This window comes from Pelecanus crispus, chromosome 4 (genome assembly GCF_030463565.1).
Source record: "Pelecanus crispus isolate bPelCri1 chromosome 4, bPelCri1.pri, whole genome shotgun sequence".
Lineage (NCBI taxonomy): Eukaryota > Metazoa > Chordata > Aves > Pelecaniformes > Pelecanidae > Pelecanus > Pelecanus crispus.
In genome coordinates, this window is record NC_134646.1 from 56,372,121 (window position 1) to 56,444,209 (window position 72,089).

The 72,089-nt window shown below is 40.7% G+C and overlaps 1 protein-coding gene across 1 annotated transcript; it reads left to right on the forward strand.

Annotated features, from left to right (window-relative positions):
- Positions 1–14,391: 14,391 nt before the first annotated feature.
- On the forward strand, positions 14,392–45,899 carry CHIC2 (cysteine rich hydrophobic domain 2). Its single transcript, XM_075709042.1, has 6 exons — positions 14,392–14,540; positions 21,812–21,866; positions 22,021–22,176; positions 35,517–35,573; positions 35,740–35,799; positions 38,737–45,899. The coding sequence occupies exons 1-6, from the start codon at positions 14,422–14,424 to the stop codon at positions 38,785–38,787; spliced, it is 498 nt and encodes a 165-aa protein (XP_075565157.1). The 5' UTR covers positions 14,392–14,421; the 3' UTR covers positions 38,788–45,899.
- The last annotated feature ends 26,190 nt before the right edge of the window (positions 45,900–72,089 follow it).

The following is a 72,089-nucleotide window of genomic DNA, read 5'->3' on the forward strand; positions in this document are numbered from 1 at the left end:
GGCTGGTTATGGAGCTATTTGAATGTGATTAGAATTCAATTAGAAAGTGTTTACCGGCCGGCGGGGCTCCGGAGTGTAAACAGGCAGCTATTCCAGCAATGCGCTAATCCCGCGTCTTGTGACAACAATTAGGGACTCGCGGGGTTTAGGCGGGTCGGCTCCGACCTCACCTACTTTTCCCCAAACTGCTGTCGAGGGCTCAGCCGAGGCCCCGGAGCCGCCAGGCCCCGGAGCCCCGGGCAGCGGAGGGGCCCAGGACCGGCTGCCCGCGCCGCCGCCGAGGCCTCCGGGGACCGCAGCCCCCGGGGTGCGACGGGTGCCCCCCCCCCGGGGGCTCTGCCCTCTGCCTCTTCAGCTCCGGTGAGGCCGGTGAGATTTTAATCACGGTCACAGTGCGCAGGCAGGGGAGTTTGCCCGGCTCTCCCCGTTTAAAACACAGCTCATCTGGTGGAGATTTGAATTAGTCTCTGCGGGTTTGGGTTTTTGGTTTTTGGTGGGGTTTTTTTTTGTGTGTGTGTGTCCTTTACGAGAGGCTATTCTGGAAAAGAATAATAATAAAAAAACCCATCGACCTCAGTGGAAAAAACTCTCTGCAGTGATAGAGTGGATCTGGGGAAGGGGCTGTCGTAAGGGAAGGCAGACAGAGCAAGAGTCGGATCAAAATTGCAATTTGTAATTGTTATAACAAACCAAGTGCAGTGATAAAAGAGGGGGGGGAAATCACAAAGAAAAACCCACTCCTGAAAGCCAGAGCAAGAAAAGAAGTCATTTGAAAGCAAAGATATCCCAAACCAGGCGGAATGATGTAAGGCGTGCGCCCACATCACATCGGCCTCGTTACAATTTTATTTTTCAATAATTCTGTCCGATAAAATTTCATTGTCCATTAAGTAATCCCCGAAATGAGAGCTCTTATGAGCCTATAATGAGCTCTAATTGCTACGACTGGGAGAGCCACGTGGAAGGATTTAGAAGGAATTAAGCAGTTGGGTACAGAGCACAGGCTGTTACCTAGCCATTACTTTCATAATTCAAGGAGAAAATTAGTCCTTTTAAGGGAAAATCCTTTGATTCCCTTCATTCTGCTCGGGGTGACAGAGTATAGCTTTGTCTGCCTTTAGTTCAAGACAGTGTAACAAATGAGAATGTAACGAAATTGCCCCCTTTTGAAAGTGGAGCAGTTCAAAAAGAACATCAGAGCCGCTCCCCTGGTCCGCCAAGCGCGGGGCTGGGTGCTGGTCCCTCCTTTCTTCCAGATGTCTCTAACACCTTTATGTAGAAGAGATTCACGGCTTAAATGACAAAAGCAACTCTCTCCCTTCCCTCCCCCAACCCCCGCAGCTCCCGGCAGAAGAAAAAGCCGTGCCCGCCCGCAGAAAGAGCCGGCTTTTCAGGCGCGCATCTCCGCTGAGTTCACGGGAGGAGCTGCCTCCGTGGAAAGCGCCGCAGCCCGGGGACACGGCTCGAGCGGCAGGAAAAAAAAAAACAAAACCAAAACCACAAAACCAAACCACAAAACCCCCAAACCACAGGCTCTGCAGAGCGGCCCCGGTGGCAAAGACGACGCCGGGGTGACATGCGGTGGCGCTGGGCAGGGCGCGCCCCGGGCTGGGTCGGCTCCCAGGCGGGGAAAGCCCCGCTCAAAATAAAGCCGTGCGTGGGTAAGCGAGGGGCCGCGGGCTCCGGCGCTGTAATCGCATTTATTCGCTAATCTAACATTGATTTCCTATTAGTTGCCAAAGCGATCGGCGATCTCGAAGCCGGGTTTTGTGGAGTGAACGCAAGCGAAAGACAGGACTTGCCCCCAGCTCCCATTAAGGAGGTCATTATAAAAGCGTGAACAAGTCTATTAATGTTTTATTGAAAGCGCATCGTTAACTTGTATCCATCCTTTTCTGAAAGTGGCATTGTGATATTGCTGTCTGTGGCACATCTTACCCAATATAGCCCGAGATTTCTCCATTATCTGTAACCAAGCAACACTTTCTGAATACCAAAAATTGAAAAGAACCGCTTAGTCTTCAAGAAAGTCCTCAATAATAGTGGAAAAGAACAAAGATCCAGGAGACAACAAAATGCCACAGGGGTGACTTTTCATGAGCAATTATCTCTCATTAATCAGAAGAACAGCTGCAATATTAATTTTCTCTCTTTCTTCCTCTCTTTTCACAGTCCCCAACATTTGAATAATCATAAATTTTGATTTCATGGAGCAGCAACATTGCCAGCGACTTCGAGACACAAGCTACCTACGCAGGGCGCACGCTTTGCACATAGCTCTTATTTTAAGGCTGCCAAAGAATGAAGTAAAGAAAAGAAAAGAGAGGAAAAGTTTGGGCTGGCTTGCTTTTCCCCCCCTTTGCCTCGGAGCGCGGATTAAACCGGCAGCCCCTTCCCTCCACCCCTGCCTCTTTCACTCACGGAAAGTAACGGGCGAACGTACCGAGTGTCTGCGCTAGCTTAAAGCGTGGGAGTTTCAACAACCTCGCTGTCCATTTAACTTCCAAACATGAAGCCAAGCGTTGTAGATCTGTCCAAAGAGACAATCTTTGGGCGTAACACGCATTGTGAGACATCAAAAGGCCCTGGCGTTATATGCACTAAGAAGTGCATTCAGCAAGAAGGGTGCAATGCCTCTCCTTTCAGGGGCTCAGCCGCTGATTGTTTAACAAGCGACGTCGCCCCGGCAAGAAAACCGCGCTCCTCCAAAGATAAGGATGTAACATTAAAACTCGCTTTTTTGGATTTCAAAGAATCTCATTAAGGGCAGGGGCCGGCGACCGCCACGCCGGGGATGGGAGCCGTGCCCTGCGGACGGGAGCGCGCAGTGCCGCCTGCCCGGCTCCCCGCCGCCCGGGGGGACAGGGCAGCGCCGAGGCCCAGAGCCCACCACCCCCAAACTCTGCCCACCTCCGGGCACCCGCACTTCCCTCCTCGGCCCCGGCGGGCAGGGGCGCGGAGCCTCTCCCCGGCGACCTGCCCGCAGCCCGGCAGCGGCTAGCGGGCTCAGCCGAGGGCTTGCGGGCTGACTGCGGGCTGAGGAGGGGGAAGCGTGCTTCTCCCCCTTCCCCGCAGATGCAGCTCCCCGGTGCCCGTCCCTTCGTGGGAGATTGCCTTTGCCCCCATCCGCCGTCATAAATTACCCCACCTCGACTCGGCACGGCAGCCCCCCCGGGAAATGGGGCCGTTTCCGAGGAAATGGAAGGGGTGGGTGTTGGCTGAGAGGCCTGCGCAGCCCCCGCGCAGAGGAAGGACAGGACCCTGGCTCCCCTCCTCCGGGACCCCCCAGCCCCTCTTGCCACCGGCCGCGGGGCTCCAGCGCGGTGTGAGCGGCCGCTCCTCGCTGGGGAGAAACCTGCCCCCTCCTTCGGCCCCTCGCAGCCCTGGGAGAGGTGACGCCTCTCCCGCTTCACGTTGTTGGTGCTTTTCACGAAGGGGTTGTGTTTTTTTTTCACCCGATTAGAGGCAAATTTCTAGGCGAGTCCTTCAGGGCGGCTGCGATCACTCACATTTGAGTGCATGCTTCCAAAAAGCCCTAGCAGCAGCCTTCAGCTCGCCCTCTCCCTTCACGGCCTGACTCTGCCTCTTCTGCCTTCACCTGCAGGCCTACCGTGATAACTGTCTTTAATGTAATGACCAGCCAGCAGGCCTTATTCTGCTGTCGTTTTTTATTTGGAGTGAGAACTTTCATTATTCACTTTGCAAGGTTCTTCCTAAGTGAAGCAGGTCTGTACTTAAACACGTGGGTGTAAGCCTTAATTCTCTCCCTCTTCAACCCTCTTAAAAAGAGCATTAGCTCGTTGATGGGTTCCCTTCAGTGTTGGGATGCAAAGGAAGCTGCTTCTTTGCGCCTTCTTGCCATAGTGAAGTCTACAACAGTGTTTCTGCACTGTCCCCCAAGAGATCGCGTGGAGGAGCCAGAGGAGGAAAAGCCCAGTGAGATACTTGTTATCCACAGTTTTGCCTGGTATTTTGCTGAGCCTGGCTTTGCCATGTCCCTAGTACTCTTCAGATATGGGGCAACATTGGGCCAAACACTCCAGGCAGTCCAGGCCCTGGTTTTGTTAATGACTTTTGTTTAGAGCTCTAGCAGCTAAAATTGTTAGCTGCTACAGATGACGTGTATGAGGGAAAGCTGTGATGGCGTAGCTTTAAGGGGATAAAGCTAAAGCCCTGCAACAGGCTCAGTGGAGGTTTATGGTGGGAGATGAACCTGAACCCCAAGCTCATGTGAGTCAGAACAAAGATTCAAAATGCTGCTGTGAACTCTGGAACATGCCAACCATGACCAGTTTTGTTTTTACATTGATGTATCACAAATCAATACGAGAGTGACACTTTGTAGTAATACAGGCCCCAATCCAGCAAAAAAACCATGAGATTCACTGAACATCCTACTCCATTTCTATCCTTGAAATTCAACCCTCATGCATTTCAATCCTTAGGGGTCATGCTTAGGTTGAAGCATTCTGCTTGACGGTGACCAAAAAGCAGTCTTTTGAATTTGCTACCAGAGGAAATGCTGCTTTTTTTTTAAGCCAGATTAATGGGAATGGACATTAAATGCTGCTTGTGAGAAAAATGAAGAGGTCATCAAACATACATCGTATTGTAGGAGCTACCTCTTTCACAGTCTGAAAATTGTATGAATTTTGAGTTCACTTCATCCAGCCTAAACAAATAAAATGGTTATAATTTCCTTTCTTTTTCCTGTAATGAAAGTATGGATGTTCAAGATAGTTCAAAATAGATAGCTCAAGAACTGTAGAGTGATGAAGGAACTACCTAAAGGAGAGATGACACTGCTCCTGCAGACTCAGGAAGCAGAGGGGAATACAGTTAATGATGGAGTTCCTTGAGGATAAGTCTCAGAATCAGTTGAATTACTTAGCTGAATTTGTTTTCTTGGCACAACCAATAGGACTTCACTATTTGCAGGAAAGAGGTGAAGTCAGTATCTGCGGAGACTGGAGTGCCATCCTGGAAGAAACGGATTCTCTGAGGAGTAATAGAAGTGCAATGACAAAGCCAGTATAAGCTAGGAGCTCCATGGCTGAACATGACTTTGTGACTGAAGCACCTGGGCACATTAATCCATGTTTACAAAGCATCACTCTGGCGTGGTCAGGCAACAGGTATCCTGGAGCATAACAGGCAAGGCCATTCCACTACGGAGATGGAAATACTAAAGCCACCGTGCATGGAGAAACCTTGTCTGGGATAGCAGACAGTTTTCCGTGTCCATCTCAGAAAAGACTAAATCAGAGCAGGTCCAGAGAACAGCTTTAGGAGTATAGTATTAGAGGAATGTGGACCCTCATGAGAAGAGAAGGCTCAAAGAGAGGAGACGTGACTGTTGCTTATACCAGTGGGGTAAATATCAACAAGAGAGAAGAGCTATTCCATCTAAAGAAGAGTATCACCATGAGAACAGATGGATATACTCTGGCCATGTAGAAACTTAGTCTGGAAATAAAAAAAGAAACCTTCTAAGTATAAGAGAAATGAAGTTCTGAAACTCACTGTGGGATTTACCAATGGGAATATGAAATGGAAGTAGTTTCAAGAGAACACCTCACATATTTCTTACTGTTTTATAACAGTGCCTGAAGTGATGGGATTTTTTTCTGGAGTGAAGACACACACAGACTGCTGAATATTCATTTTGACATAGTACTGACTTAAAACTAAGTTGCTGATTATTTGAGGGAATGTATTTTCTCAGAAAGATGCTGGATTGGTATTCCTAGAAACTAAAGTCCACAGTGCAGCTAGAACATGGCTGGAAGCAGCACTCTACTGCATCTTCCCTGCCCCCTATCTTGTACCATCCGTGTTCGTTGCCTGATTAGTGTTCTGGATACCACCTCTGCTCCAATAGGAACTATTTCTGTTTTTTTTTTTTTCTTTTTACATTTGCTGTTAAGAGAAAGGAAGACAAAAGCCACATGTGCCAAAATGGTGGGGTTTTTTTCAGATGTCAGAATAAACATTGGTCTGATTTTGATACGACCTGGAAACCTCTACAAGAAATGAATCTACCATCTCATTTCTTCAGCTCCCTTTTCACAACACAGTCTTAGCTTTGTCCAAGCAGCTGTTATGTGAAAACAAATCTCTAACGCCTGTGGCTGGAGGCAGCCCTTTTTCAGTTCCATCCTTTTTTATGTGTTTGTATCCTCAATTTAAAACAAAGTAATTTCACATATTTTACAATCTTATGTAAGTATATTAGCTCAAAGCTTATTTAGTCTGCTATAGTGTTGAGGCTATGCCAAAATCTAATGGAAAAAGAATGACAGAAATCCTGAAAACTAGTGTATAAGGTTCAGCACACTATTCTAGTGAAAAGGGAAGACATTAAAATGGATCCCCGCCCCCCCCCAGTATGAAGCCTCTGAAGAAGGAAGAAGTATTGGAACCTAAACTGCCAGAAGATATAACAAGGAAGGTGTAAGTCACAATTTTAAAGTGCAAACAAAATATAATTACTATTATACATTAACCAGCTTAAAAAACATCAGCCAAAAAAGTCCAGTGCTTGAAGAGCAGCTCAGACTCAAGTATCTCCACTTTAGCAGTCCAGGTTCTCTCTGTCACACTGCAGCTGAGCTAAAGAACTAATATTCCTATTAAAACACCTATATATCTAGCATACAATTAACACTACAGTGTATAAGAGGTATGACTGTCTGCACTCTCGACATACTGAGACAGGCTTGTTACAAGTCAGAAGATGGAAAGGTTCGGGTAAAATACTACTCTGAGTTACAGAGCCGTAAGACAGAGTTACTCTGCAGCTATTCTGAATGGTGCAGTGGGAGTAGAATTTGGCCTGGTGTTTTCAAAGGTTAGTTAAACAAAATATGACCTTTTTCAGGCTAGGGGAACAAAAGAGGTCAGCTCATTCTCCAGAGCTACAAAAGGTCTTTCAAGGGTACCAAAGAAATAAAAATAAAAGCCATGATCACACTTCCTAGATGCACACATAGAAACAACACTTGTATGTTAAGGTATCACCCAGTGGGAAAAAGCCTGGGAGCTTCCCAATGAATGAGAATCCTGCCAGTAATTCACCCACTGTGGGAAAGGTGTACAGGCTCAATCAGTTTTGTCCAAGGTCCCAGAGCAAGATGGTTGCAGAACTGGGATTTGACCCAAAGTCTCCTGTCTTGCAGCATCTTGCAGTAAGTAACAGTGCTTCGTAAGGGATCTTGCAGAATTGCAAAGAGTCCACTGAATCTGATTGTACTTTAATAACTCTTTGGGCAAAGGAAGCCTAACGCAGCTTCCCCGTTCCTTTGTGGGTAAGAGCTTATACAGGTTATTCTCCTGCTCGCAAGGACATTCTGGCACAAGTTGTCCATTGTGTACACACAGATCAGTTACCCAAACTTCACTGATTTCATTCTCTGCTGCAGGTTGGAATTGTTACTCTAGTCTCTTCGAGGAGAGAAAACAACTCTACTCCAATGTCTTATTCAAGCTGCAATGAGATTTCAAAATGTGATCACAAAGTGCCTTTGAGTCATGTGTGCAATTCTTTCCGCTGCTGCTTCTTCACACATGCATCAAGAAACTGCAGCATTTATATGGTGATGGGATAAAGCACAGATTTTCACTCTGCTACATCAGGCCCGATGCTTAGGGCAAGACTGCTAGCAGCCAAAAATGAACTCAAAGGAGGAACTGGATCCTGAAGGGAGGCAATTCCTTTCCAATCTCTCTCTTGCTTTGAAAGGGAAGTAAGTTTCTCTTCAGGTTGCAGATTATTCCCTTCTCTCATGCTTTACCACAGAGGTTAGTATTGTTATTTGTTCTTTACCTTCCTTGAGTACCTCATGCTCTGGGAATACAATATATTCCATTATAAGTGCTTTTGTCGCACTTTAAACAACTTCTCAGAACAAGAGCATCTATTTTTTTCATGCTTTATGGATCATGCCTCATACTATCAGAGAGAAAAATATCTACCTGGAAGCAGAAAAGATGTTATTTTGAAGATGTTCAACAGGAAATAAAATTGTCATATCTGAGAGTGACAGGTGCTAGAAATCTCTGCTTATACGCAATAGGAATGAACATGTTAGCATGCCCAAATATTAATGAACATTAAAGTGTTCAGAGGAAATCTCAATTGTTCATGTTTTGATGATTTTAAATGAAAGACATCCTTCCCTGTTCTCATTAGATCAACATTTGTCACAGTAATTAATGAGGAAGTAATTATAATGTAATTTGTCAGAATAATCTGACAGGCAAAGAATTATGTTCTCAATCCTAAAGGAATACATAGTTCTAGTTTTCCAACAGATTGGGTACATGTGGGTGGCATAGCAGAGGGTATTTGTCTTTAAGCAGGATAAAAATTTTGGCACTTCCTATTCTCAAGCAAAAACGGACAGAGGCATTGTCTAATTCTCTAAAATATGTTACATGAAGGCATTTTATCTTAACAACGGATTAGTAAATCTGATTTTAACACTTTCTTTGTATAAAAGCTACTTCTTTTTATAGTGACTTTTATAGAGATTTGCAATTCAGTTGCAGTAGTTGTCACTCGCTGTTCCTTTAAGATGGCGAGTAAACAACTTAGTCATTCAGTCATATTTACCAAGAGAAAAATAACTGTCCTTGAAATAAATGTAAACTATGAGATGAGGCATCAATGGATGGAAAAACAAAAACAAGGAAAAACAAAGACATTAAATTAAAATCCCTGTTGATGTCTTGGGGGTATGATTGTTCACTCCAATAGCAGCTAGAAGAGCCCCACATTTGTCATTGGCTTTTTTTTTGTTTTGTATTTTTTTTTTTTTTTAGGAGAGAGGCTGACCACAGCCTTACCCAACTAACAGCATCTGTAGCTCTAACAGATACAGCAGAGGATTCAGCCCACAGTATTCCTTGATACTTGTTTTCAGCACTTCCAACAGATATTGTTCTTAAAGGTGATCTTCTCAAGAAAGGTTTGATACTGTATGTTTGCCATTTTAAGAATGTTTTAAAACCCTAGAACTTGCTGTTTAATTTGTATGTTTATATGACTTTGTTTATGTTTGGCTTTGGTGGACTTTATGCTTTTGTACTCACAGCATTGAAAACCCCCATCGATTTCAATGTTACATCTGTCTCATAAAATGAAAACCAGAGACTTCTTGTGTGTTTCTCTTTAATTGATGTGATTATAGGAAAAAAAAAGCAGCAAGGATTCTGCTATATTAGATTCTTGTAGTCTCAAAAATCTCATTTTTAGGTTTGGTTTGGTTTTGTTTTATTTTGTTTTGTTGAAACTCAATGGGTGGCAGTGACTGATGCCATTAGGAAGGGAAGAAACAAGTGACCATACATATTTCCTATGTCAGTGAGTCCTACAAGAAAAAGACCCCAGTGTCATGCCTAAAAACAGCCAAGAGTTTATCTTGCCTGTAGGTTATGTGGAACACAAGCAGGTCTTTAAGTCGAGCGTATCACAAATTCTTTTTGGATTAGGAGATTCTGCCTTCAGTAATGTGTTGTCATGTGGTCCTTGAAAGAGCAGGAGTATCCAGCTGCACCCATCCACAGGTTTAACAGACTGGAAACTACAAGGACTCTATTCTTCATTTTGTTGTATGTTAAGGAAATTCTGAAAACGAAGTATCTGCTTTTCTCTTTACATGAGATCTATGCCTTCTGTACTTTATTTATGACTTATAAAGAGTCTCTTTCAGAAATACTATTTTCTACATAGAGGCATCTTTTTGGCATATAAATGCAATATTGGAAGCTGGACCAAAAGGAAAACAAAATAAATTGCCTGACAGGAGGAAAAAAGTCTAATAAAGTGCTTTGGAGCTATTCAACATATCTTTTTACTCTAAGAGCTCACTCAATTCTGCATCATAAAGTCAGGGACACTACTCTGACTTTCCCTTTGCTTTTTGCACAGAAAACCTTGGTTAGTTTATCTGTGGTTTTACAGGGGTTTTGCAGAATAATCAGTTAATCAGCAAGAAACAACGCAATGAAACTGGTCAGAGAAACAAATGCAATCCTGTGGCTCTAACAGTAATTTTCTGTTGTGTTATTTGTAGCTACATACCCCTTCCTGACTTTGCCTTTCCATATTTCTCCAATACCATAACTAAAATCTCATTTTTAGGTTTGGTTTGGTTTGGTTTTATTTTGTTTTGTTGAAACTCAATGGGTGGCAGTGACTGGTGCCATTAGCAGGAACATTTACATTATCAGTAGTGCTTTAGCCAGGCTTGTCAAGAGCAATGGGACATGTAAGCAGGGCGGAGGAGCCAACCCAGAGGTGAGAGGCTCTGCATTAAGGGAAGGGACTGATGCGAGAGGAGGTCTCGGGGCAGAAAAAGCAAACCACAGCCTGACGTGAGCATCCTTGGAGGTTTGCTACAGTCCTGTAGCTTTGCTAAACTCCCTCTGCAGTGTCCATGAATGTACGTTATAGTCTGTTATTTCTATCTTCCTCCCTCTGGCTTCTGTACCCTCCTATACTCTCCTGCTTGCCCTCTTCCCTTGCTATCACCACCCACTCTTGTTTTCCTTCTTGCTACCTCTCTTCTCTTAATTAATCAGGGAAAGGGAAAGAGAAGCCGTTCCTGCCAGCTTTGCTTTGCTGTCCAGTGGCAGTAGGAGTTCAAAGAACAAGGTTACTGCTGCACCTGCTGCTTGTTCTTCAATGCCCTGTTGTGTGAAACAGTTTCCTTCAGAAGTCCAACAACGTACTTGATTAACAAAGGAAAAGACAGTGAGAAACAAGCCAAAGACTGTGGGAGGAACGAGGCCAGTGACAACGGAGAAGATGTTAGTGGGAAACAGAGGGAAGAAGTAATGACAAGGGGAACTGGAAAGAAACACACAGAAAAAGGAGAGGGACAAATGATAAAGGAGACAGGTGGCGAAAGAGAAAAACAGGGAACCGGAATAAAGAGCTACAGAAAAAAGAAATGTGGCAATGATTTAAAGTCTCCTTTAGATTACAGTACGCAGTCCTTACAGAGCAACTCTGAGGACAGCAAGTACCTCAGTCAGAGAGAGCTGTGCGTGGCACCAGTTCTCCCCCACTGAACTGCTAGGTGCAGTAAGCAAATTCACTGGGGAGGGCACTCCTGCCTGGAACAACAGCATGGTGCCCTTCAAGCTTGGCTTTAGGCCTACCCTCTTTTATTTAGATATAAAGAGAGTAAGCTGCTTAAAAATACAATCTGCATGAGCCTGGCATTACTCTCACTGTTCCCAGAGAAAGGACAAGGCACTGCGAACAGGAGAGGTGTCCCACCATTTTGGGTCAGAGTACACACCAAAACAGTCACAAGCAAACGCTGTGATGTGAAGGCACGGATTCGGGAGCGTGTGGCTGTTGGGGGGTCCGGCGCAGGACAGTGAGGTGACAGCCGTGGAGAAGGAGTGACTACTCGCGTGATACTCCTTGAAACACAGGAGAGGCTCATGGTAAGACCATCTTCAGTGTGTGGTAGAAGGCTGGCTGCACAAAACGGGGAGTTTATTTACTGCCTTTAAGGGTGGTCCAGTACTGCTGAGACCTGTACTGCAGGTGTCGGCGCCAATGAGACAGAGACACACAGCAATCTCAAGATTAAGGCAGTTAATTTCTGCCTGAAAAACAAGAGTCTAACAGTGCCCACGTGAGATGATGAAAACGTTACTTAACCTGGATTTTTCATAGTGCCTGCTGGCCGTGTGTATTTTGGTTTCAGTGCCCATCCCGGAAGCCTGATATGCTGAGGTACTTTGCACTCATCGCTGCAGTCAGTCACAGCGCTTTGAGCACACTGGCTGCTGCAGAACACGTGCTGAAACGTCATGGGCATCTCAGCCTACAAACTTGGCACTGCCGCTTAATACCTGCCACAGCTCTTCATCTGTTCAAAGGCCACCACATACTGAACAGCTGGAAACAGCAGACGGCGGAACAGGTCTTTGTTAGGTGAGTAATGTACAGCTAATGCAAAGAACTAATCGAGGGTCCTGGGACTTCTTTTCTCCTTATCTCAAACCCATCGAAGGAGCTAATCAAGCTTGTCACGCCATGCAGGACAGGGATCTTGGACCTCCGACAGGATAGCTGGCCCCTGCAGCACTGCTACAGGGGCTCAAGTGCGACGTAGGTAAGGCCACCCCTTCAACGTCATTTGCAAGATTTCCAGCATGGTGCCGCACAGCATTAACTCTGATTACCTGGCTGCTGCTGTGAAACAGTCATCTGAAAACAAACAGGTGACCAAATTCATCTGTAGAGTGAGCTAGCACAAGGAGGCATAGCTTCACTGAAACCAGTGGGCTTCCTCTTGCTTTTGCCAGTATTTGGGCCATTTTCTCAGTTTCAGGATGGTTAGACAGAAGCAATGAGTCATCAGTCCCACTAAGTCCAATTTCTATGTGTGAGACATATGCAAGAATAGTAACTAGGTAAAAAAACCACGTGTAAGCATGCTGGTATGAAAGCAAACTATTACTCAGAGGAATTCTGTGTTATTCTGTAGAATTCTGTTATTTGGGAAATGAAACCTGTTACACGTAGCTCATGACAGAAAAACTATCACACTTCTCCAGTGTGACAGTAAAAAGCGCTGCTTTTTTCCTTTACAGCAAAGGCAGTGTCATGGACTGTCTCACAACCACACTGCTTCTACCCTCGTTTTACACAGAACAGTAAGCATCATCACATCTTTGCGTACACTTTACTCCTGAGAAATACACCACGAGGATCTTTATGAGTAATGGAGATTAGGTGGCAAAGTAGCCTTTCCAAAAATAAGCTGATCAGTATATACACTGCAACAAGACAGGAAAGAAGAACTGCAGGTTTCAGAAGAAAAATGATCTAATATGAGAAAGGGGTTATTGCAATTAAGATATGTGGAGTAAAGTACTAGGAAAGAAAAGGGGAATGCAGAATTCTCTTTGCACTCATGAAAAGCAGATTCAGCCCCAGTTTCTTGACTCTTTGGGGCTGAACCCTGTAACCGACATTATCTATACACTAAATACTGCTGCAAGTGCATGATCCACTAGTCTACTCTGTCAAATAAAAAAGACCTGCTCTCCCTTTTCAAAATGTCACCCTGCTACTGCTAAATCCCATGTCAGCGTTGCTTTCCCCTGTTGTCACAACAGCCAACGGCCTACCCATTGCTAAGGCCATTACACTTGTGCTGGCATTTTCCAGCCTTTGCTTCAGGTTTTGGTTATGGCGAATACCAAAACTGCTGAGAGAGAACAAGAGTCCTGTTCATTTTTAGGGTTTTCTGGTTAGCTTTCCGCTCTCTACAACTACCTGAAAGGAGGTTGTAGTGAGGTAGGTGTTGGTCTCTTCTCCCAAGTAGTTAGCGATAGGACGAGAGGAAATGGGCTTAAGCTGCGCCAGGGGTTTAGGTTGGAAATTAGGAAAAATTTCTTCACGGAAAGGGTGGTCAAGAATTGGAACAGGCTGCCCAGCGAGGTGGTGGAGTCCCCATACCTGGAAGTGTTCAAAAAACGGGTAGATGTGGCACTTTGGGACATGGTTTAGTCTAGTCTACCCTTGATTGGTTTAGTGTGGACTTGGTAGTGTAGGTTAATGGTTGGACTGGATGATCTTAAAGGTCTTTTCCAACCTAAACGATTCTGTGATTCTATGATTCTACAGTCCTAAAATGGGCTGTTCCTCTGCAATTTAATCTTCTGCTCTGAACTCCACGCAAACAATGGCTTCCGTGTGGTGCTTTCCGTGGAGGGCTGAAGGCTACTGGAGGGATGGCTGACCCAGACACCGACAGCACCAAGGGACGTGCAAACGTTTGGCACCAGCCTTCATCTGCCCAGGCTGGCCCCTGTTAGGGGCCGCTTCCCTGACATCCCCCTGAACTACGCCCAACGGGCACCCCTCAGCCAACAGTGGCCCCCCAAACCCCTTGTTTGTTGTCACGGATGCCCAAAAAGGGGGTAAAACGAGGGGAAAGAAAACACCAGGCTCAAAAAAAAAAAAAAACCAGAAAACAACCAAAAACCAAACCGCAAAAGCCCAGGCAAAGCATCGCTAAGGGTCACAGCGGGGCAGGGCCCTGAGGAGCGCGACGCCCGCCCTACCGCCGCCCGCGCGCCCCTCCCGCCTCCCCCCGCGGCGGGCGCGCGCCCCGCCTCCGCCGCGCGCGGCGGGTGGGCGGGGCGGAGGCGGGGCGGGCCCCGCGACCGGATGTTGTTGTTGTTGTTCCTGCCCCGCCCCCCCCCCTCCGCCCCGCGGAGGGTGACGGGCGCTTCCTCGCCCGGAGCCGCCGCCTCAGCCGCCGCCGTCTCCCGTCCCGGCACCGGGGTGTCGCCGCCGGCCCCCCCTCCCCGTCCCTGCCGGCCTCCGCGGCCGGCCCCCTCGCGTCGCCCCGGCTCCTCTCTCTCAGCGGGCGCCCGGGCCCGGCCATGGCGGACTTTGACGAGATCTACGAGGAGGAGGAGGACGAGGAGCGGGCGCTGGAGGAGCAGCTCCTCAAGTACTCCCCCGACCCCGTGGTGGTGCGCGGCTCCGGCCATGTCACCGTGTAAGGGCCGCGGCGGGGCCTGCGCGGCCGGGGCGGGCGGCGGAGGAGGCCCGGGCGGCGGGACGGGGGCGGCTGCGTGCCGGGCCTGGGGGCGGCGGTGGCCTGTGGCGCCGAGCCGGCGATTGCAGCTTGGGAAGAGTCGGGGAGGTGGGCGGGGGGAGCCCCGGGCCGGTACTGGCTCCCTCCCCGTCTTGCCCCGACGGCCGGGGGGCTGCGGGAGGGCTCTCCTCGGCCCCGCCGGGCGGCTGGGTGCCGCCTGGGACTCGCAAGCGGGTGCAGACCTCTAAGGAGGCTCAGAGGAAACAAGGCTGACTTGGGCCGTGATTGGCAGCGGAATGTGAAGTATTTGTCCAAAGTGATGAGCTGTCAGGAAGTAAGGTGCCTGTGTTCCTGCGTATAACATGTATGTGCCAGCACATGACCGGCTGGACGGTTGCTGAGGGTTGTTTATGTATCTCCTACCCACTCCCATGTAACGTGGCCGCTGATAGAGCGCTGAGGACTTTCAAGAAGAAAAAGGTGCCCGTGAGTCAGATAGGTACATGTAAAATCATGTTAAGTTGTGATTGATATGTGTTGTTTCACTGCGTTTAACATGGGAGTGACTGTGAGTTTTGTTTTGTGAACGTTTGGTGTCTCTGACGATGTAACAGCAGTTGACCATGAGTTAGCGTAGTACTTCTCAATAATGTAACAGATGAGGGTGTCTTTCCTTCACTACGCTCTGTCAAGCTCACTTTACTGAAGTGTAGTCATTATCAGTTATGATGTACAGTTTCAGAGGCTGAAATATCAACCTGCAGACAAAACGCAGCAGTGCAAACCTTGTTTTTTAGTGTTCCCTGCTCACGAGGACTAGGCTTGCAACAGAAGAATAAAAGTTGAAGATACTGTGGTCTGTTGCTCAGAGTCCCATGAACTCTACTGATTTTCAGATACTGACCTGTCCAGAAATCCAGGGTTAAATTTAGAGTAGCTTTGTGGCACTTTGGTATATTACTGCTTTAATATTTTGTTGATGTTAAGTAATACTAACAGCTGGGCAGTGCAGGTTGCTGTCTGATTAAAAACAGGAAGTAAGACATGATAGACTGAGAGAGGACGTGGAAAGGACGTGCATGGGCAGGAGGCTGAGGAGGCCCCGTGAAGGAACGGAAGCATGTAGCCGAAGTGTTCAGCATGTGACTCTGTGAACAAAAGTTGTTACCATCCAGTGACTTCTCTGAAAATAAGCTGGTAGCCTTAGCCTGTTTCTGGTAAACAGAGCAAAACCACAATTAGATAGTTTTCCTATTAGCAAATGCAAAAGTATAAAGAATTGGAATGGAGGCAGACGGTGATTTCTTCTCCAATACTGGGAGGTAAGTAGCGCGAGACGAGATCAAGGCCCGTTAGTGGAATCATGACGAAGCTTGTGTAGCGTGTCTGTGACTAGTAGAGCGTTGTGGTTGAAGAAGGATGGTTGCATCATTAATTGTTCATTAATGGTCACTAGCTTCTTATTACTTGAAGATCTTCCTTAAAATATTTGTTCTTTAGGTTTTGGATGAGCAATGAAATATGAACACGTACCTCCAAAATTAGGCAATGGATCTTCATCTACTTTCTTGATTGTACCTGGTGTGAACAGCTGACTAAATAGAATCAGCCACTTTTACCTCTGTACAGCCTGTAGCTTTTTTTGTCATTGATTGAGAAGGTTATTGTTAAAAGTTAGATCACTGTCAGAACATTCAGTTGGCGGATTTAAGGAGTAGGTCAAGTCCTATGTATATAATGAATTAGTCTTGCCTGGTATAAAAGCACGTATGCATTTTGAAGGTCTCGCAAAAATTATCAGCAGTTAAGCAAATACTGGATTGATCTGTCCCTGGCTCTGCTGTTTGAAGAGTTGCTGACTGCTTCTGCCGTGTGTGTATTTAAACAGAAGCTCTCATTTCACAGTCTATTGTCATATGCTCCCTGATCTTACATAAGAGTCATAATGTTGAGTTTGAAATATGTCATTTCCATGACTACAGATTAATGTCAGAAAGACATTTACTATTGCTTGGTTTGATCCAACAGACAATGGAAGTGTGTGAGAGTCCTTTCTAAGCTGAGTAGTTAAAAGCAATTAAAGGAAAGCAGGTAAATATTACCCAAATAAAACATACAAAGGCCTTGCCTTTCAGGGTGTGGGGCTTTTGGGTAGCACTAAGAGTTTTCTTCTTAAACTCACTGTTTGGAGCATGCTGCACACAATTCTAAAACTTCTTTTTTTTAAAAAATTGTTTTTTAAATACTCGGTTAAACTGTTTTCACACCAGTAGAGTTTAGGTAGCTTGGTAGTCAGGAGTAATATTTGACCTGGTTTCTGATAACTTGAGGTGATCTCTTCTAATGGCAAGAAACTTGAAAGCTGAGAAAATATAAAACTTTACTTACAACTGAATTGAAAGGCCAAGGTATTTCATACTTGTTTCTAAAATCATATTACAATGGAAAGAGAGGTACGTCATAAGTTTGAAATTGCAAATATTTGTGATAGGTGTCTGTGGTCTACAGTGACTGTTTTTCTGTGCTTTCCTGTTCCTTGACCAGTTGAGACACATGTGCCTTATATATACACCAGACTGTATTAGCTAGTAATATTGGATTTATTAGTCTTTTGCAGTACCAGAATGATGGAGAGCTGTTGTGATGTGATAGTGAATGCCTTTCTGTGATGTTTGTCATCTTAGTGTGTTGTAGGTTGATGCAAGATAACTGTTTGGATGGGGAAGAAAACCTCACAAAACGTATTTTCACCCAAGTCAGTTTCTTTAATATTAAACTTAAGTCTGCTTATATATTTTTTTGAACCTTCCTCGGTATCAATGACATACGAGTGAAAACAGGACTATATAAGAATTACGGATGGGGAGTGTTAAGATGTGTGGAATATATATTTTGTAAGGGTTGTGAACACATGGAATTAAAGAGTATGGTTGAGAGCAATGAAAAAATGGTTTAGTGTCCCCCTACGAGAGGACAAAGAGGAAGAGGATAGCATGTGTCAGTTTTATGTGTTAGGAAGATCTGAGCTGCAAGCTGAGAAAAGGTTGCAGGTTGGCTGTGTCCTATACTGTAAACTTCTGTACTTCGAAGTTTCCGCCTGTACACAAGGGCAGGAACTCAGCTGAACCTCTCAAGCAGAGTCATGTTCAAGAAACACTTCTTCAGGTTCTGGGAAGGTTAGAGTAAGTACTCATGCATGAGGTGAGCATGGATCTGTTGAAGCCATGATGTAGAATGGGAAAGGGAGAGAGCAAGCAGAGAAGAGTACATGTCACTGGAGTGTTGTACAACAGAAATCTAGTGCTGTATGAGGACAGCTGTCTGAGGAAATGCATCTTGAAAATACTGATTTCCAGTGTTTGATTTTTAAGACACTTTTTGCCGCTTTTTTGTCAGAGCTGTTATGTCTTTACAGTGAACATGTAGTAGTGGTCTGTGGAGTTTCTAAAATTTTAATTTCCAAATTGCAGCATGCAGTCAAGAGTGGTAATATTGAGATGGCATAATTACTTACTAAAGCTTTTAATGTATGGAGTCGCCCTTTTTTCCTACCTCCGTATGGTGACAAAACTGTAACATGGAAGGCTCAGAATGATGTTGGTAGCTGGTTGAGTTGGGTTTGATGTTTCAGTTTCACTACCCCACTGCATACTAAACATTGCCACAAGCCTCGATTACAGAGTCTCAGTCGCTTATAACTTCACCAAAGTGTAACTGTATTGGTCAGAAGTTTCTGTGCCTCACTCTGCCTCGGCATGTTTGTAAGTTCAGATACCTCTAGAGCTTTTTCAGTAGGGTTGGTTGTGTTTGATGAAGCTGTCAACGTTTGAATACTTTTGGATCATGCATTCACAAAAAAAGCCTTGTTTCTGTCCTGTTGATTTCCCAGCCAATTTTCAGCATGAGACTGAGCAGGGCTTTCCCTGCAATTACATCTTTTTGTGACTTAACTGAGAGCAGAGAGACTTCCTTGTGCCTTTGACTTACCTGCTCATGCCTCAGAGTAAAGGGCTTCCGTAGTTTTCTGGGTAGAGGGACAGCTGAAATTCTGTCTCATCTTTTGGACAGGGGCTCAGCTTCATTTTAGTTCTTGCAACAAGAACTGCTTTGGACTGAATTATCCTTGTAGTTGGCCACTCCCTTATTGTTCAAATTTATAGTCCATTATTCATAGTGAATCTCTTCTGGATGTTGAAGCATCAAGTACATGAAGATCATTCTTTGAAGAGATGTCTCTTTAGATATCTGTCTGATTTGATGAATTAATTATATAGTAAAGTAGTGTTACCTTTTAGTTCTGAGATTTCTGATGGCAGCAGTGTATCTTCAGCTTGGAGTCCTTCTCCAGGCCTGGCTGCTTATGAAATGTATACGGATCCAAGGGATTTTTTTCAGGCTTTGGTTTCTCCTGCAACCTACTGGCATTTTTAAGTAGCTTAACTGGGAGGGCGTAACACTTCTTTCTGACAATCTACATGACTTTTGCCTCAGCACTTGGTTTCACTCAGGATTTTGGGGAAAGGATGGATGGTGCTCCTGTCATGGAGTATGCAATAGGATTTTCAGTGGTAAAGGTATGTTTCCAGTACATATGTGTTTTCTTTGTTCTGTGCTGAAGTGGTAAAATTGCCATATATTTCTCTGGTTAACAATTTTCTTTTCTTTCTTCACCAGTTTTGAGGGATTCATAGGAGTTGCAGAGCTACTATTCTAATTTCAAATACTCACATATGCTAGGTAACTTATATGTAAGTAAGGTCTCTAGGGAGACCTTATTGCGGCCTTTCAATATATAAAGGAGGCCTGTAAGAAAGATGGAGAAAGACTTTTTACCAGGGCCTGTAGTGACAGGACAAGGGGCAATGGTTTTAAACAGAAAGAGCGTAGATTTAGATTGGATATAAGGAGGACATGTTTTACGGTAAGGGTGGTGAGACACTGGAACAGGTTGCCCAGAGAAGTTGTGGATGCCCCATCATTGGAAGTATTCAAGGACAGGTTGGACAGGGCTTTAAGCAACCTGATCTAGTGACAGGGAGGTTGGACTAGATGATCCTTGATGGTGCCTTCCAACCCAGATCACTCTATGTTTCTATGATTCTACTGCCTGCGGTCAATGATGGGGAGATGACTTGTTTACTTTTCCTTAAGACCATATGTAAAAGTCACCTACAGCATCAAAGTCATAAACTATCTAGCCAAGCGTGCTGTTGCAAACTGTGGCAACAGGCACTGCTACTTACAGGTTGCATGCAAGTCTAGCTGTTCCTGGTGGCCATCCTCCCTGTACTCTCTGGCATCTGAAGCAATGTGAGGTGATGTATACTTCAACATTGTCTTTCACTTAGTGTCTGTTTGTAAGGGAACTTGTGTAATCTCTCTTCACATCTGTTGGCACAGTCTGCATCACTAATCTCAAGTGGAAACAAACCCAGAAGTTTGCTACTTGCAGCTTAAAAAAGCACTTCCTTTTATCTCTTTTAAACCAATCTCCGACTAGTTTCAGCGTGTGCCCTCTGTTGTGGGATTTTGTGATTAACAGTTAATCATTCACCTTATCCACTGCCTTCCTGAATCTTTGCACTTTGATCATACACCCACCTCAGCCTTCTCTTTTCCAAGGTAGTGTCAGCCTTGTTAGTCTCCTAGGGCAGCTGCTTTATTCCCTTAATTATATCAGTCTTCCTTCTCTCTGCTTTCTCTTAACTCCACCAAGTCCTCCGCCAAATGTGGATGCTAGAACCACACCTACTAGTGAATTTGTGGGTATACGAGGGGTTTATGGAGCATCAAAACAATGCCCTCAGTGTTGTTCTTGATCACCTTCCTAGTGAGCCCAGTATTTTAGTGGTATTTCTGGCTGTTTAAGAGAATGATGAGTGGTGATCAGAGATCTCTCTAGTGAGCTGTAGCTGCCAAACTTTAGCTGAGTGTCACATAAGCATAGTTTAGCTTTCCCAAGATTCACCACCTTTTATTTGTCTATGCTGAAGCTTATCCGTCACCTTTTGTCCACTGGGTTTTGTGAGGTCCTTCCACAGTAGCTCACCATTGGTACAGCACTTCACTGCCCATTTGACTACTTGGACAAAGTTCTCCATTGGCATGCAGATTATTCAGTTCAGTAAGAAATAAAAAACCCCAAACCCCAAACCCTGAGAAATACCTAGCTGCTCAATAAACATATTGTCAACGCAAGTTATGTCTTTAAAATGTTCAACTATGAAGGCTTGGGTAAGCTTTTCTGCATACAACTGAGCAATGTGTGATAGGTTTTGCTGCCAATATTCAAGTCTTGAGTGGTTTAATTTCTGATTTGTGTTGTTTGTAGTATCTGATAGTAAGACTACTTTGGTTTATATTCAGAAGGTTATTAATTACAACTTAAATTTTACACTGACTGCTGTTTACCAAATTAGTAGCCAGTCATACAGTTTTATTAATGACTTTGTTAGACTGTATAATTAGAAGTTATTGCCCAGTCCAGATGCCAGAAAATATTCAAATTTTCTTTGAGGTTCATTCATTCATGAACCCAACCAGCCAACTGTAAGATAGAAAACAATTTTTTTTTATAGACAAGGTGAAACTCTTCTAATCTTCAGATCTTCTGAAACCAAGAATAGTCAGTAACTCCAGTTCACCTCAGACTGCTTCATAGCTTTATGTTCATAATTGGTATGCTTCTTTCAAATTAGTTATCACTCAAATCATGTTTTGTTAAGCAGTATTTTGTTCTGAAACTTATTAGTGTATTTTTTTCTGAATAAACAAGGTGGTATTCATTCAATTTTTATGCTTAGTACAGTTATTTAGCACAGCCCGAGTGGAATAGCACTGGATGAGCTTTTCAAGATACATCTGTACTGGTGGAGGAGGGGGGTAATTCAAACTGTGGCCTTAACTTACCTCCCCTCTCCCCTTAAGTACTACTTTTCACTTTTCACGCTTGCCACTATTGCTTATGAAGATTTTGCTGAGTTTGAGGAATACTCAACAGTATCAACAGAACTTTAAAAAGAGACTATAGGCAAGATGGATTTCAAGCTGTGTACAGTGGTATACTTTTGTCTGTTGGGATAATTTTAGGAATTACTTTTAATAACAACTGTTTTTTCCTGAAATTAATGCTGTTGTGATATGAACCCTGAGAGTATTATGAGGTGCTTGTAACTTGTGGCATGGATTGGGGTTATTTAGAATTTTGGTATGATCTTCATTTGTTTTTGCAGGTTTGGACTAAGCAACAAATTTGAAGCAGAATTTCCTTCATCTTTAACTGGAAAGGTGAGTATCTGTGAATAGGAATTTGGAATTAGAGTTAAGATTTTGGTACAAAACCAGGAGTTCCAGGTGTAGACCATTGTAAGAGTAATAAATCACACTGCTGTGGTACTAGTTTGTTTTTTGTTTTTGGTTTTTTTTTTCTTTTTCCTTGTAGGTTGCACCTGAAGAATTTAAAGCCAGCATCAGTAGAGTTAACAGTTGTCTTAAGAAGAACCTTCCAGTTAATGTACGATGGCTACTATGTGGATGCCTTTGCTGCTGCTGCACTTTAGGTTGTAGTATGTGGCCAGTTATCTGCCTCAGTAAAAGAGTAAGTTGAACAGTTCATATAATTTTTGATAGAGTTGTACTGGGTTTGCTCTCATTTTGTTGGTAGTTCCCCCCCGCCCTTAAAAAATGTGTGCTAGACCTTACTTAAATCAGTTTGATTTCATACATTTTGGTATCAGTTGTCTGTCATACTAGTTCAAGTTACAACAGACACCAGTCATAACTTTGAGCTTATAACTCAGTGGCAGTATAGCTGAATGTCTCTGCTAGAACCATGTACTGTACAGCGCTTATTATTATTGAAGTAACTTGCAACATACTTTTTTAATAGCTGCATCTTCTCTGTAATACACTACTTGGTTTTATGAGAATATGGCAGTGATTGAGTGGCAGTTTGTTTTTCACTTCCTTGCCCTCAGTGCAGTTAATTAGGCTACCCTGCCATCTCTTCTGTTTTCATTTGTGTAAAAATTGTCTTTGGCTAGTCCTATTTCACTACTCTGCAAGAAGTCTCCGTGCCTCCTCATCTTCTGCTCACTGTTAGTACTGTTCATCTTTCCATTTCATGGCAAGGCTTGTGTATATTCTTTGTTGTGTAATACCTCTTAATGCTACAAATTGTGTACAATTGAGTACACTGAACATCATCCTGATTTTCTTTATCAAAGTCCTTGTTTTACAGGGTCAGTAAATCAAGGCATTCTAAAAAAACATTTATAGGATGAACACTGATCATAAGAAAACCTGTATACATTTTTGTATTGTCTAACTTTCTGTGTTAAGATCTTGATGCTTAGTCCCTTTGAGAGATTACTTAAGGCTAGTTTTAATTGTATACAAAAGAAGGTAGAAAAGTCTCCTGGCAATGTTGGAGTCCATGGAGAAAAAAGAATAAAATGTTGGTGTCTGTGAATTATATCAAATCCTAGGTTTTCTGTCTTTAAGATCTCACAAACTAGTAAGTGTCCTGTAGCATGATTGTATATCCACATCCTGAAAGTCTGTTATAAGAAATTAGAATTTGCTGATTGCTTCAGCAGGTAAGTTGGTGACTTAACCAGCTTGCAGAGAAGACTACCTTTACTGTTCTAGGCCTCGCTATGTTCATTACAAACCCAAGGGAAGCTTGCATTGCTACTGTCTGTGTTTAACTTCTAAAGGAGAAAGCTTCTGGTGCTCTTTAGTTTGACCCATTTTTCTCACATAATGTGCTATTGTAGCAGGAAATGATAGCAGGATGTAACATGGTAGGGGCTGATGCCCCAAACCCTCATCTTCTAAACTAGGGTCTGTTAATCTATTACCAGAAGTCAGAAATTATCAACTTTGTATACATTGATAAACAAAGTCAGAAAAAAGGCAAAGGCTTGTAGCATCTGGGGCAAGAAAACAGAGTTTGAAGCTGAGGAAGGAGGTTCTATGTGGGAACCTGGTGACGCAACAGTTTGCTTCCATCAACAACATTCCGCAACAGATTGCTTCCGTCTTGCATGGGATAGGAGTTAAGCTAAGCTCCCTTCCAAAAGGATGAATCTGGAAAAAAAAAAAAAACCAACAAAACAAAACCCAACCCCATGGATATGCTGTTCAGAGGAGGCTGGAAAGGTTAGTGGTGTAATTGTTGCTGTAACATACAGACTGCATAAGGACAGAAGAGTCTCAGAAAGAGAGTGAACAGCAGGAGCAAGGACAGAAACTTGGGGTTGAAGTTCTGGAAGTCATCCTAGAGGTATGGCCCAGACTGTCAGTAAATGTTGCGTTTTTCCTGTTAAAGCTGGTACCAGGAGACATTTAAGGACCTTCACACCTTTTCCTGCACTTAAGATTGGGTGACTGGCTCAAGCTTGGATGTCCAGCGTTAGTGAAATTGAAGTTAGGACTCAGCTGCCTAAACACAGTATCTTGTGCCACTGTGTTTAGGCAGTTTGATTATTCCTCCGGAATGAAAATCATTTAAGTCAATCTGAAGACTTCAGGTCTTGCGACAACATCATTTGACTGTGTCAGCAGCTCAGCAAATAGATGTCTGCTTAGAGGGTTGTCTGTCAGACAGAGAACCCAGAACTTGGTGTCGGCTGGGTATCTGGAGAGTATAATTAACTCATGTTCTTAAAGGCAAACTGAAAGGGACAAGAACGCTTTCCCAAACTATAACTCTTAATCCTGGACCTGGCTGCGAAAGACTTTTTTTCTGGTAGAGGAGGTAAGGAGGAAAGCTGTGGAATATTTTCAAGGACATATTTGCAAATTCTAGTACAGGAAACAAGCAGAAGAATTTGTAATGATTCTAGTCGGGGCTACTACTCACAGAAAAGCAGTGAAAAGGTACTGCCACTTGAGTTGCTTGAATAGATTCAACTTTATGTCTTGGTAGACCCAGATCAGGAAAGTACAAAGTGATTTAATCCTTTAAATCCTTCTTACCTGGAATTACAAGTTTTGTACCCTTTAAGATCTCAGTACTGAATTGCATCCACAAGCTTGTAAGATTTTTCTTTTACGCAGGACTTTCCATCAGTTTATGTCAAGTGCTATGACAAGTGCAGGAAAAGTAATTGTATGTATTTTCCGAGAAGTGGGGAAAGTGAGAGTGCATGATGTGAATTACCTGGAGCCGCTCAGCAAATTGACAGCAGTTGTAAATACAACTGGTTCATCTAGGTTCCAGTCTGTAACTTGCTCAGTAGTTTCCAATAGAACTGTGACAAGAAGCAACTTCATATTCTTCCACTAAAAAAAAGTTTAAATCCATAGACTATTTTGGTTTGCTACTAGTACCACAGTTTTGCTGATACATAGCAGACTAATGTATTAAATGTGAAGTAATCGCTTACATTTGAACTCTTGTACTGCTCGTCTCTGACTTTACTGTGTCTTGGGAGAGGGTTGTGTTGATCAAATGATCTTCCATGCTTTGACTTCTTCAGATCTCCTTTTGCTGGCCAGACTCCAGCCATAGGTATAGTTATAACAGCCAGGATTCACTTCTTGAGGAAACAGGGATCCAGGATGATGTGTGCCTGTTTCTTCCCTTCGACTTTTGGATATAATGGATTCTTTCCCACTGACACTCATAATATAAAAGTTATAACAAATGAACAATAAATAAAAGGTTACTTATTTTACAGTACCTGCACTTGTCTGAGAAGTGTTGCTTAGAGAGCTTTGCTACTTCAGCCCTGTCCTAAGAGATTCCTAGTGAAAGGACAGTTACTTAGAACTGGCCTGGGTTACATCCTTTGCTGCAGTGATCACAAAAGACTAAGACCATATCATTAGAGAGCTTGATTTCTGAAAGCAGGATGGGAGTGTTCCCATGTAGAACTGAAATTTGTGTAGAACATGTTTTAATTGCACAATGAAAATATACCAGCCTTCATCTTTGCCCTTTCCTACTGAAAATAGAAGACTAACAAATTTGTTTTGAGTGAGCTAACAAGTCGGAGAGTTTCTCAAGTTAAGGATTTTATTAAATGAAACAACAGTTTCAACTATACAGTTGCTTACTTTTAATACAGAAGAGTATTTTTTCTCAGAATGACCGATTAAGAAATGCCTGTTTTAATGAGGCTGAATCAATCTGCCATGGTCTTAACTTGCTGGTATACTTTGCAGCTCTTTTTCAGAGAAGCTTTTTTTAAGGTTCATTTAGACAAAATGAAAGCTGCAGCTTCAGAGTTTGTGAAGTTACAATAATTCTCTTAATCTTTCTCTGTATTTGTACTGCCTTTCATTGACTTTTTTAATTTGAATGTGGGAATGTTATCACAAATGTAAATATGATTTTTGAAATTAGACAGTTATTGAAAGTTTGTGTGTAATGGCAATATATGCTTATTTTTGTGCAGTGAAAAATAAGTTATGGGTTTGTCGTCTTAAATCAGCAGGTGCTTCAAACTAGGAATTTATTAAGTCACAGACGTTTGTAAGCTTAATTGTTAATTATATCACTTTAATGCATTTCCATGGAATGAAAGCTTTCCCTTCACTGTATTTTTCTTTTCAGTGCTTTGTTCAGTGCTAGTTTTGGAAGTCTTTGTACAGTATTGTTTTCTTTCTTCTTTTGCATTGAGATATTTGAGAAAAAGCCTGCTTCTCTTCACCAGTAGAATAAATGTTTAATTTGATTCAATATCTTATTGCCTCTCTCCTTTCATGTGGTCTTGATTCGATTTTAATGAATAAAAGCTGCAAGAAAATGACAGGAAATACAGTCCCTCGTTTGCAGATCTAGATCTTCAATGATCTTCAGCAGTTTTACTCATAGATTGTACCATCCTTTCTGGGACAAGTTCCAGATTGTACAAATGAACATTAAGTCTTTAAGTTATTGTTCTTCAAAAAAAAAGAATGACATAGTGAATTATAATTCAAAAAGCACTACAGGCTGAGGTACCCATTTGAAGCCACTTTTTCAAATGAATTGGCACTCATTTTCAGTATTAACTAAATGCTGTACTTTCCAATGTGTAAATAGGATAAATAATTTCAACAGAAATGGTAACAATGAAAGCTATGATGGAATTGCAGTACTGCTAGATTTCTTAAAAGCTGGTATTGTACATGTAAATTGCATGTTTTGGAAGGTTCATGGGCAATCTCTTAAAATGAACAGAATGAGATATTTAATAGCGATCTGTACTAATACTTTCAAGAGCTACTTGTTTGTTTGTGAATTCACACAAAGCTGATGAATGCTGCTTAAGCCTCATCATTAGTTGTCACTTACATAGCAGTTTACATCTTCAGAGTGCTGTATAAACATAAGCTAATTACAACTCCAAAGTATTGATTAAATTAAATATGTGGTGGAGGAGCTGGAATGAATTTTCTTAAATACAGTAGTCTTGCTTGTCAGTGGGTGATACTGATGTTAAAATAAATTAGCTCAGTTCATTGAAGCTATGAATACATTACATTTATTTTTCAAAACAGAAGAAAATACGTATTTTTCTCCTGTGTCTATCTGCCAGGGACTTGGCACTGGAGATACTCTAATACCATAATACTTTTCCAAGCAGTTCCTTAAGGCAATTACATAAGATGGAAGGTGCATTGTTTTTGAAGTCTCTGTTGTGACAATTTACATTGTAATTCAGTTTGGAAGAATCTTTAAAACTGTAATGTACTTACTATGTTTTTCCTAACCAGAACACGTGATCTCTATATTGGCTCTAGTTGGCTTAGTAAAACTTTTTTAAAGTAGAGCTTGTATGTATCAAAGTATCAAATATACATTCTTGACCATTGTCTTCAAATATATTCAGAGGTCTTTAAAATAATTTTTTTTTTTTTTTTAGTGTTAGCTATGAAATGAAAACTTTAAAAGAATCAGAAGATTCAGATCTGGTGTATTTTTCTTTAAAAATTGTTCACTATAATTTTTGTCAGAAGTCACTAAGTCTGCCACATACTGAACTTAAAGTGGTAAAGCTTGTAGAATACTGTAAATGTGAAATCATCGTGTGTATAGCTCTGTGATTATTGGTTTTTTTCTATCTCTGAAATCAGATTTTATTTCTTTCAGAGCACCCTGTAAAGGTTTATCAGGTTTTCATGTGCTTTCCTAAAGGGTAAAGAAATGAGTTGGTACATAACAGGGTGTGGGAGCAGATAGTTCTGCCATGTCTTTTAATTTGCAAACCTGCTTGAGGTGGGCAGGGCAAGAAGATTGGCATGAAGAATACTTACAAATATAAGTAAATCACAAAATATTAGTTTGTTTCTTTATAGGTCAAATTAAAATCCTTTAATATTTCAGAAATATGTATTCTAAAGTTAAATTTGTAATTTAATGTATTCTTAATAATAGGTTTTTTATTAATCCTAAATGCAGCATATATCTTTGGTTTCTATAGTGAATATTCTAAAAGCTATTTAAAATCTAATTGCATTTGTAATTAGATCTCTGAACCTTCTAATATTATTCAAAATAATACATGTAGGATTAACACTTCCATGTTATAGCGCCTTTTACATTGTGATGGCTAAGGTTTCTAGAGGGAGCCATAGATCATGCAGTGGTTTGGTTTTAATACTGCTTTTTGTATTGCTTTTCATGTCCAATTTGACATGTTTCTCAAAATAACAAATGGGAACTAGCTGCAATTTGCATAGAGCTATTTTGAAAGACCATGGCCATGCTAAAAATTGTCTAACTGGTTGTCAGATTTGGAAATCAGGTTAGGAAGTGTCATTTTTAGGATTCTGTATTTAGCAACTTGTAGATGATGCCAAATCGGGAGCATATGCAAACACTGAGGGAAGAATTAGAATGTAAAATTATTTGAAATTCATATGATTAAAATAAGTAGAAAGCACTTCACTGAACAGAAACTTGTTAGACTGTATTACTGTAAAACAAACATAAAACTAGAATGGGCTGCTGGCAGGTGTGAGGTAGTGACACTTCTGTGCCTCTTCCCTTGCTTTTTCTGGAAGTGGTCTTGCTCTGGGATGTATTAACTTTTTCACTTTATTAAACAAACCAGGGTAAAACGTTATTTTCTGTGTAAGTGGAGCACTCTCAGTAACTCAAGCACTATGTATAAATAAAATAACTTGTTATTTAACAAAAAAAAGGAGTTCAAGAAACATGACTGCTGACAAAACAGTGGGGCAATGAGGAGGGCAGTTCTACAAAAGAGAAGACTGAAGGAATTGATAAGTCTTCGGCTGTACCAAACATACATGTAAAGTGGGAAGTGACTAGGCACTTTTCATTTTGTTCCCCGTAAAAACAATTTTTTGCTGAATTTTGGAATAAATTGCTGAAATTATGATGATGATGGAAAATATTTTTTTTTAAGTAGCCAGATTTATTTTTTCTAAATTGGTTAACTAGCTACAGGATCGACCTGCTTGGGCTTCTGTAATTTTCTTGTTCAGTCCTAGATGGGCAAGGCACTGTAGAGGCTGTCCCTTTTGGAGAGGTCATTCCCTTCAGCGTGCACACTAGTGAAGCACTGGATTTTGCAGGGCCTTCTAGAGTTACTTTGTTAAGCTGGGCTGCCTTTCAGTCTTCCTGGCCATGTAGCTTCTCTTCCATTCTTGGCCCCTGCCCTTAGACACTCCTAACAGCAGGATTCAGAGGCTTCCTACTTACTAATAAATTAAACCTGGGAGTGTTCCTAAGAATTGGTGCTTTATAATTTGTACTCTTAGAGAGGTCCCTGGCAGGTTCTGGTCTGTATTGTGTAACAATTCCTAGGCATTTTCAGAATGCTCCAGGCACTCCGAGTGGTTCGGAGGTTATGAAAACTTACTGATGTAGATGGAAGCTCTTCCCTGCCAGCTGCCTTCAAGTGAATGGGAATGCTTCTGGGTGCAGTTTCATTTCCTAATAGAGATGTAACCTGAGATTCTTTAGTTTCTTCACCTGCACTGGCCTTGAACTATGTTCCATAGCATACTACTGGATATTTTGGAAATAAATGACGAAGACCCAAAGTAACCTGAAAAGAGAAGATGAAGGTGGAATTTTCATCCACGTTCTGTTTATAATTTCCTACAGTGGATGACACCAGATGAGTTATTTGGTGGAGATTCAGTCCTATTTTCATCCCTGTTACAGTCAATTCCATCTTACGTGTTCATTTTCTGTGGCTCTTTCTGTCAGAATGTCCTTGAGCGGGAGGTTGGATGCTTTAGATTGTCATGGCCAGATTTGAATAATTTGCTTGGAGGGAACGGAGCTTCATGGTTTTTGTTTCCTTATAATGACAGAGAATCAGAGATAGAATTTAATCATAGAATAAGAGTTACAAATCTATTTACAAATCCAAGTAACAATGTTAGTTATAATCCTGATACTTCGTGGCTTAGTTCAACATCTGTCTGCCTGTGAAACGTGTTTTTCCACATCTCAATTAGGCCTTCTCAAGGGAATTTCTTGCCAAGGTCAAGACCACTTCTTCTACAAGGCTTCTCCATAGTATGAAGTTTCCACAATGGTTGGCACTAGTCGCTGTCACCTCATTGCAGGAAGTAGCTAGCTAGACTTACTTGGTGACTTAGCTCTTATAGAACAGCTAAAATACCAAGTTAGCATCTTGAGTCTTTTGGATTGTCTATATTTGAGAGGAAATTTATATAAGACTTTTGTAATCAACTTGAAGGAACTTTCCTTGATAATTTCTCTCTGCCACATGTTTCTACTGCAGACCAAAATTACTTTGGAAAATACTCATCCTGTATGTATCAGTTAATACATTGGTGGTAATACTACAAGATGTTCTCCATTGTACTCCTGGATAATGTTCACGGTGTGTATGTTTCTGTACACCTTCTCCATTCTCCACATACTTCATGGCTTTAGTGCTTTCTTAAACAGTATAGGAGTTTGAGGATCAAGGTAACCAGAGTCTCTGAGGAATCATCTTTGGCTTAGATATTAAAAACTGTTACATGCAGTAATGTGAAATAACACTGCTCTCTTCTTTATATCTGCAGACAATGTCGTGGAAGAGACCTTTCTGGAAATCAGTTGATCTGATTTGATTCATTAAGCTTTAAATTAATCTCTTTGTGATGTACCAACCCAGGGTTCAGACCTGTACAAATTAGGTCAGTTTATGGATCGTGTGAGGATATGGGACAATATCCTCCAGGCTATATTTTAGAATGGGTAGTTTCCTGAGGTCAACTTGATGTTGTCAGTTCTTCTGCTTCCAAATTCTGGTGGTGATATTTCTCTTTGCCTGATCAGGAGCTTTGATCTGTGCTGTGGTCTGGGCTCGCCTTCTGCCCAGAATCATTGGTAAGGTAAGACAAGATGCAGCAGTAGTAATCTGGTTGGACAAAGCAGTTATTTCAAGATCATACAAAAAGCACCAGAATGCTACATTTATTTCCACATATTCTTCAATCCACGTAGTATGGGTTTCAATGACTTTCTTGTATGGATGCTATAGTGGCTTCTGGGATGACTACCCTTACAATAGTCTCTAGTAAGAAATATCCTAGCTACTAATAGGAAAGATGATGCAAGATACACCTATGTGGTTGAACAGACACCTTTTCAAGCTACTGTACGTCCTTAAGCAGGTATTCCGGGATGTCAGTATCTGAAATCAACTCAGGTTTCACCTTCATCATCTTTGCCCTTCACAAATAGAGAATTCCTCAGTAAGATGGGAGTTGTGAGTCTACAGTTTCTAAAGGGTTTATTTATAATATGGTGTTCAAGGTGGGGACTTTCTCAGCACAGATAAAGATATATGTAATTCAGTTATGCATGTTGTGAGTACAGCTTTGACATTTTTGTGGCGCCAATATGGGCCTCAAAATTGACTTGGGGGATGTTCTGGCATCTTGAAAGTGAGCATACTGTTGTGTGGCTTGGTTATCTTCTAACTTCATATTTCATTGTTTGTGCTGGTAACTAAACTACTTGGGTATGAATTTTGTAGTCAGGCATATCTTTGGAGAACGAACAGAAATTCCTGCTTCCATCATTTCTTTGCGCAGAGATGGTATAGTTCAGACCTCTGATAGGATCCTTTGCCTTTCTTCTGTGGGGTATTAATACAAATTCTGGCCATATGAGAATCAACAAAAATCTGCTTAAATTGGTCTCTTTGTATTTTGAAATCTGAGCATAAAATGTATTTTTTTCGGGCAATATTCAAAATTATTAATGCTTGGTTGTGGCAAAGTTTGATATGAAGGAATTTGAAAATCCCCACGTGCTATTTATTGGATTAATGTTGCACTACATTTATGTACATTTGGAATTTTCAGATGAGAAGTCAAAGATCAAATGCATGTAGTGGGAGAGTCTTCTGTTCTTCCCAGACAACTATGAATAAAATTGATAGTGGAGAATCATGTTGTTACTGTCCATGTTGTTTCCCCACTTAAATAAAGACAAAGGGAGGTACTCAAATTAGCACCATTTTGGGAGTCATGTAAGATCCTTTTGTTTAATATTGTACCAGTCATTCACTGATTTACAGCAGGAGCTGAGGGGGCTTTGGCCCATTCACTAGTACTGTTTAGTGTAGCGTGCATGTTCCAGGTCATGCACTGCAAGAAGGGGGCCCAGTGGCTGCACAGCCTCCCAGTCCAGATCGTAACTGCATCTGGAATTGTAAGCTACCTTCACTAGACGCTGCAAAGACATAACAGAAAGGTCTTGTAGTTGGTAATACAGGTAACACAGTATTTGTATTCCATGCTGCCTTGTTTCTGCATGAAAAGTTCATACTTAGTCTTCCTATTATTTTTTCTTCCATGTTTAAGGGCAAAACTTTATTTTACTTAATTGGGAGCAGTAAGCATTGGTGAAAGTGTATTCGGAGTTGGGCTTTTTTGGTAGTTTGATTTTTCAAAAGACACTGTCAAACATGAGTATCTTTAAAGAATCAGTTATTTTACAGGAATGTTTCATTAAACATTGCATCTAGATAGTTGATTGAAGAGGTCTTTCACAAAATTCTGCGGATAACGTTAAAGACTATCTGCTTTTTTCACAGGGTGTGTTACAAAGCACACTTTCTTATTGGTATGCTAAAAAGTGTATTTGAATTGCAGTTTTAGCTTTGCTCAAATATTGGACGCGGTTTTTTAGGAAAAAAATTTTAGAAGCTGGATAGTATTAAATCTTCCTAATAAGCAAGTCTCTCTTCCACTTAATTTGCGCTTTTGTTGCAGCTAACAAATAATTTGCTGTATGGGTTTTTCTGTACACCATTGATAGAAAATATAAGCTTGTCATCCTAGTGTGCTGGAAATGCTACACTCAAATCAAGTGTTCCTTTCTGGTTTTGTATATCCTCACCTGCTCCTCACTGTAAATCATTGAGATGTCAAGAGCAGTGATTAATTAAGCTGCACGTGCAAGTGCTTTTTTTCACCTGTCAAGTAGGAAGAAAACTTACTATAGTGAATTGTGTGATGCTGTTTAATTCATTTCTTCTTATTCCACACTCTGAGGTTGGCAGAAATATTTTACAGTCTAACTTTCATTAACATTTCTGTATTGATAATATGGCGTGATTTGGGAGTTATGACTATTCCAAATTATACTACAGGAAAGATTGTATTAAGGCTCTGGGAACATAAATAACCATGGTCTTGAGGCGGCATGTGTTTTTTATCTCACGCTAGTCAAATGACTTTAAGCTGGCTTTTTATTTAAATAAACCAATTAATAGTACATAACTACCTATCAATTCCTTATTTATGTGTATGTATTGTAATATATATGTAATTTTATTGGAATTTGAAAAGCTTGGATGTTTTTCACACTCTTTGGGGCAAACAATGAAATTAAATTGTATAGTGATCTTAATCTATTATTAAAAGGTCCTGGAAAGGAAGATTACAAGGTAGATTCAGGTTTTGAATCAGTTTTGCCATTGGTTTAGCAGCGGGTGGGCAGGCAGATGCCTGCTCAGAGTAGAACCTATTGCCATTTTTCACCATTGATAGAGTAGCCTTTCAGAGTCAATGAGCTCTGTCAATGTGAGCTTGTCAAGGCTACAACTTCATAGACCTGAGAGGCGGTTTGAGAGGTCAGCCCTTTTCAGGTTTGCTGTGATGCAAATGAACTTTAATGCTTAAACAACTATTGGAATTTTTATGTCTGCTCCTTGTTCTTTTTTCTTCACAAAGTCATTGACGAGACATTCAGTGCTTTTTAAATTGGAAGTTGCATTGTGCTAAAGACCTAGTACAGATTTACGGAGGGCTGAAAGCAGTTAGATCATGTTCTTTTCATGGTGCGATTAGAATCAAATCGATTTCCCTACAGCCTTCAGCATTCAGATGGCAATTTTAACAAAGCTTGGGGGCTAGACAAGGGACAAAACGACTGAACTGAATGTTAATTACACTCTGCAGCCTTATTTTCTTTTGATTTGGAGCTGACTGGCAACTAAATTAACAAAAGTGTGACCATAACTGCTGCCCTATTTTCATTTAAAAGGAGAGCAGACTCTAAAAGGCTATCTTTACAAAGAAACAAGTGAGGTCTACTGATTATTGTTAAAGGGCACTGTCTTTAAAAACATAATAATAACAATAACCCCAAAAATACTCAGTTCCCAATTGATGTGATGAATTAGTCACTGGCACATCCACCTTCTGATAATTCCTTGACTTGTGCTTTTTAAATGTAATAAAAATTCAGCATAATTACTCATAGATAGCAATGATCTAATTTTTAATCATGTGACCATAGTACATGCTTAGATGTGTTTCCCCACAACTGCTTTGGTATTAAACTAGTCTGTTTGAAGATGTTTGAAAACCAAGATGTTAATATTTGGTGGGAAATGAATAATTTGTTGTCTAATTTTTATTTTACTCTGACATTCTTGTTTCTCATGACAGCACTTAGTTTGATTTGTTAAGGTTCATTTACAGTACTTGTATTTTGTAGTAATAACAGCAAGATGCTTTCTCATGCCTTCCCCTCACCCCTCTCTGCCTTGTAAGGAAGCTGCAGCTGCACTAAGTTGTATTTGATCCTTGTCATTGCTCCGTCCTTTTGCACCTGCAGCTCTGTTGGTCTCATCTTAACACCTGGCACCATGAATTATCCTCTTTTTATTCATAGTCAGTAGCAAATCCCATTTAGAGATAAGCAGTATATGCTCTGGCAGTCAAATGACCATAAATGTCAGAATGTATTTCTCAAATGTAAATATAACTGAATAATTATATTCAAAATGCTGTGAAACTTCACAGCACAGAATGTCCTTTAATACTAGCATGCGTAATCTTAAAAAGCTGTGCAGAACAGCTTTCAGGATTCTCTATCTGAACTGTCAAGTCTGGACAACATAGGCAGTAAAACTTTGCTTTAGAATCCTAAATACTAGGTTTGCTCTTTATACAAATCACATATTTAGTAATGTTCATTTGTGCAATTTACTGTAACTCTCTGCATTTGGTTCTCAGTCTCTAAAATCTGGATATACAAGTAACAAAAATTTCTCTTTTGTCTAGAGTATTGCATATTTGTACTTGACCTACAGCACTGCAAAATAGTTGGCGACATTTGTTGGTTTAGATGCCGACGTTCTTAGAAGCAGTGCATTTAGACCACTGATACTGGGGGAGCAGTGTTCCTGCTTTTATATTTAGATCACTTCAGAATTTCTGTGATTTTAAAGTTATAACTGCTACAAGAACCGGAAAGCATATGTATGAACAGTTTTTGTTCCAAAATGGTTGAAGATAGTTATTTGGGTGTCATAAGAAGTTGGTTCTGTTCTGGTTACTATTTAATACCAGAGAAGTTTTGATAGTACTACAGACCACCCTGTACTCAGTCACTGTCCTGTACCTCTCTCCTTTTCACACAAAGCAGCTGCAAAACAAAGTTTTTCTAAAACCAGTCAAGAGTAAAATTCTTTCTCATTTGTCTTCCAGACACGAAGATCGATTGAGAAGTTATTAGAATGGGAAAACAATAGGTTATACCACAAGGTGAGTGCCGCAGGGAGCAGCTTCTTACTGTTGGAGTTTGAATTGCACAGTATGGAAACAGATGCTTTTGTTGAACGAAAAATATGAAAGGTGGACAAATGGGCTAGTCTGTGTGCTGCAATAAAATACAGCTCATTTTTCTTCTTTTTCTTTCCTCCTTGTCTAGCTGTGCTTGCATTGGAGACTAAGCAAAAGGAAATGTGAAACGAATAACATGATGGAATATGTAAGTTAAAGGGCTGTTTTGTGAGTTTCTCTATTAAATGATCATTTATTTTGCTTCTGATCTTATTCTTTTCATGATTATTAATCAGTAAAGGTGTCAGGAGCTTAATCGCCTGAGTGCAAGGATTTTCTACGGTTCACAGATGCATGGTTTCATGTGCAGGACTGATTTATAAAGTTATGAATGACTTGAAAACAAGGCTTCACTGTGTTCTGAAAAATAATAAATTAATTGCCAAGATAAAATAGCTTGAACATGTGCTGATGGAGTGTGAAATTTTAGATGCTGTATAAAGAATAACCACAACTTTGGTTACGCAGCAAGTCAGATATGGCTGTTTTATATAATGCTAATCAAGTCTAAAAGTATGGAAGAAGACCTTTCAACTAAGCTGTTGGAGCTTAAGAAACCTTTAGCCTTTTTAGATTTTAACTGCCCCTTACCTCAACTGTCTTGAAAGTATCTTTATCTCCAATTGGTGTCACTAAAATATTTTTAAGTCAGTCTCTGGAGTTTTCACTTAATTCAGTCTTTAGCTGAGACTCCATAAGCCCTTCTTGGAAATATACAGTGAGAGGTTATATGCGGTTTAAAATGAATGATGTCCAATGTGGGATTGCAGTTTGTTTAGCTTGCAACCTTCTTGCTCTTTTTTGGTGCTGTTTTTATTTCCATTTTCAAAATATCTTGGAGGTACATAGAATAGGATGAAATTAAGCTGCTAAAATGTAAGAAACATTAGAATTTGCATAATTTCTTTTAATGCTCTAGGAAGTAGGCGATAGGAAGGGTTAACTTCTTAAAAATAAAGATTAGCCTTTGAGAAGTATCTGCTGTATTAGTTCTAACTTATCTGTGATCTTTCGTTACATAGTACTTTGTTCTTTGAAGCAGCAAAGCTGTCTTGCATATAAAAATTTTAGAAGTGATTAAATAGTTGGAAATTATATTAAAAGAATCTTTTTATTTTAGTCTTCCCATTGTTCCTGTTTCTACATTAGATCTTATTTCTAGCCTGAAACATAAGATCTTTAAAGTGCTTTTTTTATAGAATCGCTCTATTCAGTTCACTGAATAAGTAGACTTTTTATAACATCTATTCTACAAAATGTTTTGGTTTAGATGTACGAGATGTGACTGAAAATGGAAAAAAGCAAATTTCAGAAAGTAGGTTTGAGCTTTACCTAAATTAAGGGGTTTTTATTTCACTGAAAGTTTTGGTTTTCTACAGGAAAACATTGTCACATCCAATGTTTTGCAGATTCAGTTGAAAAAAACACATATGATGGTAGTTTGTAAATACTATGGCCCAGCAACATTTACAGGTGAAGATTCATTCTACTAAATACAATTTAAAATAAGTTGACCTGTTTACGTTAATAATATGTAAGTACGGGCATATAGTTTTACAGAATAAAGAGCGAAGATTTTATTTTCAATTTGTGAAATGTCTAATGTATTATCTCTGGATATATTTAACGAGAAAATTTTTACAAAATTTCTCTGTACCTTTTTCTCATTTTCAGTGAACTGATTTGCTAGTCTCTTAAAAACTGCCCTTAATGTTGTATTAATGATTTCACTTTAAATAATAAACACTTATCCTCAATTTCTTTTTTTCAAAACAGATGTTTTAAATTAGACTCTTGTACCCAAAATTTGGTGCTTTGCCAGCTTGAGCTTCTAAATCCACTGTTGTGGATGCTAAATTAAATAATTAATAAATTAAATAAAGACAAGATAGTCTTACACCTTCGGCATAAACACAGTGTTCCAGCTTTACTTCTTGCTCCCTTTCTGAAATCTTGCCTGAATATCAGAAACCCTGGTATTGCTGAAGCATTCAGTGGTTGACTCATGTCAGTGATCAATGGATTTTGAGCAGTTTGCATCGCTTCTGAAAATAAGTCTGAATATCTCTAAAAATAAACTTATAGACCTGATTTTGATATTCATTATTTCGAAGGTGTTTGCCTTAGAAATAAAATCAGAGACTTAATTCTTTTCTGATGTTCAGTATGCTATCAGAGATAGAAGTCTTTACTCTCTAAGCAGCCAAGTTCTGTTCTCCTTTACAACCAAAAACATTTAGAAATTCTTTTTTAACTTCTTAGAAAGGCAAGCTCCCCTTACAAGTAAATAAAATCCTTAGTTATGTTACCAGATACATTTATTTGTTTATTAAGACAATCATGTTGCTGTATTATGACTGTCTCTCTGAAGAAAGAAAAAGCACAAGCGAACATTTCCTTTAAGCTTTCTGTTTAAAGTAGGAGAGATACTTGGATTGTATTCTGGAGTGTACCCTACCATGTGTACATAGCTCAGAAACACATAGTTTAAATTTGAATTGGGACCATAAAAATAATCATGCAAAAGCATTAGCCAAGTTTCTTGTTAACTACTTGCAGATTTGTTAGATGTGGGAACTTTGCAAAGGTTGATATACCTTTCTATACAAGTTTTGAACTATAAGCATGATTTAGAATCCTATATTAAGTGGAAACAATTTTGAAGTAAAGGGAATTGCATGTGTAATTGAAAATAATTTTGCATACGTTGTGCCTTCTGGTTTTTTTTTTTAATTAATATGTTTATCTCTTTCATAATTTTTTTTTCCTAACAAAGTAAATGAATTATGTTCAAGAATAATTATGTAGTAGCTTATTTCAGTTTGTCTAGATGTGTTAGGTATTGGTAGGCAAACTTTTCCAATTGAATTTGATTCGTTAAGAGTTCTGGTTTTCTACCCCAAACCAATTACATCAAACACGACTTTTCTGATGGTCTCCTACCTAACAAAAGCACAGTGATCTTTGATTGTCATCACAACTTGATGTACTTGGAAAAAAAGCATGCATGTGAATTATCATTGCGATAGATAATAGGATTGCTGCCATCTTCCATTTAATATATATTTGTTTCCTTTTTCTACAGGTCATCCTTATAGAATTTTTACCAAAGACACCGATTTTTCGACCAGACTAGCATTTGATTTATTTATAGAGACTTATTCAAGTATGTTGTCTTTCCAATGGTGCCTTGCTTGGTGCTCTCCTGGTGGTGACATAACATTGGTTCTACAGAATCTTGTGGTGTTTTCATTCTTTTTTTGTTTGTTTTTTTGTTGTTTGTGTTTTTTTTTTTTTTTAAAATAAGAGCATGTTCTAAGTGCATTGGGTCAAACTTGCAAAGTCATTTCACACAAATGTTAACTACTACTTAAGTTATTGTTACTTTTACTACTTTCGTTTATTAATGTATCTTGATTTTCAAAGAGTCTTTTATATGTGTGCGCGTGTGTGTGTACATATATATTACTATAAATACACAGCTGAAAATGGTATACAAGTGAGCAGGTATTTTTTTTATCCCAGAATGACACAACTGATTGACTGTACCTTGTGTAAGTCCTTTTAATTGTTGATTTACATGCTGAAGTACCTTCTAAGTTCTTCCTAAACTTTTGTCAGTGACTAGTCAATTGTAAATATTTTTATTTCTTTTTGGGATATTGGCTAGCCTCTTCCAACAAAAGAAGTTATTTTTGAAACTGTGCTTTTTGGAACCCAAATCTTATTGCATTAGCAGAAATCTCTGTGCTTTTCCTGAAGAAGTCCTGTCAGCTGGTTCTGAAAAAGTTCTAATTTAAGGGTTAAAACAAAAAAGGCAGCAAAATGGAATTATTTTACTCAGACTAGAAAATTCGCTGAGAGAATTGCATGCATCTGGTTTGTAGAACTCAAGATCACAAAAATATATTAGTATTACAGTTTATAATATAGCTGGTTTAATTCAGGCTAATGCCATGTATCAGCTTTATTCCTACTGTTTACCAGACTCTGTACACAAGGGTGCAGAAGAACTTGTTTTACTAAAACTTATTGTCCAACAGGACCTTTCAGGGTTGTTTTTTTTGTTTGTTTTAAAGCCACATAAGCAGAAAAAAGTTATTGAAGTCTTGAACAGTGCAGTTCCAGGTGCAAATACAGATGCCGTGTATTGAAAATAATCAAAGCAGGGTACACTGGGCAACAGTGTAAGTTTAAATGTGTTAGATAATTATTTATTGCACCCTTGCTTCTGCTCATTTTGGTTTACAAAGCTTCTGCACAAATATAAGACTTTTTTTAACTGGATATATGATGTATGCTTGGGTCAGGCCAGTTGTATTTAATTTCTTCTACTTATCTTAGTTGTACATATCTTCACACATAGTTCTTTTTTTTTTTGTAATTGCAACTCAATCATATTTTTAAACTTGCTTTAGTTATCTAAAATTACTGTACATGAACATTAATGTAAGTTAAGAATATGTTCCTTGTACGGTTGTGGTAGGAAGCAATAATGTGAATATATGAAAAACCAGATATAGTCTGCTTAATATTTGTATGAATGAAAAGTTGATACCACTACAAGAATAATCTTCTCTTTTTAATCTTTTAAATACAAGTTTTATTTCAAGGTAATATATTACAGGTACCTTGATGCTGTGAACTATTTTTCTATGTCTTCAAAATATTTATTCTCTGTAAACTATTCTCTAGTGAGTATTATATTCCCAAATTGTTGATAGTGGGAGTGGTCTAGAAAGTTTTAAGTTTTCTTAAATCTAAGCCTTCTGTATCTGTTCCCAAAACTCATCCTTTGGTCAGCTTTTGTCTGTGGATTCCTGCTGTTTACTTTGAAAATAGCTCAGCTATGCTTTTCATAGAAGCCTACAAGCATTTTTCTTTGACTTGATGGAATATGATTTTTCATTAACAAATACCAGTTTTGTGCTGCCTCAGTCTTCTGGGTCCCACAACTTTCTCTCCAAAGTAACTGGTTATAATTTTTTAAAAATCAGTTTCAGCCTCTTAGTACAAATCTGGGTCTGCAGCACTCCTCCTCTCACCCAGAAGTATTAGTTATAATCTCAGACCAGTTTCAGCCTGTGAGGGAGGCCAGAAGCCTAACATTGATGGCAGCTGAGGTTGTGGAGGTTGGAGGTGCAGGGGAAAGGTTGGAATTGAACAGAAATGATAACTGGTAATAAATACTGATGACCAGAAATACATGTTGATTTCTTCAACTGTCAGTTTTCAATAAAATTAATATTGAATCATACAAGGCCTAGATTTTATTCTCAAAATTCTCAGTTGTCTGTATAGATAGGTTTGTGTCATGGATGCAGTTTTTCACTGGTAGTTCATTAGTGTGGAGGGATAGGTTGGATATGGCTCATGATATGTTCATAACAGCACCGCATTCAGTGTGAGCTATTTGCCTTAGTTTACTACCCAAACTTTCCATATTACGTCCTGTGACACCACAACTACCTTGCCAGCAGCACCCAAACCTACCTACAGTAAAGCTAATCTGAGCGCAATGTGTGCTGAAACCAGTGCAGTGAATAGAGTGTGGCTTACAGGTTTACAGAGAGTATCTCGTAAGTAAAGCTTCCACATGAGTGGTAGTGCTGGTTAAGATCTTGTCTACTTTTAGGTGCCTCTGCAGTCACCTACTTGGTTAGTAGGCATTTCTGTATTTTAACTATGACTTTCTCTAAGAATTCTAGTATAGGGGTCCAAAGTAGAGCTCTCAGCAAATAAAAAGTTAAATCCGTTAGTAAGGAGGCCAGACTAATTGACTCTTGGAGCATTTCTGATATTTTATTAACACAATGTCTCTGACTTAAAATACAACCAGGAAACTCGAGAAACTGTGTACATATATGGATGAGTTTTGCTCAACAGTATTACTCCCCCGATGAGGTAATAGACTCACCTAGTCAGAATGTTATAAAACATTTTCATACAATTGCTTTTGATTCATTAATTACAATGACAGAAATTGGACATGGCAGGAACTCTACTCAACTATTCAATGCCTGCAGCAGTCATCAGGATTTTCCTTTGATGTTGTTTCTAAAATATTCAGTCTGTTTATTTTGTGTGCTGGTGAGAAGACATATATTACCTTTTTTTGTCCAATTGGCAAAGAATGAAGTTGCAACAGTTTGAGCAGGACAGAAGCTGTAGTAGGACTTCCAGGACATAGCCTACTCTTCGCTAAAATAGGTATTACATTGTACTGAGTTGTTCAGCTTCTTGCAACTCGGCGATTCCTACAAATAATCTTATCTATTTCCAATTTCCTTGAATAGTAAGAGTTAGGTACCCACTTGAGATTCATCATTTAACAGATGATGCTAATTATGTCTGTTTCACCTTTAGCCTGAAAAACTATTGGTAAAGGCATCAGTGACTCCCTGTGAAAGCTAATTATTAGTTTTAGATATAGTGGCCTTTAACTGGCCAATAAAGATTTCTTTCTTACTGTAATATAATTGAAATAAATTACTTTTAATCTTTGAGTGATAGATAGAAATAAGGCCTGAGGGAGAAAGGCTTTCTGTGTGACCCTACATGAAGAATTTTATAGAGCTCATCTGTTGTTAAATAGCTATGATCTGAAGTTTATACTGGGATTGGCAAACTTCACCAGAAATTAAAATGTTTATGGAGATAGGTTACACAGTGTCAGTAATTTTTTTGTAATAGCTCAGTAAGTCATTTTAATAAACTATGTGTGCAAATCCAAAATTCCTGCAATACTCAAAACAGAGTAGATTGTAAAATGTTTTTACAGTACACAGATATAATTTATAATCTCTAAATCAATTTGTTAAATGATACTTTTTTGTGAATCTCAAGACCACGGTGTTTAAATGTAATACTCTATCTCTGAGATATGTGCTTACTTAAAAGTCAGTTTTCATTTTTTTTTTTTTCCCTTACAAGTCATTATTTAGCCCTGAATATTGTAGGGAAGAGCTTTAAAATGCAATCTGTAACTGCTCAGAAGCCAGAAGGCAAAGAAAAAGAACTTGTCTTTATTCCCTTCCCTCCACCCCCCACCCCAAAGTCTTAATTTTAAATCGGTCCCCTTGTTTTTGGAGCCCTAGCTTATGGTTTTTGAGCAGCTGGCAATAATGCAAATTGTCGACCAAAAAACCCCATTTGAATTCTGAACAATTTAAAGAGATCACTCTAATTGAAGAGGCAAAAGACTTGTTAAGCAAAGAAAATCCCTGGTTCTTTTAAGTTCTCCCAGCACTGCTGTTGAGTAATTAAAAGAAGGATCATGATGACCCTACATTAGGTCAAAATCCAGATGATTTTATGTAAAGGAAATGCTCAATTAGAGAGGTCTCAGAGCCCCAAATGTCTTGGATTCATAGTAGGAACTTATTAAGGGTAAGTGGCACTGGCTAGTTTTCTATCCGTGACTAAAATCATTTATGTTGCTCTTCAGCAACCTTGCTTATGAAAAGAAAGCATTTTAGAAATAAGATCTGTATTAATCACCGCTAATGTGCTGTAATTTCTGTGCTTCTCCTCCCTAAAGCCACATTGCATTTCCATCACAAACAGCTAAGTGTGTGATCGTTATAATGCCTTTAATAGCCATATTGTAGGTAGAAATATTAACTTCTCAGGGACTAATAGGAAATATGAAAATGGAGTTAATGAGCTGAATGCTTATCTGCATGAAGGCTTACTTTGCAAATGGCACCCTAGAAAACTTATGCTTGTAATATGCATGACCATTATGAATGTTATCAATATACAGCTATGAGAGCTCCCTTCACCCTGTATTATTAGGCTGCTGAATGTCAAAGTACGTTAGATAAGGATAAATGGCATTTTTTTGCTGATTTGGATAGAATGATTATTTCTAATGGTGCTACCTTCTTAATTCCTGTGTTTATTCTTTGTAAAGTTCTCTCTGTAGGCTGGGTGAATTAGGGGATACTGCTGCAATGAGAAAACAGTATCATTATTCTTCTTAAAGAGGTGGAAACATTTCAAGGGGACAAGTACTCTAGAAGCAAAAAATTTCACTGCTGAAAACATCATGCATTTATTCTTCATTAGTTAGATATCCATTTGGGTTGTTTTGTTGGTAACAGGATTTTGCACTTCATTAGTTTTTGAACGTCATCTTTTTGCACACTGGTGTTTCAGTCAGCATGGGCTGAATTAGAGACTTTTTTGAAAATTTTAAAAGAAATTAATCCTTGCATGAAACTTCGTATGTTGACACTTTTGCTGGTGTGTGTCTCTACCACATGACACCTGGGTAATACCTCTTTATAAACTACATGTTATTGTTTTCATGGAAGATGTCCTTTTAAAAAATTCTTCTGCTTAATTTAGCTCATTAATATTTCATTACAATTTATTTTCTTGAAAAAAGATACATAAATGCTTGACTCCTCAGAATACAACAGACCATTAGTAAAGATTTAGTGAGGTAAAAGATGCAACGTAGGAATTAGGAGAAGCAACACCCAAAAGGTTGAACTTGGGGATTAGGTTTGGAATTCTCTGAGTGTGGAAAAGAATTTTGAACTGAATGAAATGGTATTGAATAATGAAAGTTAAGTAAAAGCTAGCAATCCATTTCAGTAATTACGTAGACTGTCTTAATTTCTATTACTTTTTTTTTAAATTTTAACAAGTGTGTTGTTAATTTATTTTGGCTATGCCCTAATTGATAGACAGTTCTGCTATCATGCAGATTTTGAGGTAAGCTTCCTTCTGAACTCGGCATCTCTTAGTTTAAAATATCCATACCAAAACAGAATTGCTGATGAGAGCGGCACAGCGAGTACAGAACGGTCTTTTCCTACGCTGGAGCCTGTAATGCATGGCTAATTGTTTCCAAAGAAAATTCTTGACTTGTCCAGACAGCTCCTGTCATGTGACAGTATATCTAAGGCCTGGGAGTAGGATCCAGTTAGGATAATTTAAGTTCAGGTAAGTAAGAGAGACTTTTGTAGTTAGTTGTAGCTTTTATGCAAAAGGGAACCATTAACAAATGCTCACTTTTGGAGGGCAGATAGTAGACTTTATAATGTTTATTGAAACATGCTTACCCCCCACCATTTATAACTTCATCATTGAAAGTTACTTTGCCTTGTGTTGAAAACTGGACTTGGTGGCTAGCTGAAGATCTTTTTTTTTCTGTTACAGTGTTCTAGGTTTGTGAATCCATTTTTAAAATCACGTTTAGAAATTTTTCAAGAAGTCAGATATCCTGATGCAATATAACTGATATTTTTAGTGGCTCTTTGTTTAAACTGATTTAATTGTCCCAATACAAATACCTCACTCATCCAGTCTAAATGTTTATCTCTGATCCTTCTGTGCTTGCAACAGGCTTTCTAACTTGTTAGGATATGCAGTGTACCTACTTGTTAATAATGTCAATGAGCTCTTTGGTTTGGTGAGATAACAAGGAATGCAGAGCAGTTCCTGATTTGAAAAGCGTAACTCGGATTCTTGTTACCTTAAAAGACTGAGTACAGTAATCAGAATACAAAACTAATTCCAAACATAAATTTTAAAGAGAACAATAAACTACAAAACAGTGCCTAAATGTTGTGTGCTAAATTTGTCCTGTGTAATTCATGTTGCTTTAAAAGAATTTGCAGAGAATTGCATCAGTTTGTATGTGCTTAGGAGAAACTTGTTAAATGTACAAAGCAGTGATGGTAAATAAGTCACTGAAAGGATATTATCTTTCAAGAAGGCAAACTTAAAAACCAGTATTTTGGACTATGTTAAAAATCCATTTCAGGCAGAAAATGCATAAGCAATAATTTAACCTAGAACTGGATATTAAGGAAGCTGCTATTTATGGAGAGGCTCGATGGTAATTTTGCCTGTTGGGCATCTCCTCTCATAAAGAGTTTAGAAAGACAGGGTTGCTGCGATTTCCACTATTGTAACATTCCTCTTCAAATATTTTAAGTCCGAGTGAGAGACTGAAAGCTTAGAGGCCAGTACTGTGTTCACAGGGCACATGGCTTTGGGAGGAGAAGATAGGAAGTAAAGGACTTTTTTTTAAGGCTGCACAATTGTATATATGCATATTTAAGAGTATTTAACCATGTCTGCTAAATTACTGAAGTTAATCTATTGTTGAATTATAGAATATTATTTAATACGTCAGCATTGGTTTTTTTTCCTGACCTGACCCAGAATTGGAATGGACTCCAACATAAATTTTTTTAAAGCATTTCTTAAGTTGTATGTATTATAACCTAATAAAATAATTGTTAACCTATCTACTAAGCCTTACCGTTTTTCATCTATCCAATATGTGTGTGGGGGGGGGCGTGGCTAGGGAGAGGAAGAAAAAGAAAGAAAAAACAGAGAAACTTCTCCCTTATAATACAATGGTCTCTTCTAATTTCCAGTTGATACTTTTAGTCTAAATTAGGGATTAAAAAAAAAAAAAAAAAAGTGAAAATGTTTTGGGGTAATTTAGGTGACTCTAGGACTAGAGTTACCAAATTTAGAGGCACTGCCTGCCTTAAGTGTTTCAAACTGGCTTTTCATTAAGTCCACATTTGGAGTTCTTTAAGCCTTTTCAAGGCCTAATGGTAGTAGGATTTATTATATGTATTACCATTGTGGTTGAATAGTAATGTTGAAACTGTTTGTACACTGCTTTTTTTTTATACACTGGTGCTCTCAAACAAGATACACTTTCCATCTAGTTAAGGCAGACACCATTTATTCAGAAAGGAACTGTTCCCATCTATGTAACCCGTGTATTTTTAAGATGGTCGGATATGCAATGCTGGTTAACCCGAACCTCATAAAGAAAAACTAACCCTGCGCTGTCCGGTGCTCTGAGAACTGTCTTGATTCTCATCGGCCAGCTGCTTTTCTTTGCGTGAAACATTTTACAGCTCTTTGGTTACTCTAGTATGGAAATCTAACCAGCCTCTTTATCGTGTGTGTGTGTGTATAATGTATAATATATACATATATATATGCGCGTGTGCGTGTGTTATATGTGGACGTGTACAGAAAGCGTGTGTGGGGAGGGGTGCTCCTGCGAGGCGCCGCGAAGCATTCCGGGTGTTGTAATTTGGGCTTGCAAAGCGGTATGATACAATGTTGCTGAGCAGAAAAGCGCACGATAGATTTAATGTAGCCAATTGTCTACTTTTGAAAAAAAGAGTAACTGTTCAGTGTGAGTTAATTTTGGATTTTTTCAGCATCTCTCTTTTAGGCTTTGTGCCGCATTCTTCTAGACAAATGCGTATTCCATGTGGGCCACTGTTCTGCTAAATGCTCTCAGTTCTCCTTTTGCAATCAAGATTATGTTGCTAAGGAGATTTTGCTTTTATTGGTGCCATTGATTTGTGTTAATACGTTTTGAATACCTCTCGGTATTCTTCCGTAGACAAGGCCAAAAGAAAAACTTCCCCGAGTTTCCCGATTTACATTACAAACGGAGCGGTGGTGTAATGAAGCCGATATAAAGTGGGCAGTTGAAAGGGAACTAAAGAAGGGCACTCAAGTGAGAAATGAAGAAATGTGCCGAGAGCGGTCTGCGGGCCGCCTTCGGCCCAGCTGCGGGAGCGGCCTCGGGCCGGCGCCGGGGCAGCGGGGAGATCCCGCGCCTCCGTCCGCCCAGACCACCCACCCACCCACCGCGGCCTGCCCCGCGGCCTGCCCCGCTGCTTCCGACCGGCCGCCCCAGGGCCCCCGGCTGCCACCCCTGGGGCTTCCGCAGGGCCTTGGGGCCCCCGCCCGATGCCGCCGGGGGTCCCCCGGAGGCCCTGTCCGCAGGGCTCCTGTCCACCACCGCTGGGGGTTCCGCGGGGCCCCTGTCCGCTGCCCCGCCGCCGTGCCCCTCCGGGCCAAGGGCCTCTTCCATGCTACCCCAGCTCCCCCGGGCTCTCCGGCGCAGGAAAGCAGCGTGACCTGCTTTATCGAGCCCGCTCTCGGCTGCTCCGGCTTCATGGTGCCCTTGATGAGCGGCTGCCTGGGTGCTGCCTGATCCCTCTGCGTCTGCCTGCACTTTAAAAACAAGTAAACAAACACCCTGCCCTCCCCCCAAATACCCCCCGCCAAACGAAAATGAAAAAGCAACACTTTAAAATAGAAAAAATAATTAAAACCCACCCAAAGCCTTTTAACCTTGCATTCATAGATGGCTCCACTGAGGACAAGCCCCGGGAGGACATCAGGCCTCCTGCCCTCATGTATGTGGACCTCCCTTGGCTGCTCTTGCACTTCCATGTTACATGGACGAGCTCCTGAAGGACTCAAAGGCCTGGTAGTTTGTTATATGAAAAGATTATTCAGAGAACATTCACACCAAAAAGCCAAAGAGCGTTTCCATCTTCCAGGATTTGCTGTCACAGACATCTTCTGCCTGCAGTGATCTAAACCCCTGCTTGCTCCTCGACATCGGGACGGCACGGAGAAGGCCTGGGTCTACACGGGCAAGCAAGGTAAAGGGGCCTTTGCTGAGCGATGTCTGTACTTGCAAAGCACCTTGGTGGATACTCAGAGATGAGGACTTCTGTTACACAGCTCCCCGGTGTCGCAGGGAAGCGGTGTGAGCCCCGTGCCACATGCTAGTCGATGAGCTGGGACAGTAACTGGCTTCAGGCACCTCATTTAAGTTTTGGTTTCCCCCTGACTTGGGGACGTGACCCAAAGTCACAGTATCGCCTGACTTCTGATCCAAAGGAGCAACCATGTTTTGAAATAGAAAGGGTGGCCCTACCTTTTGCATCAGGACCGGCAGTCTGCTTTATGTTCCACTGCATTTATGTAGGCTTGGCTTGCTTCTTCACGTTGCTCCACGTTGGTCAACCTAGAGATCTTCATTCTTAGGCTATTGATCATGTTATATATAGCATAAACTTTCCTTCTTGCACTCTCACTCTCTGCAGTATTAAGCCCTTGCTAGTAGGATGGGAACTTGGGCTTGCTGAATAGATGGGAGGAATAGAAAAGCTCAGCCTCTTTACTTGTTTTCTGCATGACCTTTTGAGGGCTCCAGGTACTAAGTGACTTATTCCTATTTGTGTGCCTTTGAAGATCTAGATCCTGAGTAGTTATTAAATAAAATAAGAGAGAAACGCATAAGGATAGCTATTTTATCCAAATTTGCAACGATCATTTTAGCAGTGGGTCTTACTCAGGATTCTGTGCTATTCTGTATTAATTTCACAGTTCTAAGCAAAATCCTTCATCGTGTTTCAAGAGCGTGCGCCCAAACACATTATCTGTAATATGCTTGTTCATACCTTTTCCAACACACTCTATGGAAAGGGCCTGTTTTTATATGAGATAATGAGTTTTGAGGTTAATGAGGATAGGGCCCAGAATTCCTACTGTATTGTGTGCCATTGAGTATACAGTAGAAATAAATTAAGAGAGGCAGACAGTGTTTTAAAATCCTCTTTCATTTAGGCATTTTGTTTAGCATTCAGAACACAGCCACATTACATGATTAGCTGATTTTAATGAGTGTCCTCTAATCAGTTAAATGAAAGTGTGTGGAAAACCTAAAAAGATTATATTTGCGGAGACAGTCTGTTTACATTGTTATACCTCAGCTAAGAGGATACTTGGCATGTATGATGCATCTAAGAGAAAAATGTGGAAGGCCAAAGAAACCTTGAAGACAATTGGATCCAGCCCATTCTCCCTCTCCCCACAATGCAAGCTCTGATGAGTTAGTATTTTAATTAATGTCAACCCTTAGCATCAGTGCTCATGGGAACAATCATTAAACCAACACAAAAACATTTTAAATGGCTGGCAACCTACCAGATACTGAGCTAAGCATTCCCATGGTAGAGTGGATGGTTTCATAGCCAATTCTGCACTAGATTAAATACGTTCTCTAATAGTACTGGCTCGAAAGGCTATTATTTTCATACTGAACAATGCAGTATGGTTTCTAAGTTCTTCTATTTTAAAGTGTTTTTATATTTACTTCCCAACGTTAGTATCAATGTTATTTATATGGATGTGGTTGAATTTTACTCTTTGTTGTTACTAAAACTTGTTTTTCTTTTTCCTCCTTTTCCCCCCTCTTTTGGTTTCCTTGCTGCTAAACCAAAACCATATTTTTTTTTCTCTCAGATAATTCCATGATCAGATGCAGCCTAAACCAACAATCAGTTTCCTATGTAGCTCTAAAAATTGCTGGCTGAGTGAATTTTAAAAATGGACAACTTCTATATTTTTGGTTTCGTATTATGTTACTTTTGCACGATAGGAACTGGGTCACGTCTCTAACTACCTAGGAGGTACTCTGCTGTCCTCACCGCTGCAATATTTGCTTGCCAAGTGTACTAAGTAGCCTGATCTTTCTTATTCCTCGAAGGCCTTTTTTTCCCTCCTCCCATCTTCTGTGTTTTCTGTTTGCTCAAATTGTTTAAACATGGAGCTCAATGACAGGCTATTAGCGCTGACTGGAGCCACACATAATGTGGCCACATGTTGTGTAAGCTTCACAACTTGTCTGCTAATTCCCCTCAGGCCTGACCTGAAATACCCTTGCTATTCTAGCTCTTAGCCCTTCCTGAGCAGAGACAGACACTCGCGCTAACTCCTGCGACACATCGGTGAGGTCTTTGATTTGGGGCCAAATCCTGCCTCGCTTTCTGCTGGAGGTAGTGCCACAGCAGCTGGTGAATCTGCCTGAGAAGAAGAGGACAGAGCCAGCTGTGTTGCACGGATGGGGATGAGGGCGAGAGCTCTTCCCTCCTCTGGTGCGACCTGTCGGGAGTGAAGGCCCACGCTTGCAGTGCAGCTGGCAGGCAGCATGAGAGGCACCGCTCTCCTCTGCCTGCGGCTGTGTGAATCCCGCTGACAGCTCCCTAGGGAAAATACAATTTCCATAAAAGTCCACAAGCTACGAGGAAGAAAGACGGCAGGGGAAGCCCAGGCTGGCAAGCAGGGAGAGCGTCCTCCCTTTCATTTTTGGTGTCAGAATCTCTGGTGCCACTGTGATGGGTATGGAAAGGAGGGAGATTTTGGTCAAGTGGGCAAAAAGAAAGGACAACCAGTGTAGGAAGAAGATGAGAATAATGGAATACATAGTGACGAGCTCAGAGAATTTACTCGTTAGAAGAGGTGCTTATTGGACAGAAAATAAATGAACCTGCAAGGATCTGACCAGTGGAAAGTCAAAAGATCAATGTAGATGCGTAGCACTGGTATCCAAAAAAGAAATTAGTTGGAGAAATGGATTTCAGATGATGAAGTAGATTGATTAGGAAGAAGGATGCATGGTAGATTAGGCTATATGATTGATGGGTTGATATGGCTGATGAGAGAATGGAAATAAATAGAGGAAACCTTAAAAAGGCCATGGAAACCCCAGCAACTGTGTATAAACAGTGTTAAAAAAGACTGTAAAGCCAAGAAGAGACTAGAAAAGGGGAACAAGAAAGTTTTGGGAGGGAAAAATTTAGGAGAACATGGGAAAATAAAGTTTAGTGAAAATTAACGAATTATGAGCAAGGGAAGACAAACAGCACAGAAAGAAAAAGTGAAAGAGGATATTCCAAAGACCAGGAGGGAAAGGATTTAGAGGTGAATAGGCGAGAGTTATGTGAATTAAAACCATGGGGGGAAAAAAGCAAGGTGGTCACAGAGAAAAGGGAAAGAAAAGGAGCAAGAGGAGTATACACACAATGTACAGTCTCTTTAGGAATACTTTTAAACCTCCTAAATGCAGACAGCTTTGGAAACAGCAGACCCCGTGATCACCAGCTCTGTTTCAGTGTATCCATCTTCATCCTACAGGATGAAAAATTGGGAAGCTCCTTACTGTTCCCATTTAATGAATGCACTTTCACACTCTTGGTTTTTAAGTTACAGGAAGAACTCTTGCCCCATTTTATTCTTCTTTCTGCATCCCATCACCCTGAAACACTTCCAATATTCAGTCTCCCATCTATCTCAGAGATTGAGACCCACAACATGCTCTTCTGCCATGTTTTCAGATCCTTGTCGAGCTTTTCTTCATTCACAACCTGAATTCCCTGACACAGGGAGATACGAGTAGCAGGGGAGGCTGCATTTTACCCTTAATAAGCTGCTGCAAACATCTTTCCCCATTAAACTGATTTTTTTTTTCCCTGAAGATGAAGGGTTGTTTTCAAGAGCACTGTAATGATCTAAGGGTTTTTTTTCCCTTCAATTCAGTTTATGACCCATATTACAAATGTAGGCTATAAAACCTTCAGTTGCTACAATGTCCAGAAAGTCTCTGGCAAAGTCATCATCTGTTTCATAAAGGTGAAATTTGCTGCAGACAGATGAATAGAGTTTCTCTAGCTGAGGCATATAATTAGACCAACAGAATTTTCATGCAAATTCCTCCCCTAGGAATAATGAACAAATATACAGAATTTAGCATGCCATGCCAGACTATGGGCTAAGGACAGATGTTCAAAGGATCTATAAAAAATTGAAGCCAGGCAGCTAAAAACAATTTAAAGTTGATATAACCAAGTCTGTGACAAAGGTCTTGTCTTTTCTTGAAATGCATGTATGGAGTGTGTGGTGCTCTAATTTACATACCAAATAGGTGCTTTTATTTATATAGTAAACCTTAAAAGTTCAAATTAGGATGGTAAGCTTGTTTTCCCACGTGCTGTACAAATACATGTGTTAGAGATGGACCTTGTTTCAAAGAACGTGCAAATAGTTAAGGAAGAGAGGCAAACAGAAAAGCTGAATACAAGCAAAATATCTTGTTAGTTCCCTTAGAAATAATGGTGGTGCTTCATCATTTCCCCCTACTCATTTCAACTGTGCCAAAGCTAGCCCTGCCTGTCACTGCTAATGCATACCAAGCATCCTCTGTCACCCCCCCAGCAAGGATTTAGTTGCGGGGGGAAGTGTGTGTTAACCAACAGGATTCTTCTGTGTTAGGGTTTTTTTTTTTTTTAATTCCTTCTGAGAAGTGATTGTCTTTCTCAGGTCTGGTATGAATAAAAAGAAAGAGTAAAACCAGCATAGCTGACACAAAAACCTCAAGACAATTTGGTTTTCTTCCCAAAATACAAGGCATCTCACCCCTGAAAAGTTTTGCTTCTGTCTAGCAGTGTATAGATGTCTTGCTTTTCCCCATTCAGGTTAGTTGAATGTTAAAACTGATTTTCAAAGATTCTTTTTCTTTCACCCTAGTCAGCAGAGAACTGACTCAGCATCCCAACAACAATGCATTTAGAGCAGGCATTAGTTTTGAAAATGTTGTTTCAACTCTGTGAGAGACCATGGCAACAAAGATAGGATGAAGACCTTTGAAGAAACCTTTGAATACTGTTTAGAAGGAGGAGAATGGATAGGAAAACAGAGGGAAAGAGAGTAGGATTCATTTGCTTCTTAGTGATGCTACCATTTTAAGGGGCAGTACTAATTCCTATAATAGATTTCACTCCTGGGCAAAGAATTCTACCGAAAAGCCCCAAATGAGTGCCACTTCCCATTGAGATAATGTCTAGGGTTGTACTGAGGTTTTTTTTCCCCCGTGTTTGTTTTGACAAGTAGATTCTTTTGCTTTATCTCTCTTAAACAAGAGAAGTTTTAAGGCTTAAAGATTTGAGCCCTCTGAGAAATCAAAACTTCAGTCTTTGAGATTGCGCTAAGTATATTTACTCAAGATTTATGACAAATCCCACAGAAGTAAGGAGAATGCTTAATACAATTCAAATAGGCTGGAACTTACCATCTAAATAAGGACTAATCTACTGCCTGCCTGTGCTTCCCTAGGAAGAGACACCACCACTCCCAGTGTAAAACAAAAGAGGACTTTAGGGAAATAGAAAGTCTGAAAATCCTCATAGTCTATTCATGGGTTGTCTCCTTTTAACTGACATTTCAAAAGTTATGCCCGCTCATGACAAATGCACTTTTCAGGTTTTGCGAGTTTCATTCTTTTTATGATTTTCAGTCTGTGCTAAGAAAATCCTATAATACTTTATCTTGCTCTAGCTATAAACATGGAAGAATTTTGATCAAAGGAGACTATTTTAACAGCTGTCTTTCAAGGCAACATGTGCACCTCTCTTGGCAGCTTCAGCTAGTAAGGTTTGAAGAAAACAGAAGTCTTTGCAAAGTCTTTGCATGTTTGAGGCGTCAAAAATATTGAATATATTGCCTTTGCTTAGTGCTTTCTGGGATGTCAATGCCATGGTCAGGCAATAAAAATGCCCTGCAGCAGGAACCCTTAATTTAGTTCAAAGAGATCGGAATGATTGCTTTTGTGGGTTTTTGGTTTTTTAGTATTCATAATCTGCCTTATCCAGCTATTTGTCAGCAGAAATAGAATTTTATTTTCTGGGATAAATATGGTCTGGGATTAGTTACAGGAGAAAAGGAGGGACTGTTGCTCTTTTTGGCAAAACAGAGAAGAGGGACTCCCCTCCATTACCTTTTCACAGCCAGGGAAATGAACACTTCCATTATGCTGGACAATGAGGAACAGAAGTAGCAGGTGGTGACTGCTACTAATCAGGAAGTTAAGTAATAGCCATACTTGAGCACTTTCTAAAGGATTACTGTTTATGGGAAGACTTGTCCCCTATCTGGGCACCACTGGAAAGAAAACAGAGTGAGAAAGATGAAAAGGTGCCTATTAGTTACAGATTTTCCAGCCCCTCCCCAGCTCCCTCCAGTGCCTGCTGCCCTCCTTTTACTGCCCCAACCTGTTCAAATGACTCCAGCAGACAACTGGTAAACCTGTAAGAATAGACCCTTTACTTAACCCCATCCCTGCTCCTGCTTTCCTGCTTAGAAAAAGGCCAGACTTTGCCTCAGCACACTGGCTGGTGCCCTTGCGAGCTGTTGCTTGGCTGACCAAAAGGAACATTGATTCTTCTGGGGTAGGCTTATAAATGTAATTTCTTTACCTGTAACAGCATTTCTTGGCAGGGAAGGGAAAGGAAGCTATTACTGCCATTTTTACTCTGGGAATTACTTATATATTATCTGATAGATGCCAATAAAGAGGCCTAGATTTGCTGAAGAGATGTAACCATATGTCCCAAGCCCTTCTTCGTAAGGTACCACAATGTTAATTTGCCATCACAAAAAGAATCATAGAACCATAGAATGGTTTGGGTTGGAAGGGACCTCCAAAGAGCATCTAGACCAATCCTACCCCCCTGCCCCTGCCATGGGCAGGGACATCTTCCACTAGATCAGGTTGCTTAAAGCCCCATCCAACCTGACCTTGAGCACTTGCAATGATGAGACATCCACAACTTTTCTGGGCAACCTGTTCCAGTGTTTCACCACCCTCATTGTAAAAATTTTCTTCCCTATATCCAGTCTAAATCTACCCTCTTTCAGTCTGGTCCCACTGATTTTCAAATCTTGTTGACTTCATTGTTGAAGGCAGGAGTAGTTTTCCAAATCCTCAGGTGGGTCACGGTTTGAATGACACTGTTACAAACCCTTAGTTTTTCTGTCTCTCACACTTTTCTCTGATCTTGAGTCAACAAACACTGACATGTCACCCAGACGTACAGATGCAAAAGTAGATCAAATTCAATATTCAAATCCAAGTCCCAGAACTGCAGACTCCTAACATCTCACAGGCTGCCCTCGGGACCCAGGGGGTCATTAGGAGCCCAGGTACTTTGCTGAGCCAGACCCAGCAGCTGTCCTGTTACGTTCGCTGCTTTTTGTGCAGGGAGGAGACACAAAGTGATACAGCACTGCCCCGCATCTTGCCAAGGAGAGGCTAGCATGCATATATTTGGTATGCCTTCTTGAATTTGTCCACAGGTCAAAGGTACCTCAACAGTGTTTTGTAGGCTTTTTTTCTTTGGGGGTTATCTTTTTAGACTATGCTACACAGGGCTGACATTTTTTAATTCTTGGATCAGTACAGGGCATGTCATTCCTTCATGCCATGAACTGCAGTTTTTCAGGTCACCCCTCTGGACTAATGCGGTTAATACAAAGTAGGTATGAACCCCTGGACATTGCTGTACTGCCAGCACGTCCTGGAAGCATAAAAGGATATCCTAAAGATGACCAAGTACAGAGCCCTCTAAATTTGCCACAAGCCCTCCAGGACAAAACCTTCTTTTAAATACTATTTGCTCCAGCCATTTCAGTACCACTGTTTGCTTTCTTATCTGTTGACATGGTGGCTTAGCTTCCTCAGAACATTTTTGTCTGAAAGATCATTATTTTCTTTTCCAAGCGTCCCATGAACAGACTGATTGTACTTCATCAATTTTAAATTTTGAGTGTCTGCCAATTGCTTTCACATCTAAAGCCAATCAAAATTTAAGGAGATTCAGAAAACAGTGAAAGAGGAGCACATCCACTTCAAAAAGGTTACCCAACTGTTTGTTGTTGTTGTTTCATTTTGTCTCAGGCTTTATAATGATGGCTTTCAGCATCTTGGCTCTGTTTGTGAGTCCTTGTTTAAAAGTCAGGGCTGTGCCCGCCCTTCCCCAGGGTACAGGCACACAAGCAGGCTGCTGTGTGGTTCGTCATTCGTATTCGATCCTCTGCTGACTCCAGAGTCCAGTCTGATGAACAATTGCCAAGAGAGATGGTTTCTGTATTTATGCGGAGGGACTTCACTTTCACAGCTGCTGATTATCATAAATAATGTGGCTTGGAAACACCATATAATGTCTGTGGGTTTTTATGGGCCTCTAATTTTACTTGTTTTAACAGACTACAGATAAGACTGATAGTTGGTTACAGATATTTTATAAGTAAGACTCTAACCTAGCTGCAGGTCAGGGAACTAATAAATGCCATTAGTACCTAGGATAACTAAGGCCCAATGCTACATAGCTTCTCAGGACTGAAATAATTCACGCGTCAGAAGGATGAATTCATTGAAATCTTCTTCTAAAAATTGGAAACTTCAACAGAAATCATAAGACTGATAATATAAGACTGCAGGGTCTATATCTCCCAAGGCTATCGCCTGCGTGAGCAGACCTACCAACCTCCATGGTCATCATGAAACCTTGTACCAGTAGGAGGTGGGGGCAGAGGGCTTCCTGCTTTACGGTGACACCCTGATTTCTCTGCTCTCCCTTACTGGCATCCTACTGAGAATTTGAAAAATGAGTGCTTCACTGCAATGACTTGTGGTTGGTTTTCATTATACAAACTAAGACAAAAATGTTTCATATGGACAGCTTTGATTTTTTTCAAAGCTGCTAGACTTTGTACTTGTGATTGCTTTGTTATACACCAAGCATTTCAGTGCTATTCGCTTGAGACTGAAAACTTTAGAAAAATACTGGTTTTCGAAGATTTAAAGAGTTACTTTCCTCCTCCTATCAATGACAGGAACGGTTTGGAAGGTATTTTGGCTGTAGAAGAAAAAACAAACAGTAAAATGGAGTTGCTGCTTATGTAAATGTAAGACAGACTTTTGCCATATTCTTGATGTTGAATAAAAGAGTTTGGCAACAGACAAAAGACTAACAGTTTACTAATGAACAGTACTGATAATGAATGCTGCCATTACTACAGTAGTCGGAGGTGACAACACACACTTATGGGGTTCCTTTTTGGGGCCATAGGAAATAAAAAGTAACCGAGGCAAATGGGTTCACTCTGTGCTCCATGTGCTTGGGTAGTGGCAAGGCAAAAGGAGTGCTAGGAGACAGTCTCAGCTCTGGTAAGTCAGGTTTTGTACACAGAAGGTGGGCATGCATGCTGAAAGAATGTAATCAAAGTGGAAAATTACTTTTCAGAAATCAGCTTAAGCTATAAGACTGCATCTGTGTCCTTTGGGGGAGGAAAGAAGAGCCGCATCCCACTGCTATCTTCTGCCAAACTTGAAATGAGAAATGTTGCCCAGGTGCCAGTGTCCAGAGGAGGATTTCCAGGCTGTGAATCTCAGCCTCAGAGAGAGGAGATGAACTCAAGCTGCAAGGAAGAGCTTATGTCTCAGAGAGGGCTGAATTGCAACCGTACTTCTCTCTCTGGTGTTCCCAGGGCGTTGTCTTCAGCTTCTCTCCAGTCAGTGTGCTGGCAGTTCAAAGTCCCATTCAGGTACTCCTAACTCTCCCTTTACAATGTGTTACATTATTTTCTGCAGGAACTATGGTGTCTAACTCAGGAATTTGACTCTGGAAAACATAAGCTGAAAGTCATGAGTGGCAATGAAGAATATAACCCTTGTGGTTCAGGCCATAAGCCAAGGTAGATCTGCTGTGACTGTATATGGTTCATTTTCCTAGGAAATCAGTCTAACTCTCCTTATTTTTTCTTAGTGTTCACAAAATTTAAAAGAGAAATAGTGGAAGAGTACAAAATACCTAGCAAAGTGAAGCACATATGATTTTAGTTATAGTTTAATTTCTAGTATAATAAATGAAATATGAATAATCACAAAGTATCTTCTAAGTAAGTATTTCTATATTTAAACTGGGTTTAATATATTTAAACTAGGTTATGGGATGCTGTTTTGAAGTGCTAAGGTGAAAAGATAACTAAAGTTGTAAAGTGTTTAAGATAGTGCTTTATATAGGTCTAAAAAACACCCAGAAGGAGACAACTTTTTTCATAGAATTCATGGACGGCTATTAGGGGTAAAGAAGGCTTAGTTTCTCTTCATGAAGCTTTGTGTGATGTGAACAGATTTTGTATAGACAAGGCAGACTGCTGGAGGAACAGAAAGGTTGGGTTTGTTTTCTTTGGAAGAGTCAGTTTTAGCCTGTCTCTGACAGAAAACAACCAGATTGTTTGGGCTCTTGTTCACTTATTTCACTGCTGGGGTTCTGTGCTCTTGCCCATCTGGGAGAGCTCTTGCCTTCCCTTCCCTATTGCTGTCTCTCAGGCTGTTGATAGCATCATTAAGCACAATAACACGGTTTAGAAAAAATAGCAGTGAAGTACCAATTGCAGCAAAAATCAGATATGAATCTGTAATGTTCCAAGCAGTGCAGGGCTCTCGTCTAACTGCATTGCCAAGCTAACCAATAAGATACCGCTTTTAAGTTTTAAATGCAGGGCTATTTTTAATCAATACTCAGTAGATCCTTGTTAAATGACGTTTTGCAATACTGTCTGGGAAAGTATCTACTCTTTAAAGTAACTTTATAAACATGTTAATAGTAACTATATGAGAAATCTTAGCATGCTTTTACTTTTGTGTGAAGTACAAAATATACTTTTAGATGTGGTTTAGGTTATCAGTATGGTATATCTGGTGGTGATGTACAATGAGGCAAGCTGTCATTAGTATCCCCACATTAAGAAAAAAATGTGTGAATCCTACACCTACAACCTTAATTGAAATTAAAGGTTGCTAGCCTGCATGGACCACCGGTATCATCTAAAGAAGAAAAAAGAAACAAATGTTTAAGCCATTGAGCATCCCACCCACGCTTCCACTCATTAGTTCCACTCAGCCTGTACTAACACTGCAGTTGTGCATCAGTAGTGCGCTACGACCATCTGGCTAACCCCAGAAAGACATGTGGGCAGCTTATCTTCAAAGATGAATACCGGCTTTTAGTAACAGCACTAACAGCTGTATCAAGCCAAAGAATGGAAAATAGATCTCCTAAGTTCTTCTTCTTCCATAAAGGACCAAATGACCTGGGTTTGACAGTGACATTTTAAATGAAGACACTTGGTCAGATTTGCATGTACTTCCCTGTCTCTTTGTAAAATGTGCTATACAGCTGATTATAGTTAAAGAGCATCAACTATGGCATGAGTCTATAGGATATATTAGCAGATGGATATTTTTTCCTTGTCTAGTGGAAATGAGGAATACTCTCTGGAGATAGAAGATGGGAAAGCTACCCATAACAGTTCATATGATCTTTAGCTTTCTCTTCCTTATAAGCACTATGTAATTACTGTGAGCTCTTTGAAACTCTTCTTTGGAGGTGTCTCTTAACTCTTGCAAGTGTACATCTACAACATTTCAGAAAATAGTTTTGGAAAGAGAGGTAGAATATTTTATTTCAAATCAAGGCCAGGTATCCCATCCAGCAATGAGAAGTGTTGCATTGCTTCCTGGATTACTCAGTGCCTTCACTTCCTGCTTACGTGTTGTGAAACTAATGCATTCCAGAAAGGATGGAGTTACTTGAGCCATCTGAATTCCTACAGGGAGCATGAGGGTGAAGTACTTTTTAATCGTTTTGACTCTACAAATGATGCAAAACCAAGTACATGGAGGAAAGACTTACATATCGGGAAGCGTACTGCTTCATTCATCACCCCAAAAATGAATTGTGAATCATGCATACAAACTGAGATTTGATTCTTTCTGCCTCTTGGCCATGATATTATTTTTCCCCATTCATTTTATGTGAAACAGGAAATGACTTGTCTTCTCCCCTAAGAGAGCACCTTCATGTCATCTGCTTTGTTAAATGGTTCCATAAGATTAATTCTCCTTATGAAAGTGTAGCCACAATAGAGATGCTGAATGCATACTTACCACTAGCAAAGAATAAGGATCATGCAGAATACTCATATTTAAAATAAAAATAAAAGGAAAAATGCTTCTCACTTTTTAAAGGGGAATCCCGCTGTTATCTGCACATATATGACTGTGGTATTGTATGGTCCTGAATGGATCGTAGCGCTGTGAGCTTGCAGTGGTTTTGCAATTACCTGGTCAGCCACCCTACAGACATGTACATGCAAATATATGTGTTCTTTGTACAAATGATGTTTCCAGTGACAAACTTGCAACTAGATCATTATACAGGCAAGGTCACTCCTTACACATAACCAAGAAACAGAAAAAGATGATGAACATTCACAATACTTTGCTAAGCGATTCTTTTCATCTCAACCCATTCCCTTTCTTCTAAGCTCCGTTATTAGCCGTACACATGGCAGCTACAGATATATGACTGTGTGGTGGGAAGATAAAGAGCAGGTAGAAAAAATTTCTCTGATCTTTTCTTATCCCCTCATCTGCAGGGTGCCCTGGAAGAAGCAGATGGAATAAACATAACATGCAGATCCACCTCCAGACTTGCTTTCTGCAGTCATGGCTATCACCAGGCTCTCGCTGGTGTTTCCCAAAGAAACCATGCCTTGCTCACACATCCAAATTCAGTACCTTCTGCTATGATAACACTTTTTTTTTTTTAACTGAGGATACTCACCCCCAACCATTTAGTAACTAACCATAGGGCCCTTTAGACAGATTGTCCAGCTGTCAGACTAGCAGCCTTTTAACTACACCTTCTTCCAGCATCACTTGTTCTCCCACCAACCCCAGTTCGTTATATAAGACCTGAGGACCCTCCCTCTCCCTGTTTGCTTTGTGAAGATGACTCGAGAACGGAACCCAGCTGCTTCTGCTTTCTGAGATAATTGCAGGCATTTCTACAGCTGCTTCAGGGACAGGCTGTTTTTTTCAAATGGCTGGTGGTAGGGGTGGTTTTTTTTTTTTCTCCCCTGTGCTCAGTTTCTAACCTCGTACACCGATACCTACTAGCAAAGCAGTGAGTGTCTCAGTGACGATGTGAAAATACCTTGGTCCTAAGCACCACTTCTTTTTCTGAAAGCAGGAAGGGATTCATCACATCGGCAGCAGCAAAGGTACAGATTAAGGGCTGGGTTTTATTGTAAGGTGTGTATGCTAACTTGTAATCAGACACACATGGCACTTTCATTTAGGAGGTCAATTTGCAAACATTTTTATTGATTCAACTTGTTTTAGCAAGCTTTTGGTCCCAATTGAACTCTGTCTGAATAAAACTGGAAGAACTGCTGCCTGACTATCAATATATTTTATGTGGTTTAAGTTGTGTAAAATGTGAGTTGAAAGAGCTACATTAAAACTGCAGTCAAAGATTGACTTAAAATTGCCTGTATGGCCGCAATTTGGCTTCGAAGTGCATACTTGCTGTGGTGTTCTCTAGTGATTTATGATTGTGTACTGTTTATTTTCTACTTCATCCTTGCTCAGAACACTTCTAAAAACTATTTTAAGCTGCTTAGTGTGAAATTTTGTTTCATGTCAGGACTTCAGAGTAGGAAGAAAAATCCAGTGTTCCCAGCAGTATTCAGTAGCTTTGACTATGACTACCTTTGCTCTTGCACTTATCTCATGACAGCAGCTTTTAGCATGGGGTTCTGCTGCACTGCTGGAAAGTACATCCCATGCACTGGAGAGAGGCCAGGGTCCTGTGGATTAAAAATCAAGACTGTAAATACAGATTGAATGCAATGGGCACGTTAAAGCTTCTGAATGATTCTGTATGAGAAAAGACTTGTGCTCTGCTGATTTAGAATATGGATGAATCTGTTGTATGGCTCTGTATCCTTGCTCAGTGGAAATCTTGGTCGGGACGTGGGATGCTGCAGGGCCAGTTATGTGAAGAAGCTTTGCTTATCCAGAACTATGCGTACATCTGCAGCTGCAACTGCTGTCTTTGTTTAGCTTTGTAAAAATAAAGATAGGTTAACCTTCATCTGCAGACAGGCTCCCCAGCTCTCCCTAAGTCCTTCATTCTTGAAGCCCAGATCCCAGGGAGGTCATTGTGTAAGAGTCACAAGCAGAGCTTTTAGGGGGTCACAAAATGCAGTTAGGGTGCTATTACACCTGGATGCCAGCTGAATCGACAAAACTGCAGGCCTGTCCTGTTGTAGGGTCAGGCTGGTGTCTGCCTCCCTTGGGGGTGGGAAGAGAAGTGGGAGAACTGCAAAGAGCAATGCTCCCATGGTTCGCTGGTCTGACAAGGGGAGAATTAGCTGTGCGCCTTTGATATTTGACTTCTTTCTTCTGTCCTTGTTATCTTTTTTTTAAAGTAGGACATGTTTGATTGTAGGAGTTAACTGTTCTTAAGGGCATTGTATTTGGGCGAATACTACAGAGCTAAGCATGCCCTGAGAAATGGCTTTGGTTTGGGGGAGTTACTGAATACCAAAATAAAGACCTGCCATGGGCGGTTTTGTGGAAGACCCGTGTGCCATGCTCGATCACAAATACAAAGGATCAGAGAAAGTCAGAAAGATGCATTAAAGACCTGGTTGCCTCCTTTTGTGTGTTAACCAAAAGGTGTTTGATACACTCATTTTTTATGGCATTGACAGTATGGAGATGGCCATGGATTCCAATACCACAACAATGTGAGCTGACTGCTAATTCTACCAGTTTGAAAAATTAACCCTGATAGTGAAGTGCAGCAAGTTTATTCAGAATTCTGATAAGGGAAGAAGGATTTCTTTTTTTTTTTTAAAATACCGAAGTCTCTTGTCTTGTGGTCTTTTTTTTCTCTTAATACCTCTGTGTATTGGTGTGTCTACTTCGGAAAAGAGAAGGGCAAAATGTGTGTTTGTACGGGAACTCACAAGGTAGCTTACGTACAAGTATTTTATTTTACATACCGAATAGCAAGAAATACTTCTATTGACTCTAAGTGGTTACTGCCAGTTTTCTATGCATGAACTTGTATGGCCTTAGAAAAGACTATTTCCTGCAGATCCCTTAATTCTCAGTTGCTTGCGACGGTGTAATTTTGTCTTCTCTTCTTTTCACAGTAAAACACAAAATTGGCATTGAACTCCTGACATTTGTTGCACTGACTTATTGGTACCTTTTTGTATCACAAGCTTTTCCAGGAGCAGCACTTGTGTAAGCTGAAGCATTTCTGGAAATGATAGCAACTATCTGATCTTGTACATTGGTCCAGAAATGGTCTGACTGGCGGTGTGGGCAGGTGCCTTACCCTCCTTTACTAGAGGACAATAAGGAGTGTGTACTGCCTGGTTTTAGGATGGCGTCTTTTCAGTCTCCACATCCCTGAAAATATGTTTTATTTTCTCCCAATAATTATGAACATAGTCTGGTAGCATCTTTAGTTGCTGTCTGTGAACTTGCTGCTTTGTGATACTTTAAAAGATAAAGAAAAGGAATTCTTCAGTAGGTGAATGGGTGTTTTCTATGAAGTAAATCTATGAAAGAAACACTTTCAATTCTGGATCATTTAAACATAACTTGGTCATTTATGTATTTAAGTTGGTGCAAAGCAATGGAAATTTCACTGCACTATATATATATCTAGGTCACAACGTAACTCAGTGCTCAAGTTTCTCTTCTAGTTTATTGTTTTTAAAGACTCTAGCTAGTTTAAGGTCCTAAAAGTTACCTTTCAAAGTATGGTTTAATGGTCTTGGTTTACACTGTTTGAAATTTTACCCAATGAGTGCCAATACTGTGAAAAGTAGTGATTATATATTAGTCTCGCCTATAACCACAGGGTAAAGTAATCCATAGGGATATCTAGTGCAACTTGTCACCTACTGTCCATACATTCGTGTGAATCACATTGCTTGAAGTAAAAGGCTTTCTTTCTCCAGACATATGCCTCTGCATACGTTAGGCAAATTCACCACTGGGGAGAAAAGGGAATTAATCTCCAGTATCAAAACATGAGTAGTTGCGCTTTCAAGCACAGTGTACATCTGATTAGTGAGTAATTCTTAGATGAACGCCTACTTGGGAATATTAGGCAGAAAAAGGCCCTTAAAAAAAAACCAAAACAAACTGTGCAAATGTACTCAGATTCTCCTATTTTTGAAATAAATTACTTCCATGTGTGTTAAGAGAACCATTTCTAGGTGGACCTCCTGAAGTTATTCCAGTATGATACACTTCCAACTTATATAATGCATTAAAAATATCTCATCTGCTAGTATATGTCCAAACTGACCCAGGACTGCACATTTAGGACCACTTTATAAGAAAAACTTGGTTGAGCAAAGAGAAACAGATGTTTCCTGCCTAGTAGCATGAAGTGAGTTAGTGCGTTGGAAAGCCATCTAAAGTTAGTGGAAGGACATCCAGGATCGTGGTTGCCATGATATTCTCCCTAAGCAGCTTCAGGAATAAAGATTTTGATTTTTAGCAGCTTTAGAAGGGGACCAGCATCCACTGTAAATGCAATTGCAAAAGTGGAATAAGAGAGGGGAAGACAAGGGCTACCAGACCAGGAATCAGCAACAAGTGACTCTGAGTAGATGAAGGTTTTGGTCTTGGTTAGTGTCGGTCCTTGGGGGTGCCCACCACACCAAATGGTGGCATGGGCTGTAGGGCGGCACTACAGGTTCAAGCACTGTGGCTCAGGTACCCGTGCCATGAGGATGCTGTCTTGTGGCGGCTTGTCACCTGCCAGTACCTCAGCTTACTTCAGGCTGCCTTGCATGTCTCTCCCTGACCAGAGACATACTGAGAGTCCTTGAAAATCCAGACTGAGGAGTTTTATGGCCACAGAAACAATATAAGAAACTAAGGTGGTGGGGGAAATAATGCAAAAGGCCGCCTGTTTCTCCAAAATGCAAAGCAGCTGTGGCCTCTCCTCTGGCTACATGTTTTCTTCTGCATAATGTCCCCCCTTTGTAGGCTACTCTTTTTCCCAAGGCCACTTCTGCCGCTCCTGGACTGCTGTTAATATCCCACCTGTAGGATGCTGTAACAGCATCATCACAGCTTTTCCAATTTCATCTTACAGGCTAGACCAAGTGTCTGGAAACAGAGGTTCAAACCCCTTATGTATAGCACAGGTTGAAATCTGCGTATCCCACTTGCACAGAGAGTGCCACAGATGCTTGTTTATAAGCCACCCCCAACTCTCTAACACCTCAGAATGCACAGAAGAATATTCAGATTTCCTCAGGTAATACAGGAAAAGTTCATAAGGCAACATGACATGGAGCTGTGCATTTGTCCTGGACTGGGAAAAGGCTTGTGTTTCATGCCTACTTTTACATCTGTTTCTGCATTTTATTGCATGAATAATTTGAGAAAGATGATCCTTTATTTACCATCAAACTTACTGCTTAACTTAAAGAAGCCTATGCAGCTTTTGGCTTTTTTTCCAGAGGGAGCTTTTACTCCAGATTATTTCTGTGGCGGAATAGTGCAGAGGAGTGATGGGTTCAGAAAAGGTAAATCTTGGGTTCAGAAAAGGTAAATCTTGGGTTCATCAGTGCTGTACGCAAACAGAGTGACTGGTGCAGTCTGGAGCTCTTTCCTGAAGGCATCATGCAGGAGGCTGGTTGCTGGAAATGGAAAAATGAATAGAAAGATAGTGGGCAGATCAGCACCCTATAATCACTGCTTTAGCTGATTTCTAATGAGTTTGGGATTTCTGTCAATCTTCTGTTCCCACAAGGCTTCTTGAGAGAGACTTTACAAAGTGAAACCAAAGCGGGGGTGGGGGGGAGAAGTTACTGAAAGCCTACGTGTGTGAGGGCTTTTATCTAATGACTGATGGTATGGCTTGCAACTATACTTTGAAAATGGTGAAAAGAAAAACTGATACAGTGGTTTTGTTGTACAAGCTCTATTCAGAATGAAGAGTAATGTACTTTGACTTTTCTATATTATTTTATTGGAAAAAAACTCTTGCTTTTATAAAGCATACGGCAACTATTACTTTCATTGATTTGTGGTCATTTCTGGTTTTAAGAGCTGAGCAATAGGTACATCGGGAAAATTGTACATTGCAACTTGTTACATTGAAACTAAGCCTGACTCAGGAATAAAAATAGGGTTTTTTTGTTTGTTTTTTCTGTGAACACTGGGGTGCATTTGCTTTAGTCATGCTACACTGCATAAGGAAGAAGAGGTTACAGTTGGGAAATTGCTTAGCGGGATTAAGAGACTGGGAAACAGTTATTTTTAGACTCAAGTTTTCTGTTTTTTCAATACTACGTCTGGGCAAGAAAACTGCAAAGGAATTGAACACTAGGGATTCATGAAGAGAGGAGGCTTCTTGTAACATCCTCATGGGACTGATGAACGTTTGCAAATTGCTACCACTCATTTTACTTGTTTGAGTTTCCAGGGAAGGCCGATAGATGTGAATGCACTTTTAATGGGCTGCAGCTCTCCACTGCTGTTACCCCCTATGTGCATATGACCTCAGGGTCTCCCACCCCTGTAGTAGGGAGATAGTTGCCTCTGAGTTAGCTAATCCGCACAACTCCAGAACCGTGTTGTCTGGAAGATTTCTCTTTTCAACTATCATATAAAATAGGCGGGAGCAGATGGGGCATCTGTCAGGCTATGGAGTAAGAAGGGGGTGGGAAAGCAGATGGCATGATAGGAAAATATACACCTTTATTTCTAACCGTGGCTTCTCGGTAGTGCAGCGAGCAACTGGATCCCAGTAGACAGCAGTTCTTAATTTATGACAACAATAGTAAGCTCGAAACGATGCAAATATAATAAAACTTTCTTACAGCTAACTAATACTTAAAAATAAAGACCATTGTCTGTTAACTTCCATTTCCAAACCTTGAGCTTTTACTGCGATTGCACAGCCACTTCTTGTTCTCAGAACAATCCTGCGTACTGTTATGGTAGATCCATGATAGTCTGTTTTCTACTTCTGATTTTCTTTGAGTCAGTGACTGAAGACATTGGTGGATTTTGTTGGGAAAGGCTTAAAGGCTGGGAAAAGCTTGTGTTTGTTTGAAATGCACTGTGCTTTCTCCTACAGGTTTATTCCCAGGAGTTCCTATGATGTATAATCATAGTATTGATGGTATAGCTGCTACCTTGACAGGTTGGTGGTGGCTCTGTTTTGAAAGCCACCCTTTCTCCAGCCACAATTGGGGTGACTCTGGGGTTCTCTCCAGCTATTCTCTGCTCCTGTTTCCTATGGTGTGACAGCTCTTCTTCAGTAACTTCAGAGCTTATTTCTGTCTTTTAATTCCTGAAACTTCTTAAAACATTTGTCACTTCTGCCCATAAACCTGCTGAGAAGGTATTCCTAAAATACAGACAGAATTAATTTATTGAATTCTTAAATATTCCAGTGACTCTTCTACTAACTTGTTTGCCTTGGCATAGGTACGTACATAACTAGAAGGAAAAAGTCCTCAACTGAACTCTCCTGGACTGTCTAACCCCCAGTGCCTGCTGAGGTTTGTACATTACTTCTCAGTCGGCTGTGCGGCAGCTTTGTTAGAAGTTTGTTGCTACTGGGTGGAATAGGTATCATCCATCCTTATGACAGAAAAGAAAGCTTAGGCTGTCAATATTGCTGCTGGTGTTTTTCTGTGGAGGTAGGGATACAAACCTGATTCCATTTAAAACTGGTGGCAGTGGGCACAGGTGTCCATGGGAAATGGGGTGAGGGAGTTGCCTGGAGCATGGCTCAGCTCCGTGCGGTGGCTGCTGGCCAGTCCTCCTCCCCGGGCAGGGGGGCACAAGGCAGTGGCACCAGGCATCACCCCAGCCCAGCACATGCAGATCCAGGAGTGGGGAAACTCTTCCAGCAGCTTGTGAGAGCATGCCTGTGAAGCACAAATGCAGTGGTGGGAAGAGGAAAGGACTGTCTAGCAGAAACTTTGCCTTTAGAAAGGTATCAGTGAAGGAAATTAATGTTTTATATTGCACAGGCACATGAAATCATTAAGTCCTATGCACCATCCATGTTATACGTCCCTAGAGCCATCAGGGTTCCGGTCACTTAACATGGTATTGATCCTACATTATTTAGGAGGAGTTTGAACATGCAATGGAGAGCATTACATTTATGACAGTTATAGAAGTCCTTCAACAGATTACTGCAATTAAATGAAAACTACTGCCACTTAATCTAGTCACAAAACTGCAAAATTATTCCAATACTTATCTTAATTACAATGGCATTAAGTAATTTCTGTTTGTTTTTGTTTCTTTGTAAATGAGATTTAAGTATCGTATCCTATGAAGATGGCACATCTAGCTGCGTGACTCCCAGGTGCACGAATTCTGTTTGTCTGCTAATCCCTTGCTGGCTCTGGGCTCTTTGGCAGCTAAGCATTTCCTGGGGTGCACTGTAATAACAGGCAGCTGTCCTGTCAGCTCCACTGAAAAAGGAGATAATATGGCAGACAATGTTCACTTTCTTCTAGACCTGCTTATTACATTTCTTCAAATTGATTCAAGTAACTGCTCTAAGCAGATGATGTTGTTCGTGTAGAGCCAGGATGGATTTTTAGGCAACAAACTTACAAATTATCTGCTGCAGAGGAGGCAGCATGCAGTAGTTTGCAATCAAAATGCTTGTAAGGAGTCAATGTGTTTGCACAGAAGAATGGCAGTTAAATTGTGGTAGATGGGCTGTTTGTTTCAATACAGCTGAGTTTTCCCACCAACTTTTATCTGCGAGAAGGCTCTGTGTAATGATGAACAGGCCCTTCTGGATTCTGGCTTTTCATGTCTGCCCCAGTCGTCTGGTCACCCTGGGGACTGAAAATGAAGAGGTGTTGAATTTTCTGGATATCATTTAGCTTAGTGTCTTGCTGGAGTCTTTCCTATCTCTTCTGAGAGGCTGAACACCCTCAACAACCCCAAGAGAACCCAGCTTATTTTTGTCCATAATGGAAGTTAACATTAATGCCCACAGTGTCATGGAACACTCTGTGCTGTGACATACTTCACCTGCCATCATTCTGGTTTGAACTCTCCTCTTCTTGAGCCACCCATGTGAAGTAGGAGGTGCCCAAGGTGAATTAGAGCAGTTTAGTGCTTTGATATGTCTAGATGTTAAGTGCTTTGAGAAGATATTTCAAAAGGCTCCGTACTCTGAAGTTAGCCATCCTGGACTTGATGTTGCATGGAATCAGTCCTTTGATTTATGGATCTTAAATAGCTAATCCTGATTACAAAACCTCTTCCCAAATAAATCCTTTCATTAAAAAAACAGTCTCTGTATCTCTGTTTTCATCCACAGACACAAACAAAAGTCTTGTAAGCAAAGGAAGTGTGATTTATTTGCAAAACATGTATTTCCACATCCCAGTCCATCTAGCTTTTATACATCTCTCTAAATTTAAATTTGTTCTTTTGCACTGAAGAAAAGTAGTGTTGTGTTGTCCCCTGGGCTGTAGCTGGTGACTTTTGCAAAGTTATGTCGAAGTCCAGCTCACCTCCAGGGCTGCTGTGTAACAACAGACTTCTTAGGACTGCACATAGCTAAACTACTGCTTTAAGTACCCTTGGAGCAGCGGGATGGAAGCCATCTGATGAACTGTTGCTCAGTGTTTATCTTTGTATCAGCACTTTTGGTGTTTGCACTTTTATCAGTTTACTGCTCTTCTCTAAATGTAATGTGTAGGATGGTGTTCACTATCGTTGTAAGATACAGTTGTGCGATACCTGAAGTCTGTAAAGCAATGATGTTAGCCCTGTAGCTCTTCAGTATCAAAGCAGTTCTCTCCTTTGGAAGTAAAGGCCTATCTTCATATGGAATTAACTTATCTTTTCCTAACATGGACTTGATTTTTGTCCTGGAAAGTTGAGAAAAAATTAACCTATTTGGGATTTCTTCATCCAAATGCTTAGGGCTACTTCTCCTTTCTTTACCTCGTTTCTTCCAACATTAATTAACTAGTGCTCAAGGTTTAAAAAATAGACACCTTGTAAGCATACCTGTGGGCAGGATACAATTCATAAGGGAGAGAGGGTGGAATTTCAGCCAGATCTGACAAACTGGTGGAGAAGGGAAGCACAGCTGACTTGCCAGCTACTGAAGTCCTTGAAGTTGATTTAATCCTGATGTCAGGCATTCTTTCCAATGTGGGCAAACAGCCCATAATGTAAACTCTGGGGATGAAACTGAAATTGGTGGTCACTTGCATGTCTTGCGGCATGAAAGCAAACTTGTGGTTAAAGCATCTGTCAAGGGATTAGGAAGGTCTAAAGTTGAAAGCAATGATCTTCTAGGAAAAAATAACAAGCATGCTCTTAGTAGAAAACATGTATAGCTGCTCTGCTAAACACTGGCAGTGCATATAATCACCTTATAATGAATGGGTCAGACCCTTGGGTGGTGTAACGTGACTCTCCTGGCTTCCATGCCGCAGTATGAATTTACACCACCTGAAGGCACAGTCCATCGCATACGACTAAATGCGGGTCTGGTGTGGGCTGGGGGGCAGGTTTCATCTTTCTAATAGCACTGCAGCAGGCTACCCTCTCTAAAGCTGTCCCTTCTGATCAGAGACCGCAAGGCAACATAATTCATTTTTGGATAGGAAGGATGTCTGATAGTAGCTTGCTGGTTCCCAAAGAGCATGGTGATGGTGTAGCGAAATCTTCTCAGCCCTGAAGCCCGGGGTGTATCCCTTCCTTTCATCACATGGACAGCCTCTTAACTCTGCTTGTATCTCTGCCCATGGCTCAAACGTGAAGCTGAAACTCACTTTTTTGAGAGTTTGTTTCCATTTTGTTTTGTCAAGCTCTTGGAGGGGCTGAAACACCACTTAGGAAAAAAATATGCCTGAAGCTGCCTGGACTTTGATCTTGGTATGAAATGAGACTGAGGAGATTCTAGGTACCTCAAACTTGCACGCCTACCTTGGGTCAGTATAAAACCTGGTTAATAACGTGGGCTGAAACTTCTCTGTGCCTCAGTCTTGCTCCTGTGTGAAATGGAGGTTCTGGTCCTCAGTTCCACAGTTTAAAGTTCATGGAGCCCTCACAGTGAAATATGTGATGCTGCTGTTACTGTCTCCAGTGCTTTGGGGGACAAGCAAGGAGCAACTCAGGTGGACTTCTCAGGCATTTCTCCTCAGCAGAGGAGGAGCTGACAGCAGCGCTGACACTAGGTTTGAGATAGAAATGTAGAATTAAGATTTCCTTGCCTTTTAATTTCTTGTGGCTATTCATATTGTTCAAAATTGACTTTGGGCTTTTAAGCATCCTTTTAGCATCCAACTACCCAGCAAAACCACATACACCTGTCAATTTGTTCATACCATGTTCTGGGGCTTTTATGAAATAGCGAACACATTTCAGCTTGTTTGCACAACTTCCAATGGAAAGGTTAGATCCAAAGAAACTCTAATGCACTGAAGTGCGTGGATCTTGTTTCAAATATCCCAGCCAAGCTTCATTAGAAGCAATTGTCTTTCTTCTAGCCATCACTTTTTCCAGACTATCCCTTTAAAACATGTGTAATGCTGTGTTTCCTCAGTGCGTTTTCCCCAGATGAAATTGAAAAGTTTTGACAACAGCTGAGTCTCACAGCTGTAAGTGAAGACTGAGATAAAAATAAATGACCACACCTACTGTGAAGATTTGTTACAGCAGAGAGCTTTCTGTCATGTATCAAAATATTGCATGAGTGTTGTGAGCAGTTGTGATGTTGCTAACATAAAATTTCCCCTTCCAAATCATACTCTCAAAGCTGAAATTCAGCCAGAACAGAATCTAGCCCAGTGCCTTAATGACCAGCGTGTCACAGCCTCCACCAATCAAAGGGTTAAGCTTCAGTCCAAAGGCAGCACCTGTGATGGCAGTGTCATCTGCCATTGCACTGGGTGACTTGGCTTTGGTGCAAAGGGAAGAATGCTTATCTAGGGAAATCGCTGTGTTTAGCAGTGCCCACAAGCCTCTGGGGGATGTTTTATCCTGCAGCACCCTGTTTAGTTTGCGGGTGCTGAGATCATTACATCAACAACCCTGCAATTCTGGCGGGCAACACTTGCTGGTGG

Coding starts and splice junctions, on each gene's coding strand:
- CHIC2 (XM_075709042.1), top strand. CDS start 14,422: ATGGCGGACTTTGACGAGATCTACGAGGAGGAGGAGGACGAGGAGCGG. Junction 22,177..35,516: donor TTATCTGCCTCAGTAAAAGA/GTAAGTTGAACA, acceptor TTTGTCTTCCAG/ACACGAAGATCGATTGAGAA. Junction 35,800..38,736: donor CGAATAACATGATGGAATAT/GTAAGTTAAAGG, acceptor CTTTTTCTACAG/GTCATCCTTATAGAATTTTT.